At 38.7% G+C, this 68,957-nt stretch overlaps 1 protein-coding gene and 1 long non-coding RNA gene across 3 annotated transcripts; both read right to left on the bottom strand.

Annotated features, from left to right (window-relative positions):
* Positions 1-21,079: 21,079 nt before the first annotated feature.
* Positions 21,080-46,115, bottom strand: LOC110192446 (carbohydrate sulfotransferase 4-like). Of its 2 annotated transcripts, XM_078149363.1 has the most exons (3): positions 45,786-46,115; positions 28,531-30,129; positions 21,080-24,994 (listed from the first exon to the last, which is right to left on the bottom strand). In XM_078149363.1, exon 3 carries the CDS (start codon positions 24,969-24,971, stop codon positions 23,826-23,828), a length of 1,146 nt encoding a protein of 381 aa, XP_078005489.1. In that variant the 5' UTR covers positions 24,972-24,994; positions 28,531-30,129; positions 45,786-46,115; the 3' UTR covers positions 21,080-23,825. The 2 variants fall into 2 exon arrangements, with proteins under 2 accessions (XP_078005489.1, XP_020819261.1); XM_020963602.2 differs by lacking the exon at positions 28,531-30,129.
* Positions 46,116-63,141: 17,026 nt separating this feature from the next.
* Positions 63,142-63,971, bottom strand: LOC110192448 (uncharacterized). Its single transcript, XR_013484507.1, has 2 exons — positions 63,597-63,971; positions 63,142-63,331 (listed from the first exon to the last, which is right to left on the bottom strand). It is a non-coding gene; the product is annotated as an uncharacterized LOC110192448 (long non-coding RNA).
* Between the last annotated feature and the right edge of the window lie 4,986 nt (positions 63,972-68,957).

Here is a 68,957-nt window from a genome sequence, read left to right as displayed (position 1 = left end):
TACATGAATGTAATAGAATATTATTGTGCTGTGAAAGAAATTATTAATGTGATGAATACAGAGATGTATGGAAAGAGCTATATGAACTGATGTAGAGTGAAGTAAGCAGAGCCAAAGAAACAATATATGAAATGACTACAAACAATTTAACTGGAAAAAACAACCAGCACACACATATCAGAAGTGAATATTGCTAAAGTTACTGTTTTGGGGAAAAAAACCAAACAAACAAGCATCATTTTGAAAAAAATACAAATGTGAGAAGATGCTCCCAGCCGACTCCTTTATGGAGGTGAGAGGGCCACAGGTGCTGCATATTGCACTTGTGGGACTTTTTCAATGAATAGCTCAGTTGTGCTGATTTTTCCTCTTTTTCTTTGTTTTGTCTCTTTAAAAATACTATTATGTAATGGCTGTCTGGGAGAAGGCTGCAGTAGGATACTAGGGAAAATTATGTTGGTGTGAAAAACAAAAGACAGCAATGAAAACTTATTTAAGAAAAAATAACATTAGCATTTAAATCAGATCAAAAATTGGAATCCTCCAAAGCAGAATTTTTTTTTAAAGGCAATTGGGGTTAAATGACTTGCCCAGGGTCACACAGCTAGTGTCAAGTATTTGGTCTGAGGCTGGATTTGAACTCAGGTCCTCCTGACTTCAGGGCTGGTGCTCTATCCACTGCACCACCTAGCTGCCCCCAAAGCAGAATTTTAAAATACAATCAGCAGGATATTGAATTTAAATGGCATTGTGGATAATTTTACTAAAGAAATAGAGGAGGTGAGAAGGAGAATAACATGTTTGGAATACAAAAATAGTGAAGTAGAAGAAAATTTGAGTGAAAAGAAAACTTCAAAAGGACATATAAATTCTTTCATTCTTTTTTTAAGGCAATTGGGGTTAAGTGACTTGCCCAGGGTCACAGCTAGTTAGTATCAAGTGTCTGGTCTGAGGCTGGATTTGAACTCAGGTACTCCTGACTTCAGGGCTGGTACTCTATCCACTGCGCCACCTAGCTGCCCAGAACATGTAAATTCTAAATGTAGGCAACCTCTCTGGAACCACTCCCCCAATCTAATCATACACTTACAGTTTGGAATCCCACCAGAATGGCTGACTCTTCCTGTGTATTGATTTTAGAGTAAGCCTGAGGGATTGTGGTTTTTAATGCTTTAGTTCCTGAGCCCCCACTGTTGTAATTCCTGTTATCAATCAGAATAATTTGAATCTCACTAGTTTTTAGGAAACAGATTTACTGAGAGATTAGTAAAACTGAAAGAAAACCATTGAACTAATAAATGAAACTAGGAGCTGGTTTTCTGGGGGGAAAAAACCAACAATAAAGCCACTGGTTAATTTGATTAAAACAAAAGAAGAAACCAAATTATTAGTATCAAAAATGAAAAGGGTGAATTCACCACCAAATGAAGAGGAAATTAAAGCAATTATTAGGAACTATTTTGCACAATCATATGCCAATAAATCTGACGGTCTAAGTAGGATGGATGAATATTTACAAAAATATAAATTGTCCAGATTAACAGAAGTGGACGTAGTATACTTAACCCTATTTTAGAAAAAGAAATTGAACAGGCCATCAATGAGCTCCCTAAGAAAAAAATTCCCAGGACCAGATAGATTCTGAAGTGGATTCTCAAACAACTTTCAGATACCACTTCTCACCTATCAGATTGGCTAACGTGATAAAAAAAAAAAAAGGAAAATGACAAATGCTGGAGGGAATGTGGGAAAATTGGGACACTAATGCATTATTGGTGGAATTGTGGACTCATCCAACCATTCTGGAGAGAAATTTGGAATTGCCTCAGCAAATACTATTATAGTATTTGCTACTAGGTCTGTATCTGAAAGGATAAGAAAAAAAAGAGGAAAAGGATCTATATGTACAAAAATATTTATAGCAGCTCTTTTTGTGGTAGCAAAGAATAGGAAATTGAAGGGATGAAAATCGAATGGGGAATGCCTGAACAAGTTGCAGTATAGAAATGTAATGGAATACTATAGTGCTATAAGAAATGATGAGCTGGATGCTTTTAGAAAAACCTGGAAAGATTTATATGAACTGATGCAAAGTGAAGTGAGCAGAACCAAGACAACATTATGCACAGTAACAGCAACATTGTACAATGATCAACTGTGAATGTCTTAGCTGTTCTCAGCAATACAAAGGTCTAAGACAGTTCTGAAGGACTTATGATGAAAATTAGGTAGGTGGTCAGTGCATAGATTTCTGGGTTTGGAATCAGGAAGGCCTGTGTTCATGAGTTCAAATCAGCCTCAGATACTAGCCATGTGACCCTGGGCAAGTCACTTAATCCTGTTTGCCTCCATTCCTTTGCCAGATGGAGTCGCAAAGAGTCAGATACACTGAACAATATGAGTAGAGATATGGGGGCGGTTAGATGGTGCAGTGAATAGAGCTCTTGGTATTCAAATCTGGCCTCAGACACTAGCTGTGTGGGCAAGTCATTTTACTCTATTTGCCTCAGTTTCCTCATCTGTAAAATGAGCTGGAGAAGGAATGGCAAACCACTGAAGTTATCTTTGCCAAGAAAACTCCAATTGGGGTCACGAGGAGTTGAAGGTGACTGAAATGGCACAACAACAAAATGATGAAAAATGCTGTCTACCTCCAGAGAAGGAACGATAAGAGTTTGAATGCAGGTCAGAGAATGCTGGTGGTGGTTTTTTACTGTATTTTTTTTTGTCTGTGTTTTCTTTCACAGCATTACTGATGTGGAAATATGTTTTGAATGACTTCACATGTGTAACTTTTATCAACTTGTTTGCCTTTTCAACGAGGGGGACAGAAGAGAGGTTAAGAGAGAATGTGGAACTCAAAATTGAAGGAAAAAAAGGGTGAAATTATGTTTTTGTTTTGTTTTGTTTTTAGACAATTGGGGTTAAGTGACTTGCCCAGAGTCACACAGCTAGTGAGTGTCAAGTGTTTGGTCTGAGGCCAAATTTGAACTCAGATCTTCTTGACTCCATGGCTGGTGCTCCATCCACTGTGCCACCTACCTGCCCTGGTAAAATCGATTTTACATGTCATTGGGAAAAAATAAATTATTAAAAATTTTTAAATAAGAGATTTACGAAGAGAGTAGGGCCGTAGTTCTTACCAAGCAACAGTTGGTACAAAGTTGTTTTCTTTTTCCCTGATTGAGCAGTACTCTTTCCTCCTTGCGGTCCCTGGGTACGATGGACTCAGTAGAAGTGAGGTACGTGTCTAGACCAGAACATTTACGGTAAAATGATACCTCATGACTCCTGTCCTGGAAGTCTTTTTATCCCTTCCTGGAGTCTTCTTGAAGTTCCCCTTAGCTATAACTTGCTGCTGGGCAGGTCATTCGCTCCTGGGTAAGGCCAAGCATGTTGCTTGACTGCCTAGCTGGCTCCTCAGCCACTGTTGGGCTGGACCAAGCCTCTTGCTTAATCACTGGACACAGCTTTTCACCAATCTCAGCTTCTGCTGCTCCTGCAAATTCGTCAGATTCAGAAATGTCCACAGGGTCACTGCCTGGGCATATCTATCTCAAAGTTGGTGCTTGCTCATATCCGAACTCCTGTAGCTACTGTCCTGTCCCTGCTGAACTCTGCTACGTACTTGGATGGAACCTGAGGATGTCCTGAACTCACAAGGTTACCAGCTGGGCAATTCCCTCTCAGGATATATAGTCACCTAAAGTGAGGGAATGGCAAACACAAAAAAGAGATATTCCACCCTTTGCTGCTAGCTCTATGCCATATAAAGCGACCTCCAAATTCCCCACATCTTTCCCTGAGCATTCCACCACCGTGTGTTATAACTGAAACACTTGGACGGGGCTTGGCTGTACTCTGGAGACTGGAACTATAAACTCTCTGGTGCCTGGGTTGCCCTCCTTCTTGGCTAGCTCACCACTGACCAAGCTCTCTTCTGCATGATACCTGCCCCCTCTAGGCTGGGTCCATCGCAGGCATTAGAATTCCTAGTTAAGGCTCTGAAGGGACAATAGATGTGGGCAGTGATTATCTAACCTAGTACAGAGGGATGAACCAAAGAGACAAATCAAAAATATTCGGTTGTAGAAGGCGATAACATCGACACAAAACATGAACTTAGCGATCATGACTTTAAATGTGAATAGATTAAGCAATAGAGTTAAATGCAAGAGAATAGCAAAATGGCCAAGAAAACAAAACCCAGCAATTTGTTGTGTATTAAAAGCCCATCTAAAAATGACACATACTGAATGAAAATGATAGGCTAAAACAAAACTAAAACCGCAGAAAAATATGTATCTACAAAGTATTCACTATGACCAAGTAGAATTTTACCAGCAATTCAAGAAAGGTTCCACCTTAGAAAAGCAATTAACATAATTTTAAAAACAAAACTCCAAATCACAATTATATAAATGCGTGTAGAAAAAAACTTTGACAAAGCACAACACTCATTTATGCTAAAAACTAGAACGAGAACAAGTAACTTTCACAATTATGTCTGGGGAAAGAATTATTTACAAAATAAGGATTAGAGGAGGTCACAAAAAAAACTGATTACATGAAATTGAAGAACTTTTGCATAAACAAAATCAATGCAACTAGAGAGGAATATTGTCAAATAAGATTAAGGGAAAAAATATTGATAGGGAAAATTTTTTTGTATCAGATAGCTACAATAAGGGTCTAATAGCCAAGATGTATAGGGATGATAAGTAATAGAATACTAAGAGCCATTCCCCATCAATACTGATCAAAGAATATGAATAAATTATTCTCAGGATAATTACAGATTGTTAACAATCATATGAAAAGCTGCTCCAAATCAGTAATAGTAAGCAAAATACAAATCAAAATAGCTTTGAGCTTTTACTTCACAGCAAGCATATTGACAAAGATAACTGTACCATCACCGCCAAAATGGAAATATTGTTCAGCTACAATAGACAGCAAGAAAAAGGGATATTCTAATATCTTAATAGTTGGAGGGCCTACAAATTTGTCCAAACATTTTGGAAACCAATTTCAAGTTCTGCTATTTTTTAAAAGTAACCAAAATGCCCATACCTTTTGACCTAGAGATCCCACTGCTATACATATACCACGGAGAAATCTAAAACAAAAAGGTTGTGTATGAAATAGTCATAGCAGCATTCTTTTGTGGTAGCAGATACTGAAAACAAAAGTGCCTATTCATTGGTTAATCAAATTGTGGTGTGTGAGGTGTAAGGAAATATTACTTCACCTAAGATACTACAAATACAGAGAAGTCAGAAAATCATGAGAACACTTATGTGAGCTGATACACAATGGAGTAAGCAGAACCAGAAAAACAATATATACAATTACTATTAACTTGTAAATAGAACAATAAAACAAAACTGAATTGTATTATTATGACTGGGGTTGGCCCTGAAAGGGACTGGAGGAAATGTATGTCCTTCCCTTTGATAGAGAATTGGGGAGGAGGGTGGAGCGAGTTTCTGTAGAAGTTCGGTATTGCACATACTGTCAGACATGGTCAGTAGTCTTGGTCGGTTTTCAGAGATGGGGAACCCGCAGCCTTGAGGCACGTGTGGTCTTTTGACCGAGTCCAAGTTTTACAGAACAAATCCTTTTATTAAGGGGATTTGTTCTGTGAAGTTTAGATTCAGTCAAAGAGCCCCACTTGAGGACCTAGAGGGGCACGTGTGGCCTCAAGGCTGCAGGTTCCCCACTCTTGATTTTGGTGAGCTTTTTTTTCTCCTTTTAAAATCTTTGTTATGAGATACAGTTTGCTGAGGCTGGGGAGGGAGGGTGGCTGACAGAACTAAATATTTAATTTAAAATTTCAATTTCTTATATTTACTTATCATTTACTATACCTAAAGCACTGAAAGATTCACAGGAACTATTTTTAATTCATAAAAACATGCCAAAACATTAAATAAAAGTGGTAAATATGCAGGTGTTTAGAGTGTGGTGTAGTAGGTCAAAAGCCAGTCTTGGAGTCAGAAAGACTGTGTTCAAGTCCTGCTCCTAATTGATACTGTTCCTGTGACCCCATGCAACTTAACTTCTTGGGGCCTCAGATGAATTTATTTTCTTTCCTTCTTTCTTTCCTTCTTTCTTTATTTCTTTCTTTTGAGGCAATAGGGGTTAAGTGACTTGCCCAGAATCACACAGCTAGTATCTGAAGGCAGAGCAGGTTCTCCAGTGCTCTGTGTGCTATGGTGCCACCTTCAGGCAAATTTCTTAAGATTCACACTCTGGAACATTAAAAGTCCTGAATTGGTAAAGGTAGTTTCTTCACTGGAGGTTCCCTATAACAAAGAAATCACAGATCTAGAGCCCTACCCCACCCTCACCACCCCCCATCAAAAGCCACAAATTCTATTATGATTGAAGAAGCATGACATGATAGAGAGGTGGTTTCAGAATTAGGAAGTCTTGGATTCAAATCTCACCTCCAGTACATACTGGCTGTATGACCCTGGGCTAGTCAACCTCTCATTGCCCTCTGAGGATTTTCTAAAGCTATTGAAGTTGGAGAGGGATTGCATATCTGCTTTGGCAGAAGGAATTTCCTTGCTATGACTTCTTTATAAAATTACCAATCCAATTTTTTTAAAGTGTTAATATTCACACACACACTACAAATCCAAATAGCCAAGATATTTTTTTACTAATATCTTTGGTTTATTTATGTCCCTGCACTAGATTAGATAACCATCACAGCCATAATTATGAATTCTCATGCCAGTGGCAAATTGGGGTGGGGAGGGAAGGTTGGAGCATAGTATTATGAAGAAGACAGATTGGTCAGTTGTGGCTGAGCTGGGAAAAGGGGTAGCCCAGGCACCAAAGAGTCTAGTTCCAATCTCCATTTTACAGCGAACCTCTGACCCCTCCCCAAAATACAGAGGGTTCGGGATATAGCAGTGGGCTCAGGGAGAGATGCAAGAATGCCTTTTTTTTTTTTTGCATGAAGCTAACAGGAAAGCACGGAGCAAGATGTCAGTACAGGGGATAAAGTCCCAGCTCTGCTGCTGATAGGTTCATACCTCTCACCTCTGGGTGAAAGTTGTATCTTGTTTTAGTTCCCCTGACCACCCCTACCCCTTCTGCTCAGTATAGTAAGTTTGCAAGTAGCCAGTATAAAGGGGCAATGGCAGGAGGTAAGATGGCAAAGGGAACCTAGAAGCTACATATAAACCATCTCAAAGAGCAGAGGAGAATAATTTACAAATTGTATCACATATTAACCAAAATTCACATCCTGGTAATATATGCTGAATCAGGGGAAGCCATCTTGATGCTGGTGTGAGGATTCTTGGACTTATCATTTGTAATTCCAGACCTCCAGAGTAAAGATCAGAAGATCACCAAATGGTGTTGATCGTTTTTAGATGATGTGGCTGTGTTAACTTTCAAGTTTTACTGACAATTCTGAAATGATTTGGTTATGTTAATGAACCAACCCCAAGATGGCAGAGGTAAGATTGGATCTGTTCTCCCAAGAGCCCTATGAAAATGAGATTTCAGACAACTGTCTCCTGCCCTATTATGCGATGACTAACTTTGATAGACTTAGCTCTTCTCAGCAATGCAAGGATCTAAGACATCTCCAAAAGTCTCATGATGGAAAATGCTATCCACATACAGAAAAAGAACTATGGAGTCTGAATGCAGATCAAAGCCTACTATTTGCTCTTTTTTTCCCCTCTTGTTTTCTTTTGTTTCTTTCTTGTGATTCCTCCTATTGGTTCTAATTCTTCTGTACAACATGAGTAATGTGAAAATATGTTTAATAGGAATGTATATGTAGAACCTATATCAGATTGTATACCATCTTGGAGAGGGAGATGAAGATGGAGGGGGAGAAAATATAAAACTCAGAAGCTTATGGAAGTGACTGTAGAAAACTAAAAATTAATTAATTTTTTAAAAAAGTTTCATTGAGCAATTCAGAACTATCCCCAACAGGCTATAAAACTGTGCATACCCTTTGACCCAGCAATACCACTGCTAGCTTTATATCCCAAAGACACCCAAAAAGCAAGGGGAGAAAGACCGATTTGCACAAAAATATTTATAGCAGCTCTTTTTGTGGTGGCTGAGAATTGGAAATCAAAGGGATGCCCCTCAGTTGCGGAATGGCTGAACAATCTGTGGCATATAATTATAGTGGAATATTATTGTGCCGTAAGAAAGAACAAGCAGGATAATTTCAGAAAAACCTTGAAAGACTTAGATGAATTGATGCATAGTGAAGGGAACAGAGACAGGAGAATGTTGTACACAGTAACAACAATATTATTTGATGAAGAACTGTGAACAACTTAACTATTTTCAGCAATACCATGATCTAAGACACTCCCAAAGGACTCATGATGAAGTATACTATCCACCTCCAGAGAAAGAATTGATATTGATTAAATACAGACTGAAGCATGCTATTTTTCATTTTCTTTCATTTTTTTTCTTTTAAGTAAATACTTAGGTTTATTTGGTTTTGCTTATGTTCAAAGTAAAGTTGCCTTACCACAAGGGAGAAAACTATTCCCTGGAGCTCCACACCTGTTCATCAGCTTCCTCATGCAAACCACGATTCCCAAAGGGGTCCCAGCCCTGCTCACTTCATTCATTGACTCTGCTCATTATCTAGTCTTCTTTTTTGCCTCTTCAATAGCTGTCCTGCCCCAGCCTCTCTTCATGCTTCCTAGCTGCCTTTAATGAATCATTTTCCTCATTTAGTAAGGTACCTGTGGGTAGACACTATTTTGTTTGCTTGTATTTGTAACCTTAGCACTTAGCACAGTGCCTGGCACATGGTGATAAGCACTTAGTAAGAGTTCTATCTCTATATCCATCCATCTGTTAATTACCATCACCTCCTGAATACTCTCTCCTCTCTAGGTCTTAGGGACATTGTTTGTTTTTTCCCCCAGGTAACAGTCAATAAGTATTTATTAAACATTATGTGTCACTCTGGTTAGTAAGGGTACAAAGAAAGACAAAAAGGTGGCTTAAAATTATTTGGAATCGGCTATGTGATTTTTTTTCCTCCTTAATAATATTTTTTCCCAATTACATGTAAAGATAGATTTCAGCATTCATTTTTGTAAAATATTTGAGTTGCAAATGTTCCTCCTTTCTCTCCCCACTGCCCAAGATAGCAAGCAGTCTGATATAGCTTATACATGTACAATCGTTTCCACATTAGTCATGTTGTGGAAGAGGAATCAGAACAAAAGGGCAAACCAGGAGAAAGAAAAAATAAAAAACAAAAAAGTGAAAATAGTATGCTTCAATCTGCATTCAGACTCCGTAGCTCTTTCTCTGAATATGGACAGTATATTCCATCTTGAGTCTTTTGGAATTCTTTGATCATTGTATTGCTGACAAGGGCTAAGTCTATCATAGTTAATCATCACACAACGTTGCTGTTGTGTATAATGTTCCCCTGGTTCTGCTCACTTTAGTCAGCATCAGTTCAGCTAAGTCTTCTCAGGTTTTTTCTAAAATCCACCTGCTCATCATTTCTTATAACACAATAGTATTCCACTAAATTCATATAGCACAACTTATTCAACTGTTCCCCAATTGATGGGCATCCCCTCAATTTTGAATTCTTGGCCACCACAAAAAGAGCTACTATAAATATTTTTGTACCTGTGGGTCCTTTTCCCATATTTATGATCTTTGGGATACAGACCTAGTAGTGGTATTGCTGAATCAAAAGGTATGCATACACAGTTTGGTTGCCTTTTGGACAGAGTTCCAAATTGCTCTCCAAAATGGTTGGATCTGTTCACAACTCCACCAATGATGCATTAATGTTCCAATTTTCCCACATCTTCTCCAACATTTATCATTGTCCTTTTTTGTCACGTTAGCCAATTGGATAGGTATGAGATAGTACCTCAGCGTTGTTTTAATTTGCATTTCTCTAATCAATAGCGATTTAGAGCATTTTTTCCTATGACTATAGATGGCTTTAATGTCTTCATCTGAAAACTGCCTGTTCATATTCTTTGACCATTTATCAATTGGGGAATGACTTGTATTCTTATAGGTTTGACTCAGTTCTCTATGTATTTTAAAAATGAGGCCTTTATCAGAGACACTGGCTGTGAAAATTGTTTCCCAGCTTTCTGATTTCCTTCTCATCTTGGTTGCTTTGGCTTTGTTTGTGCAAAATCTTTTTAAGGTAATAAAAATTACCCACTTTGCATTTTGTAATGTTCTCTGTCTCTTGTTTGGTAATAAATACTCCTATTCTCTATAAATCTAGCAGGTAAATTATTCCTTGCTTTCTCCTGATTTGCTTATGGTGTTACCCTTATATCTAAATCATGTACCCACCTTGTCTTGGTACACAGTGTAAGATGTTGGTCTATGCCCAGTTTCTGCCATACATTTTTCCAGTTTTCCCAGCAGTTTTTGTCAGATGGTGAGTTCTTATCCCAGAAGCTAGAGTCTTTGGATTTATCAAACAGTAGATTACTATAGTCATTGACCACTATATCTTGTGTACCTAAGCTATTCCACTGACCCACCACTCTATTTCTTAGTCAGTACAAAGTAGTTTTGATGACTGCTGCTTTATAATACAGTTTTAGATCTGGTATGGCTAAACCACCTTCCCTTGCATTTCTCTTCAGTAATTCCCTTGATGTGCTTGACCTTTTGTTCTTCTAGGTGAATTTTGTTATTTTTTCTAGCTCTATAAAATAATTTTTTGGTAGTGTGATTGGTATGACACTAAATAAGTAAATTAATTTTGGTAGAATTGTCATTTTTATTATATTAGCTTGGCCTACCCATGAGCAACTAATGTTTTTCCAGTTATTTAAATCTGACTTTATTTGTGTGAAAAGTGTTTTGTAATTGTGTTCATAGTTCCTGGGTTTGCTTCACTAAGTGGACTCCTAAATATTTTATAGTATCTATAGTAACTTTAAATGGAATTTCACTTTCTGTCTCTTACTGCTCAACTTTGTTGGTAATATATAGAAATGCTGATGACTTATATGGGTTTATTTTATATCCTACAACTTTGCTAAAGTTATTAATCATTTAAAGTAATTTTTTAGTTGATTCTTTAGGAGTGTCTAAGTATACTATCATATCATCAACTAAGATTGACAGTTTTGTTTCCTCATTGCCTATTATAATTCTTTCCATTTATTTTTCTTCTCTTATTACTAACGCTAATATTTCTAGTATAATATTGAATAATAGTGATAATGGGCATCCTTGTTTCATCCCTGGTCTTATTCGGAATGCTTCTAGGTTATCTCCATTACATATAATGCTTGCTGATGGTTTTAGATAGATACTGCTTATCATTTTAAGGAAAACTCCATTTATTCCTACACTCTCTAGTGTTTTTAATAGGAATGAATGCTGTATTTTGTCAAAAGCTTTTTCTGCATCTATTGAGATAATCATATGAGTTGTTAGTTTTGTTATTGATATGGTCAGTTATGCTGATAGTTTTCCTATTATTGAACCAGTCCTACATTACTGGTATAAATCCCACCTGGTCATAGTATACAATCTTTGTGATATACTGCTGTAATCTCCTTGCTAGTATTTTATTTAAAATTTTTATATCAATATTCATTAGGGAAATTGGTCTATAATTTTCTTTCTGTTTTACCTCTTCCTAGTTTAGGTTATCAGCACCATATTTGTGTCATAAAAGGAATTTGGTAGGATTCCCTCTTCGCCTGTTTTCCCAAATAGTTTATAAACTATTGGAATTAATTATTCTTTAAATGTTTGGTAGAATTCATTTATAAAACCACCTGGCCCTGGAGATTTTTTTTCTTAGGGAGTTCATTGATAGCTTGTTCAATTTCTTTTTCTAAAATGGGGTTATTTAAGTATTTTATTTTCTCTTCTGTTAATCTGGGCAATTTATATTTTTGTAAATATTCATCCATTTCACTTAAATTGTCAGATTTATTGGCATATAGTTGGGCAAAATACCTCCTAATTATTGCTTTAATTTCCTCTTCATTTGTGGTGAATTCACCCTTTTCATTTTTGATACTGGTAATTTGGTTTTCGTCTTTTTTAAAGTCAAATCATCCAAAGATTTATCTATTTTATTGTGTTTTTTTTTTCATAAAACTCACTCTTAGTTTTACTTATTAGTTCACTTTTTTTGCTTTCACTTCAGTTTTATTAATCATTGATTTTCAGAATTTCTAATTTGGTATTTAACTGGGAATTTTTAATTTGTTCTTTTTCTAGCTTTTTTAGCTGCATACCCAATTCATTCATCTCCTATTTCTCTATTATATTCATGTAAATATTTATAAATGTAAAATTTCCCCTAAGAACTGCTTTGGCTGCATCCCATAAGTTTTGGTATGCTGTCTCATTGTTGTCATTCTCTTTGAGTAAATTATTGTTTGTATAATTTGTTGTTTGACCTACTTATTCTTTAGGATTAGATTACTTAGGGGGCAGAGCCAAGATGGCAGAGTGAAAGCAGTGACTTGCTTGAGCTCTCCCCAAAACCCCTCCAAATACTCATAAAAAATGGCTCTAAACAAATTCTGAAGCAGCAGAACCCACAAAAAGACAGAGTGAAACAAATTTCCAGCCCAAGACAACCTGGATGATTGATCACAAAGGTGTATTGCGCTGGGCTGGGCAACGCAGCATGGGTGCACAGGCCACAGTAAACCTGTAGCACGCCTCAGAGGACTGAATCGCAGGCAGCTGTGGAGGTTTCCAGATTCCTCAATCCACCAATGCCAAAGACAACTTAGAAGGTCAGTGGGAAAAGTCTGTTTCTGTCGGTGCTGAGAAAGGAAAGCGGGGTCTCAGCTCCATTCCCAAAGAGCCTGGCCCTGGGGGAGGCAGCTGCTTCCTGAGCTTCCGGCCCACAGACTGAGGGGGAACCAGTGGCTGATCAGAGAGGAACTGCAGGGATCTCTTTGCCAGTGCTGAGGCAGGAATCTCTTGCTTTGCCCATGTGTGGATCTGGGTAACAGTTCTGGGCGGCAGTGCTGGGGTGAGGAGGAGCGCTGGCATGGTGGAGCTTGTAGTGGCTGTGGAGAGGAACCCCTCCTCACAGTTACAGGACAGAAACGAATACTTGTGTTCACAGTCCAGGAAAGGAGTAAACACCTCACACCTTGGAAGAACTGAAAATTTACAGGTCCCTACAAGTATCTCTGAAAACAGCTACACAAACCCCTGAAGCTTGGGACAGTACACTCTCCACATTGGAAGCAGACTCTTACCTTAACAAAGAGTTTAAAACTCAAGTAATTGGCTGGGATCATGAGCAAGCAGTGCAAAAAGAGTCAGACTATATTATCTTACTTTGGTAAAAAGAAGATCAAAATATACAACCAGAAGAAGACAACAAAATCAAAGCTCCTACATCCAAAGCCTCCAAGAAAAATATGAATTAGTCCCAGGCCTTGGAAGAGCTCAAAGGGGATTTTGAGAAGCAAGTAAGGGAAGTAGAGGAAAAACTGGGAAGAGAAATGAGAGTGATGCAAGAAAATCATGAAAAACAAGTCAACAGCTTGCTAAAGGAGACCCAAAAAAATACTGAAGAAAATAACACCTTAAAAAACAGCCTAACCCAAATGGCAAAAGAGGTCCAAAAAGCCAATGAGGAGAAAATGCCCTAAAAAGAAAAATTGGCCAAATGGAAAAGGAAGTCCAAAAGATTACTGAAGAAAATACTTCCTTAAAAATTAGAATAGAGCAATTGGAAGACAGTGACTTTATGAGAAATCAAGACACTGTAAAACAAATCCAAAAGAATGAAAAATTAGAAAACAATGTGAAATATCTCATTGGAAAAACAACTGACCTGGAAAATAGATCCAGGAGAGAGAATTTAAAAATTATTGGACTATCTGAAAGCCATGATCAAAAAAAGAGCCTAGACATCATCTTTCAAGAAATTATCAAGGAAAACTGCCCTGATATTTTAGAACCAGAGGGCAAAATAGAAATTGAAAGAATCCACAGATCTCCTCCTGAAAGAGATCCCCAAAGGAAAACTCCTAGGAATATTGTAGCCAAATTCCAGAGTTCCCAGGTCAAGGAGAAAATATTACAAGCTGCCAGAAGGAAACAATTCAAGTACTGTGGAAACACAATCAGGATAACACAAGATTTAGCAGCTTCTACATTAAAGGACTGCAGGGCATGGAATATAATATTCCAGAGGGCAAAGGAGATAGGATTACAACCAAGAATCACCTACCCAGCAAAACTGAGTATAATCCTTCAGGGGAAAAAATGGTCATTCAGTGAAATAGAGGACTTTCAAGCATTCCTGATGAAAAGACCAGAGCTAAACAGAAAATTTGACTTTCAAATACAGGACTCCAATGGAACATGAAGAGGTAAACAGGAAAGAGAAATCATAAGAGACTTATTAAGATTGAACTGTTTACATTCCTGCATGGAAAGATGATATTTGTAACTCATGAGAACTTTGTCAGTGTTAGGGTAGTTGAAGGAAAATAATTGTATGTATGTATATATAGATAGATAGAGGGCACAGGGTGAGTTGAAGATTAAGGGGTCATATCTGGAGAATAAAATTAAGGGATGAGAGAGGATGATACTCGGAGAAGAAAGGGAGAGGTAGAATGGGGTAAATTATCTCACAAAAAAAAAACCAGAAAAGAAAAGTCTCTCACAGTGGAGGGGAAACAGGGGAAGGTGAGAGGGAATGAGGGAATCTTATTCTCATAGGATTTGGCTTAAGGAGAGAATAACATACACATTCAATTGCGTATGGAAATCTGTCTTACCCTAAAGCAAAATGGATAATTTTGATTATATTAAATTGAAAAGATTTTGCACAAGCAAAGCCAATGCAACTAAGATTAGAAGGAAGATAGAAAATTGGGAAAGAATTTTTACAACCAGTCTCTCTGATAAAGGCCTCATCTCTGAAATATGTAGAGAATTAAGACAAATTCATAAGAATACAAGCCATTCCCCAATTGATAAATGGTCAAAGGATATGAACAGACAGTTCTCAGATGAAGAAATTAAAGCCATCTACAATCATATGAAAAAATGCTTTAAATTGTTATTGATTAGAGAAATGCAAATCAAAACAACTCTGAGGTACCACATCACACCTATCAGCTTGGCCAACATGACAAAACAGGAAAATGATAAATGTTGGAGAAGATGTTGGAAAATTGGAACACTAATGCATTGTTGGTGGAGTTGTGCAATGATCCAACCATTTTGGAGAACAATTTGGAACTATGTCCAAAGGGCTATAAAAATGTGCATACCCTTTGACCCAGCAATAGCACTTCTAGGGATATATCTCAAAGAGATTATACAAATGGGAAAAGGACCCACATGTACAAAAATATTCATAGCAATTCTTTTTCTGGTGGCAAAGAATTGGAAATGGAGAGGATGCCCATCAATTGGGGAATGGCTGAGCAAGTTGTGGTACATGAATGTAATGGAATACTATTGTGCTATAAGAAATGATGAACAGGCTGACTTCAGAAAAACCTGGAAAGACTTATATGGTCTGATGCTGAGTGACGTGAGCAGAACCAAGAGGACTTTGTACACAATAACAGCCACATTATGCGATGAATAACATTGTTAAACTTAACCTTTCTCAGCATTACAAGGATCTAAGACATCTCCAGAGGCCTCGTGATAGAAAATGCCATCCACATCCAAAGAAAGAACTATGGAAGTTGAATCGCTATCATTTTTTTCCCCTTCTGTTGAGTTTTGTTTCCTCTTTCTGATGGTTCCTCCTACTGGTTTTAATTTTTACTTGCAACTTCACTAATGTGAAAATATGTTTAATAGGAATGTAAATGTATAGCCTATATCAGATTGTGCACTGTCTTGGGGAGGGTAGAGGGGAGGAAGGGGGAGAAAAATTTTAAATCAAAAATATATGGAAGTGATTGTTGATAAATCAAAATAAATTAATAAAATAATTTTTAAAAATGAAAGAAAGAAAAAGATTAGTTAGTTTCCAATTAGTTTTTAGCCTGTCTTTCCATGGCCTTTTTATTACACATAATTTTGATTGCATCTTGATCTGGAAAAGATGCATTTAATATTTCTGCCTTTCTGCATTTGATTATGAGGTTTTGATTCCCTAACACATGGTCAATTTTTGTGTAGATGTCATGTACCGCTGAGAAAAAAGTATATTCCTTTCTATCCCCATTCAGTTTTCTCCAGAGGGGTTTCATATATAACTTTTCTAAAATTCTGTTCACTTCCTTGACTTCTTTCTTGTTTATATTGTGGTTAGAGTTATCTAGTTCCAAGAAGGAAAGGCTGAAGTCCCCCTCTAGTACAAGTTTTCTATTTCTTCCTGTAACTCACTTAACTTCTCCTCTAAGAATCTGGATGCTATACCACTTGGTACATATGTTTAGTATTGATATTACTTCATTGTCTATGGTACCTTTTAGTGAGATATAGTTTCCTCCCTGATCTCTTTTAATTAGACGTGTTTTTGTTTTTGCTTTGTCTGAAATCAAGATTGCTACCCCTGCTTTTCTTACTTCAGCTGAAGCATAAAATATTCTGCTCCAGCCTTTTGCCTTTTTTTCTGTGTATATATCTCTCTGCTTGTAAACAACATATTGTAGGATTCTGGTTTTTAATCCACTTTGCTATCCATTTCCATTTTATGGGAGAGTTCATCCCATTCACATTCACAGTTATGATTACTAACTGTGTATTTCCCTCCATCCTATTTCCTCCTCTGTTTTTACTTTTCTCTCTCTCTTCTCTCACCCTGTACCTCCTCACCAGTGTTTTTCTTCTGACTATGGCCTCCCTCATTCTGTCTGCCACCCCCCCCTTTTCTTTCCCCTTTCCCCTCTTACTTCCCTATAGGGTGATATAACTTTCTATACTCAACAGAGTGTGTATGCTATTCCCACGTTGAGCCAAATCCAATGAGAGTAAGGGTCAAACAGTGCTCACCAGCACCCTTCTTTTCCTCTACTGTAATAGGTTTTTTGCACCTCTTCATGTGATGTAATTTATTGTATTCTGCCTCTCCCTTTCCTCTTCTCCCAGTATAATTCTTTTTCCACCCCTTAATATTTTTTATGTCATTACATCAAAGTCAACTTATATCAACACATCTGTCTATGTATTCTAAGTGCCTAATAGAGATACAATTCTCAAGAGTTACAAGTATCATCTTCCAGTGTAGGGAACACAGTTTCAATGTTATTAAATAACAGGTTGTCTTTTTTTTTCTTTCCCACTTAGCTTTTTATACTTCTCTTGAGTCTTGTATTTGAAGACAGAATTCTCTGTTTTACTCTGGTCTTTTCATCAGGAAAGTTTGAAAGTCCACTATTTCATTCAATGTCTATCTTTTCCCCTGAAAGATTATGCCCAGTTTTGCTGGATTCTTGCTTATAATCCAACCTCTTTTGCCTCTCAGAATATCATATTCCAATACGCCCAGTCCTTTAAGAGGAATGCTGCTAAGTCCTGTATAATTCTGACTGTGGCTCCTTGATGTGTGAATTGTTTCTATTTGGCTGCTTGCAGTGTTTTTTCCTTGACCTGATAATTCTGGAATTTAGCTACCTTACTCCTTGCAGTTTTCATTTTGGCATCTCAAGAGGTAATTGGTGGATTCTTTCAGTGGTGATTTTACCCTCTGGTGCTAAGATATAAGGGCAGTTTTCTTTCATAATTTCTTGAAAGATGCTGCCCTGGCTCTTTTTTTTTATCATGGCCTTCAGGTGGTCCAATAATTCTTAAATTATCTCTCCTGGATCTATTTTCCAGGTCAGTTATTTTTTCCAATGAGATATTTCATATTTTCTCCTATTTTTTTTTTCATTTTTCTGATTTTGTTTGACTGATTCTTGATGTCTCATAGAGTCATTAGCTTCCACTTGCCCAATTCTAATTTTTAGGAAATATTGTCTTCAGTTAGCTTTTGTACCTCCTTTTCCATCTGGCCAATTCTACTTTTAAAGAAGTTGCTTTCTTCAGTGGATTTTTTCATTCCATTTGTCCACTTCTGTTTTTCAAGGAGTTTTTTTCTTCAGTCAAATTTTGTTCTTCCTTTTCCAAGCTATGGACTCTTTTTTTTCATAATTCTCCTTCATTTCTTTTCCCAATTTTTCTTTTTACCTGTCTTTCTTGATTTTTTAAAAAATTTCACATTAGTCATGTTGTGAAGAAGAATTAGAACCAACAGGAGGAACCACATGAAAGAAGAAACAAAATAAGGGCAGCTAGGTGGCACAGTCGATAGTGCTCTGGCCTTGGAGTCAAGAGGACCTGAGTTCAAATCCAGTCCCAGACACATGACACTAGCTGTGTGGCCCTGGGCAAGTCACTTAACCCCAATTGCCCCATCAAAAAGAAAAAAAAGAAGAAACAAAATAGAAGGGGAAAAAAGAGCAAATAGTATGCTTTGATCTCTATTCGTTTTTGTTTTGTTTTGTTTGTTTTTGGCTAGGCAGTGGGGTTAAGTGACTTGTCCAGGGTCACACAGCTAGTAAGTGTTATGTGTCTGAGGCCAGATTTGAACTCAGGTCCTTCTGAATCCAGGGCCGGTGCTCTATCCACTGGGCCACCTAGCTGCCCCATCTTTGATCTCTATTCGAACTCCATAGTTTTTTCTCTGGATGTGGGTAGAATTTTCCATCATGAGACTTTTGGAGATGTATTAGATCCTTGCATTGCGGAGAAGGGCTAAGTCTATCAACATTAATCATTGTACAACATGGTTGTTACTGTGTACAATGTTCTCCTGGTTCTGCTCACTTCACTCAGTGTCAGTCTATACAAGACTTTCCAGGTTTTCTGACTTCTTCCTTGATTTTTAAGATCCATTTTGAGCTCTTCTAAGAGGACTTTTTGGACTTGAGACCAATTTGTATTCCCCTTTGGGGCTTCACATGTAGACATTTTGATGTTGTCCTCCTCTGAGTTTCTGTTTTGATCTTCTGTTCCCATAGTATTTTATGGTCAGGGCCCTCTTCTGTTTCTTACTCATTTTTCTATTTATTTATTTAGGCAGTTGGGGTTAAGTGACTTGGCCAGAGTCACACAGCTGGTCTGAGACCAGATTTGAACTCAGGTCCTCCTGACTCCAGGGCCGGTGCTCTATCCGCTGTGCACCTAGCTGCCCCAGCCAGTTTCAGTTCTCTTCCTAGGGCACAGGGGGCACTATCTTAAGCTTATGCTGAGGGATCAGGGGCCTGGTCAGCGGCTTTCCACACCAGGGCCTCAGGTGCTCGCAGCTGAGCCTAGTTGCATCTGTTGTTGTGGGGTTGCAGGGCTCACAATTTGCCTTCTGCAGTGAGCCAGGACTGAGGGCTCTTGCTCGCTGATCTGTGCTGTGGCTAAGAGCCTCCCACTGGCTTTCCCAGGCACCATCTGTGCTGGGCTGTTCTCCCCTTTTACCCAAGTGAGACAGATCTTTCCTGAAGTCCTCCTAAGTTATCTTAACCTGGAAAATTGTTTCACTCTGCCTTTTTTGGGGGGAAGGGGTCTGTCACTGTAGAATCCATTTATAGGCTTCATTTAACATTTTTCCAAGGGAAACTGGGGAGAGCTCAAGCAACGTCCTGGCTTCCCTCCACCATCTTTGCTCCTAGGGACATTCTGCTCTCATGTTTCTATCCCTACTTGTCTGCATTCTTTTCCAGGCAGGACTTCTGACTCATCTTCCTTCACAGGACTTTGTTTACCATGGTCCCATTCCAGGTAATCTCTAACCCCTTTTCAACTCCTATTTATGAGTTATCTTCAATGATTAGAATATAAACTCCTGGAGAGTGAGGACTGTCTGTATTTTTGCTTATATTTGTATACAGTGATTAGCAGTGTCTGGCTCATAGTAACTGCTAAATAAATGCTTATTGGCTGACTGACCTGGCTGACCTCTCCTCAGTCTCCTTTGCAGCATCATCCTAAAAATCACAACCACTTACCTTTGATGTTTCTGTCTCCTCAGCTCTGCCCTGAGCCCTTCTATATTATCTCACTGAGTGATCTCATCAGTTTCCTTGTGTTCCATGATTATCTCCATCATATTTGGTGACTGCTAGATCTATATATCTGTCCCCAGGCTCTCTTATAAGCTCCAGTCCCATGGCACCAGGTTCCATTTGGACATCTTGAACTGGATGTCCTGTAGGCATTTTTAACTCAATATGTTTAAAACAAACCTTTCCCCTTATCTGAATGTCCTTTTTATTTTACATCACTATCCTTCCAGTCAGCCAGGCTGGAAACTTCATCCTCAACTTTCCCTGGTTTTCTACTGGACTCCACTCAAATCCCACCTTCCGTAGAAGGCCTTCAGTCTCCCTCCACTCCCAACTTTCCCTCTACTGTCTCCCCTCAGAGATTACCTTCTATCTCTATCTATACCTTATGGGCACATCTTTGTTTATATTTTAACTCCCACATTAGAATGTGAATGCCTTGAGGGAAAGGAGCAGTTATTCCCTTTTTATCCCCTTACCATGATACCTTCAGTACAGTAAGCACTTAATATATTGAAGCATCAAAGTGACACAGTAGATAGAGCACTAGGCCTGGAGTCAGGAAGACTCATCTTCCGGAGTTCAAATCTGGCCTCAGACACTAACTGGGTGAGTCTGGTCAAGTGACTTTAATCTGTCTGCCTCGGTTTCCTACACTGTAAATTGGGGTAATAATAACACCCACCTCTCAAAGTTGTTATGAGGGTTAAATGAGTTAAGATTTATAAAGTGCTTAGCACACTGCCTGGCACTTAATAAGCTCTTGATAAATGCTTATTTCCTTCCTAATAATAAATGCTTCTTAACTGAATTATCTCTGAAAGTAGTTTGATACACTAATGATTTTATAATTCAGTATGGTTTTTTTTTAATTAAAACTACATGGTAGATTAATACAGTACACAATGTATTTCATCAGCCCAACATTCTGAACACTTAGTATGTTTAGTTTTACTGAGAGATATATTATAAATATATAAGGACAGGTTTTTGTACCAAAATAATTTAGAATCAAAAGTCAAGCCATTGTAATTATACCTGTCATGGATGATTTTCACAAATGAAAGAACAATACTTTTATTTTAAAAATTTCCTTAAAAAACAAGCCCAGAAATTTTCATCATGGAACTGAATAGCAGCCATAACTTTGTATGACAACTATATACACTGGGCAACACTTACACTGTAGATAAAGATGCCTCTTTACAAAAAAATAGATCCACTTTCCCAGAAAAAAAAAGTTACATGATAAAATGCAGAGTCCTGAGCAGATATCCAGTTTGTCCAGATCTGAATCATCTTCTGCCCACATTTAAACCTCTCCTTAGGTCCTATTCAGAAGAATATGGCAAGTAGAGAATTATTTCTATAACTTTCCATCCAGAGTTGAGGTTAGAAGAGGTATATCAGTCAGTCCAGTTATGGAAGCATGAATGGCACACTAATCTTTGCTTCATTTATAAATTCCAAATTCCATAATCTCATCTGAGATATCTATTAAGCCGAGCTTACCTGAGCTTATGAATAGCCCTTACTACTACATTCTGAGCACCACAGTTCCAGTAATGGGATGCCAAGTCCAATGCTGAGCAAGAAACAGAAGAAAATTTAAGATGGGGACTCTTTACAAGCTTATTATATAAAATGTTTTTACATCACATATGTAAGGGTGGGTCTGAAATTTTCAGCTCTGAAATCTTTTGATGGAATCAGATAACACAACTTGAATGTGAACAGCTCACATGCACTTCCTTGAATCAATCAAAGCTATCCTGTGGGAGACAGCATCAAAGCCCAAAGCAATTTATTTAAATTGTAGGGGCAGCTGGGTGGCCCAGAAGATAAAGTGCTGGATCTTGAATCAGAAATACCTGAGTTCAAATGTGGCTTCAGACACTCACTAGCTGTGTTTGCCTCAGTTTCCTCATCTGGAAAATGGAGATAATAATAGCACCTAACTCCCAGAGTTGTTGTGAGTAGCAAATTAGATTGCAATTGCAAAGCACTTAGCACAGTGCCTGGTACATAGCAAATACTGTATAAATATTAGCTATTAATATTATAAAAGAAAGAAGCTGTCTCAGAACTGAGAGAGTTTCTGACAGCCTAGATTTGGGAGGTTGGAGCAAGCATGGCATTTCTGTACACCTTTGAGGAACCAAAGAAGGACTGAGCTGTGCCAGAGATGGGAGATATTGAAGAGGCTTTGGTTTTCACAGGCATCTCAGAGTGGAGGACGCAGGATGAAGAAAAACCCAAGAAAAAGTCAGCTCTTTCCTCCAGCTTCCACTCCCAATGCCTGTCTATCCATAGACACTATAATACAATCTGATATTTTGTTACCAGATGTTCCTAGAAAATGAAAATTTCCCTGAGACGCAAAGAAGCCAGAGAAGAAATGAAAATAGATATTGATGTCAGGTTAGGCAGAGAGCCCAACCTCTGTTTACGTGTCCAATCAATCAGTTTCAGTCATAGGTTTTAGGAGTGACCTTGCATAGGAGTCCCATTCAGACGGGCTGAGCAAAGTTGACCATGCCCCAGTGGTTCTCTGTAAATCATCATGCCAACTGAGAACCAGAGTGATTGGAGAAATGGTAGCAAGCCTGGCATGGCAGTAAAGTGTCTGAGGAAGAAGCGAGGTGGGGGAGGGGAGAGGAAACAAGAGGCTCAGGCTTCAGCCTTGGCCTAGTTCTCCTCCACACCCCAATCCTTTGGCTGCAGGAGGGCCTCTGTAAGCAACTAGAAGGACCAGGAGCATGTTGGCCATCCACTGGGGCCCAGCCTGATCCCTGGATCAGCCAAGGACAGAAAGGACAGAGATTTATGGCTCCACCAGGAGCCTATCAAAGGAACTACACCGTGCCCAAGGGGAACTTCTTGAACCCCCCACAGATGTGGGGAAAGGACTCCCAGCAATCAGGAGCCTTGCCACCCCCTGGCCACATATGCTTTCTAAGCTTGGGCCCACTTTCCCCTGCCCTCTAAATGTACTGGGGGCACAGTGAGTCACAGACCTGGCCAACTGTTGCTATTGTTCCACCTTTGTAAGTATCTCCCCCACCCCAAAATCAGCTAGGGTACTAGAGGGCACCATGGTGCATAGAGCACCCCAAGCCTGGAGTCAGGAAGACTCATCTTCCTAGTTCAAATGCAGCCTCAGACACCTCCTAGCTGTGTGACCCTGTTGGCCTCAGTTTCCTCATGTGTAAAAGGAGTGGGAGAAGGAAATGGCAAGCTACTTCAGGATCTTTGCCAACAAAACCCTAAATGGGGTCATATAGAGTTGGACAAGACTGAAACAACTTAACAACAATAACTACAACAAAAAGCTGCTTAAAGCTGGCTGACTAAAAGGATTTTCATCTCATAATCTTGAGGCACAGTGGGTGGAAAAAACATACTACTAGGGCCTTCAGTTTGTGTGTGTGTGTGTGTGTGTGTGTGTGTGTGTGTGTGTGTGTGTGTATACCTGCAAAGTAGATACAAGGCACCCTTGGAGGGGAAGGTACTAACTACTTGAGGGATCTGGAAGGATCTCCTTCAGAAAGTGAGGCTTGAGCTATTTTTAGGAAGCCCAGGGATGCTCAGAGGCAGATGTAAAGAGGGACACATTCCATGCAAGGAGGAAGCCAGTGCCAAGGCATAGAGTCAGGAAGCAGAGTGTCCTTTGGTCACATGCAGTCACATACAACAGCATGTTCACATGTATACCCATAGAGAAACATAGTTAGACCCAACAGCATTCAGCTGACCATAGCCATTGCACAAAACCAGACCCTCATTCAACTCATTGGTTGCTCAGCTTTAGGGGATCTCAGGAGGAGATAGAAGATTCGTTGATAAATTTCTCTGGTCTTTCTCAGACAACACAGGAAGGTAACCCATCAGATTCATGATATCTTTACAAATTTTCTGTAACTGGACTACCTTGTTATGTGGTAAGGCCCAACGCCAGGCCTGGGAGACACTTTGGGCATTCCTGGAGTTTGTGTCAAAGGCATTCCCTCCCATGCCCTTGCCCTGTGTGATGTTTTGCACCCAGACTTGGAGATGAGGCAGGAAGGGTAACCCTGCAAATTCATATAGTTTGGAAGTTTGGGTCAGTGGGTCCCGCACCACATCCTCATAGCGTATTAGCAGGTAGCGTTCTCGTAGGGAGTCTGGTAACAACTGTGCCGCCTTATAGATCTCCTGTTGGCTTTGGCAGATGGCTTGCATCAAGTGATAGGGCCGGTCCTCACTCTTCATTTTATTCCACTGCTTCCCCATGACAACATGGCTGTCGTGCATCAGCTCCAGTTCTGTGTTTTGCCGAGAGCGGAACATAGCCCTGGGGTCTCGCACAAGGTGAATGATGTGCAGGTTGAGGGAGGGGTCGGTCAGCAGTGGCTGGAGGGTCATCAGGTTGAAGAAGCGCACCTCCTTGAGCACCACATGACTGTAGGACTTACAGGCTTCTTCTACCATGTTGAAGGGCTGCTTGCCACACAGGATCCTACAGTCAGCTGAGGGGATGATGGCCTCTCTATTAAAGAGATGGCATGCAGGTGGGGAACACAGAGCCCTACTAGTTTCCCACATGAAGAAGCTGGACTGTTTCCTTGGACCCTGGGCCATGTAAGCATCAAAGACAGTCATGTCACAGAGAAAGACTGAACGAATCAAGTCTCTCACGGCCATCTGCAACTGCCCAGCACTGCCAAGGGAGAGGGTCATCCACACATGCCAGGCTGGCTCCATCAGGTAAAAGACATCTGGGTGCTGGCTGAAGAGCTGGCCCACAAAGGAGGAGCCAGAGCGCCACGAGGACAAGATCAACACATGTGTAGGGCTTGACTTCTCTGCTACGTCAGGACAGTGACTGGGGCTGGACAACTGCTGGAAGAAGAGGAAAGCTAGAGATGGGAGCACCAGGAAGACTAACAGCCTTGCTCTGCTTACCCAGAACATTGTGCAGGAAGCAAGTAGGCAGCCTGTTGGGGACAGGAAAAATGGACTGTATGAGACTGCTGGGTATCCAAGTGCTGGCACATCTGCCTTCTAGCCAACCAACCCCAACCTACCTGTTACCAACTCCTACTCTGCCATGGCTCAGCCCAACAATGCCTGAACACAATTCCACCTCACCACCTCCCCCCTTCCCCAGTCGCCTCCTATCTCCTACAAGATGTGAAGGAGTCCTGGGACTTAGTTCCTTGGACCTCATCACTTAAACTCATGCAGAGAAGTGAACCCTGACCCCATTTTCCATTCAAATTCTTGATCACTGCTGTAACAGTCAGTCAGTCAACTAGCATTTTTTAAGTAGCTGCTATGTGCCAAGCACTATGTGAAGTGCTAGAGATACAAAGAAAGGCAAAAAAGAAAAAAATCCCTGCTCAAGGAGCCCAGAGTCTCATAGGGAAGATAACATGCTCATAAATATGTACAAACAAGATAGTACAGGATAAATTGGGGATAGGGAGAGGATTCTGGGAAGATGGTGGAATAGGGCAGAAAAGTTCCAGGCTCACCAAATTTCCTCCACAAACAAGACAGAGCATCACCTCAAAGTGAACATAGAGGGGCAAAAATAAATAAAAGTCAAGGTAAGGAAGGTGTCCTCCTATGACGGCTTGAGAGGACCTCGGTAAAGACTAGACCTCCAAGGGTGGAGGTTTGGCTAGACAGAAGTCCAAACAACTCCACTGAAGCTCAGCATCAGGAAATTTCACCTCACAGTGTGGAGGATGGACAGCTGAGTAGAGGAAGGATCCTCCGCTATCTCAGGATGCCAGGCACGGTTGTGCTGACCAGATACAGTCCCAGGACTGGCTGTGAGCAAAAGGAGCTAGCACACTCCCAATGAGTGCAGTGCTAGCAGGGTTAGGGGGGTTTCCAACTGGCTGTGGGAACTTCCAGGAAAATGGAGTCCCTGGTTTCCATTCCAGGGAAGAGAGGAGAGCTGGAGTTTGCAGCTTTGGGAAGGGCCACAGAGAACAAGAGTATTTGTGGGACAGCATGGCTGGGGGCCCTAGCCATGGCTCAGAGGTGGAGAGAACTGCCTGAGGTTGGGTCCCCAGACAGAGTTCAGAAAATAACAGCAAGAAGGACCTGAAGCCTGCGGCACCATTACCCACACCTCAGAACTAGAACCTGATTACAATAATAAGATGCTAAAATAAAATAAAACAAAATAAAAATGAGCAAGCAAAGGAGAAATAACCCAACCATAGACCACTACTATGGGGACAGAAAAGATCTGAGTTCATATTCAGAGGAAAATAATGAAGTAAAAAGAAAAAAAGCCACTCCTACCCCAAAGAGAAACATCAAATGGTCACAAGCCCAAAAAGAGTTCTTGGAAGAACTTAAAAAGGACTTCAAAAATCAAATAAGAGAGATTGAAGAGGGGAGCTAGGTGGCACAATGGATAGAGCACTAGCCCTGAAGTCAGGAGGACCTGAGTTCAAATCGGGCCTCAGACACTTGACACTTACTAGCTGTGTCACCCTGGGCAAGTCACTTAACCCCAATTGCCTTAAAAGAGAGAGAGGAGAGAGAGAGAGAGAGAGAGAGAGAGAGAGAGAGAGAGAGAGAGAGAGATTGAGGGAAAGTTAGGGGGGGATAAGAGCAATCCAAGAAAATCAAGAAAATTATGAAAAGAGAGTGAACCGATTGGAAAAAGAGATCCAAGAACTTAAGGAAGAGAATAATGTATAAGACACCAAGAAATAATAAAACAAAATCAAAAGAATGAAAAAATAGAAAAGAATGTGACATCTCATTAGAAAAACAATTGATTTGGAGACTAGATCAAGGAGAGACAATATAAAAATTATTGAACTACCTGAAAGTTATAATAAAAAAAAAGAATCTTGATATTATATTATAAGGAATTATTAAGGAAAATTACCCTGAAGTTCTAGAACAAGAGGGTAAAGTAGAAGTAGAAAAACTCCACCAATCATGACCTGAAAGAGATCCCAGGCTAAAAACTTACAGAAATACCATAGCCAAGTTTAAAAGCTTCCAGGTTAAGGAGAAAATACTGCAACAAGGGGAAAAAATTTTAAATACTGTGAAACTACAATCAGGATTATAGAAGACATAGCAGCCTCTACACTAAAAGACCATAGGTCTTGAAACATTGTATTTTGAAGAGCAGGATAACTGGGGTTGCAAAATAACTTATCCAGCAAAGTTTAGTATAATTCTGAATAGAAAAAAATGGACATTTAGCAGACTGAAAGACTTTCAAGCATTTGTGACACAAAGGGCAGAACTCAATGGAAAAATTGACATATAAAATCGAATAGAAATATAAGGTAAACATTAAAGACCAATTATAAGGGCCTCAATAAGGTCAAACTGTTTACCTCTGATATATAAAAATGTTATCAGTATTCTTAAGACTATCATTATTACTTGGGTAGTTTGAAAGAAAGGTTGGGGCCCACCTGAGTATGAGGAGATTCTAAAAAACAAAAGTGGGTAGGAAAAGGTGAAAAGGAGTAATTATCTCATTCAAATGAGGCATGAAAGGAATAACTGATACAAAGGAAACAGGTGGAGGGCTGGCACCTTACTCTCATCATATCTGGGTTAAAGAGGAAACAACAGAGGGAAGGGAGGCACAGAAAATTTGAAACTCCAAAACTTATGAAAGTGAATGTTGAAAACTAAAAATAAATATTTTTTTAAAAAAAGAAAAAAGAACCATTGAATTAATAAAACTAAAAGTTTATTTTTAAAAAACTGATAAACCATTGGTTAATATGACAGAAAAAGAGAGAGAGGAGAATCCAAGTCCCTAGTATTAAAAATGAAAAGGTGTATACCCATCAATTGAACAAGTTGAGATATATGAATGTAATGGAATACTACTGTGCTATAAGAAATGATGAGCAGGCTGACTTCAGGAAAACCTGGAAAGACTTGTATGGTCTGATGCTGAGTGAAGTGAGCAGAACCAGGAGAACGTTGTACACAGTAACAGCCACATTGTACAATGACTAATATTGATAGACTTAACCCTTCTCAACAATACAAGGATCTAAGATATCCCCAAAGGCCTCATGATGGAAAATGCTATCCACATCCAAAGAAAGAACTATGGAGTTCGAATGCAGATCGAAGCATACTATTTGCTATTTTTTTTTCTTCTGTTATGATTTGTTTCCTCTTTCTGGTGATTCCTCCAATTGGTTCTAATTCTTCCTTACAACATGACTAAGGTGAAAATATGTTTAATAGGAATGTATATGTATAGCCTATATCAGATTGCATGCCTTCTTGGGGAGGGAGGTGGGGAAAGAGGGGGAGAAAAATTTAAAACTCAAAAGCTAATGGAAGTGATTGTTGATAAAGCAAAATAAATTAATTTAAAAAAATAAATGATGAGCAAGCAGACTTCAGAAAAACCTGGAAAGATTTGTATGGACTGATGCTGAGTGAAGTGAGCAGAACCAGGAGAATGTTGTACACAGTAACAGCCACGTTGTGAGATGACTAACTTTGATAGACTTACCCCTTTGAAGCCCTTAGCCCTTCTCAGCAATGCAAGGATCTAAGACATCTCCAAAGGTCTCATGATGGAAAATGCTATCCACATCCAGAGAAAGAACTGTGGAGTATAAATGCAGATCAAAGCACACTATTTACTCTCTCTCTCTTTTTTTTGTTTCTTCTTTCTCATGGTTTCTCCTATTGGTTCTAATTCTTCTTTACGACATGACTAATGTGAAAATATGTTTAATATGAATGTATATGTGGAGCCTATATCAGGTTGCACACTGTCTTGGGTAAGAGGTAGGGGAAGGAGGTGGAGAAAATTTAAAACTCAAAATCTTATGGAAGTGAACGTTGAAAACTGAAACTAAATTAATTTTTTTTAAAAAAGAAAAGAGTAAACATACCACCAATGAAGATGAAATCAAAACCGCTATTAGGAGTTATTTTGCCCAGTTGTATGCCAATAAATTTAACAATTTTAGTAGAATGGAAGAATATTTACAAAAATATAAACTGCCTAGATTAGCGGAAGAGGAAATAGAATATCAGAACAGACCTATTTTTAGAAAAGAAATTAAACAGGCCATAAATGAGCTTCTTAAGAAAAAAAGCACCAAGGGGCAGCCTGGTGGCGCAGTGGATAGAGCACCACCTCTGGAGTCCAGAGGACCCGAGTTCAAACAGGGCCCCAGACACTTAACACTTACTAGCTGTGTGACCTTGGGCAAGTCACTTAACCCCATTGCCTAGACAAAAAAAGAGAGAAAACTAAATTAAATAAATAAATAAAGAGAAAAATGCACCAGAACCAGATAGATTTACAAGTGACTTCTATCAAACATTTAAAGACCAACTAATTCCAATATTAAATAAATTCTTTGAAATGATAGGCAAAGAAGGGATCCTACCAGGCTCCTTTTATGAAATAAATATGCGCTGATACCTACACCAGGACGAGTAAAAAAATGAAAAAGAAAATTATAGATCAATTTCATTAATGTATATGGATGCAAAAATCCTAAATAAAATTGTAGCTAGGAGATTATACATTATACATTATACACGGCAGCCAAGTGAGATTTATACCAGGAATGCAGGGATAGTTTAACATAAGGAAAACTATTAATACAATTGATTATATAAATAACAAAAGTAACAAAATTATGTGATTATGTTAATAGATGCAGAAAAAACTTTTGCAATAGTGCAACACTCATTTCTATTAAAAACACTTGAAAGTGTATGTATAAATAGATTTTTCCTTAAATTGTTAAAAAGTGTCGAAAACCATCAGCAAGCAGTATTTGTGATGGGATTAAGGTAGAAGTAAGAACAGGTGTGAAACAAGGATGCCCACTGTCACCAATATTATTCAATAGTATATTGGAAGTCCTAGCAATAGCAATGAGATGGAAAAGAAAAGGAATAGAGGGAATCAGGATAGACAATGAGTTAATGAAACTGTGCTCTTTTTGCAAACGTTATAATGATATTCTTGGAAAATTCCAAAGACTCCACTAAAAAACTTAGGTGAAACAATAACTTTAGCAAAGTAGCAGGATATAAAGTAAACTCACATAAGTCATCAGGATTCCTTTGTATCACCAACAAAACCCTGCAAGAAGAGATGGTAATAGATACCGCATTTAAAACAGCTTTAGACAATATAACATACCTAGGAGTACACCTGCCAAAACAAACCCAGGAACTATATGAGCAAAATTGACACTTTTTATACAAATAAAATCAATTTAAATAGTTGAAAAAATATTAATTGTTCATGAGTAGGGAGGGCCAATATAATAAAGTGACAGTTTTACCTAAATTAATCCATATATTCAATACTATCCCAACTAAATTACCAAAAAGTTATTTTACTGAGTTAAAAAAAAATTCATTTGGAAGAACAAAAGGTCAAAAATATCAAAGGAACCAATGAAAAAATGTAATGGAAGGATGTTTAACAGAACCAGAACTTTATTGTATTTATTTATTTATTTATATGTTAAGGCAGTAATTATCAAAACTGTCCGGTACCAGCTAAGAAATAGACAGCTATATTGCTGGAAGAGAGTAAACATACGATTTATAACAGCACATAACTATAGTAACCTTGTGTTTGACAAGTATAAGGATTAGGTTTTTGTGATAAGAATTCATTATTTTATTAAAATTGTTTGGAAAGCTAGAAAGCAATCTGGCAGAAATTGAGCATAGACCAATATCTTAACCATTTACCAAGATAAAGTCAAAATGCAATCATGACTTAGATATAAAGGGAGATATTACAAGAAAATCTGAAGAACATGGAACATATTTATTTATCAGACTTATGGATTAGTGAAGAATTTATGAATAAACAAGAGATAGCATTGTGAGGTATAAAATGGATAATTTTGATTACATTAAATTTAAAAGTTTCTTTACAAATAAAACCAATAAAACCAAGATCAGAAGGAAAGCAAAAATTGGGGGGAGGGGGGATTTATAGATAGTTCTCAGATAAAGGTCTCATTTCTAAACTATATAAAAAACTTTCTCAAATCTGTAAGAATATGAGTCATTCCCCAATTGATTAATGGTCAAAGGATATGAACAGGCAGTTTTCCAATGAAGAAATCCAAACAATTTATAGTCATATGAAAAAATGCTCTGTCATTATTGATTAGAGAAATGGAAATTAGAGTAATCTTGAGATACCAGTTACACCTATTGGATTGGCTTAAATGATAAAAGGGGAAAGTGACAAATGTTGGAGGGGATCTGGAAAAGTTGGAATTATGCCCAAAGAGTTATTAAACTATGTATATGCTTTGACCCAGCAACACCACTGTAAGGTCTGTCTCCCAAGATGATTAGGGGAAAAGGAAAAGAGCCTATGTGTTCTAAAATATTTATAGTAGCTCTTTGTGGTGGCAGTGAACTGGAAATTGAGGGGAAGCCCATCAATGGGGAATGGCTAACCAAGTATATGGTTGTGATGGAATACTACTGGGCTATAAGAAATGATGAGCTTGATAATTTTAGAAAAATATGGCAAGATTTGCATGGAATAATGAAGAGTGAAATAAGCAGAACCAAAACATTGTATACAGTAATATCAATATTGTTTTAAGAACAACTTTGAGTGACTAAGTTATTTTGACTATTATAAATACCCAAATTAACTGCAAAAGACTTAGGAAGGAAGATGCTATCTACAGCCAGAGAAAGAACTGATAAATAGAAGTATGTATAGTATGATTTTACATACATATACATATTTGTGTCTAATGGTAGCCATCTATGGGGGGAGGAAAAAAAAGACATTTACATGATAACTTTATTATGTATTTAAAAGAAAAGGCAAGCTGTACATAATAAATTTGCATTTTCATGTGTAACCCTCTTTTTTTCTATTCTACTTTGTTATGGAAATGCTTGCTTTATTTCTTAAGTTCAGAATTAAAAAAATAATAAATTGAGAATAATCTCAGAGGAAAGACCCTATGATTAAGGAGAATTACTTTAGATAATAGCTTCAGAGAGCTTTAGATATTACCTCTCTACTAGCTCTTTCCTATGAAGTAAAGAAACAAATAGTAGCAAGGTCCCTTCTCTCACAGCATTAAGAATTCAGTCAATAAATATTTATTAAGTACCTACTATGTGGCAAGCACTGTACTAATTTCTAGGGCCCAGGAGAAAATCATGTAAAGTTTAGCTTTGTCTCAAGTCTATAGTTTCCCTAAGGAGACTAGTAAAAAGACATTCAGACTGCCACATATAGGACAGCTATTTTTTCTCCATGGGGGAAAAATGCTTCAAATGTGAAAGGTAAGTGAGCATTGGCAAAGATTTAAACATAAGGCCTGACACATAACCACTGTCATACTCTCCCAGAAATTTGATCCCTATAACATCAAGACATGAAAACACTCACGCAGCCAGATGTACTATGTAAGATGTACCTCCTATGTGTAGCAGGCACTGATTAAGGGAACCCAGGAGCTCTGGAGGGAGCAATTTCCTAAAAGTCTATTTCAGGATTTCCATTCAGGCATCTAGCTAGGCTCAGGAGAAGAAACACAAAGCAGAAGAGGTGACTGCAGGTATAAGGACCCAACTGAAACTCCCCTAGATGAAACCTGCTTTTCCTTCACAGAAAGTCCCATAGAGAAATTCTGCTTTGAGCAATTAATATTTCTCCAATTATTTAAATCTGATTTTATTTTTATAACGAGTGTTTTATAATTGTGTTCATGTAGTTTCTCTGTTTGTCTTGGCAAACTTGACATACTGCCAGGTATTTTATACAATCTATAGTTCTTTAAAGTGGGGTATCTCTTACTATCTCTTCTTGCAGGGTTTTGTTGGTGATATATAGGGATACTGATGATTTATTTGGGTTTAATTTATATTGTGCTACTTGGCTAAATGACTTGCCCAGGGTAAATATCATGTGTCTGAGGCCACATTTGAACTCAGGTCCTCCTGACTCCAGGGCCGCTGCTCTATCCACTGCACCATCTAGCTGCCCCTTCAAGCATTTTTAATAGAAATGAATGTTGTACTTTTTGAAAAGCTTTTGCTACATCTATTGACATAATCATATGATTTGGATGGTTTTTTTTGTTATTTATATAATCAATTATGTTAATAGTTTTTTGCATGTTAAACCATCCCTGCATTCCTGGTATAAACCACACTCAGTCACCATGTATTTAATCTTTGTAATATATTGTTGTAGTCTCCTGGCTAATTTTTTCTTTCTTTCTTTCTTTCTTTCTTTCTTTCTTTCTTTCTTTCTTTCTTTCTTTCTTTCTTTCTTTCTTTTTTCCTTTTTTATTTTTAGAATTTTTGCATTCATATTCTTTAATAAAATTGGTCTATAATTTTTTTTCTCTATTTTTACTCTTCCTGATTTAGGTATTTGCCCATATTTGTTTCACAACAGGAACTTGATAGGGTTCCTTCTTTGCCTATTATTTTAAATAATTTATTTAATATTGGAATTAGTTGATTTTTAAATGGTTGGTAGAATTAAGTCATAAATACATCTGGTCCTGATGCTTTTTTTTTCTCATGCAGCTCATTTATGGCCTGTTCAATTTCTTTTTCTAAAATGCGTTTATTTATGTATTTATTTCCTCTTCTGTTAACTTAGGCAGTTTATATTCCATTCCACTAAAACTGTTAAATTTATTGGCATATAATTGGGTAAAAATAATTCCTTACAACTGCTTTGATTTCATCTTCATTAGTGATATGTTTACTCTCTTCACTTTTAATACTTGTCATTTGGTTTGATCATATTAACCAATGGTTTATCAGGTTTTTTTAAAAAATAAAACCAACTTCTAGTTTTATTGATTCAATGATTTTCTTACACTCACTTTTATTAATCTCATTTTAATTTTTAGGATTTCCCATTTGGTATTTAATTGGGGATTTTTAATGTGTCCTTTTTCTCATTTTTTCATTGTATACCCAGTTCACCGGTCTACTCTTTCTCTATTTTATTGACATGAGCATATAGAGATATAAGTTTTCCTCTAATTACTTGTTTTGCTGCATCCCATAAGTTTTGATATGTTGTTTCATTATTATCATTCTTTAATGAAATTATTAACTGTTCCTATGATTTGTTCTTTAACACGCTCATTCTTTGAGATTAGGTTATTGTAGTCTCCAAATAATTTTTAATCTGTTTTCATGATCCCTTATTAAATGTAATTTTATTGCATTGTGATCTGAATAAGATGCATTTAATATTTCTGCTTTTCTGCATTTAAGTTTTTATGCCCTAATATATGGTCAATTTTTGTAAAGGTACCATGATAAAAAGGTGCATTTCTTTCTATTCCCATTCAGTTCTCCCCAGATATCTATCATATATAGCTTATCTAAAATTCTATTCATCTTCTGGTTTTCATTCTTATTTTTTGTTAGGTTTACCTAGTTCTGAGAGGGAAAGATTAAAGTCCCTCATGATTATAGTTTTGCTATCTACTTCCACCTTATAATTCATTTAGTTTTTCCTTTAAAAATTTGGGTGTCATAGCTTTTGGTGGATATAGGTTTAATATTTATATTACTTCATCATCTATGGTACTTTTTATCATACTATAGTTTCCCTGTTTATTTCTTTTGTTGCATTAGCTGAAGCATAATAAATCCTACTCCAGCCCTTCATTTTTACTCTTGCTTTATCTCTCATTTTTAAATGTGTTTCTTGTAAACAACATATTGTTAGATTCTGATTTTTAATCCATTCTGCTACCTCTTTTCATTTTTTGGGTGAGCTCATCCCATTTACATTCAAAGTTAAAATTACTAACTGTGCATTTCCCTCCATCCTATTTTTCATCACTGTTTAACCTTCTCTCCCTCTCTTTTTACCCTATCCCTCCTTGAATATCTAATTAACTTCTAACCACTGCCTCCCTAATCCACATTCCTTCTGAGAATCCCTCCTTTATCCTTTCCCCTTACCTTCCTACCTCTTGATCCAAACACCCTTCTAAGAGTCTCTTCCTTATCCTATTCCCTTGCCCTTCTATTTCTCTGTAAGTTAAGAAGTTTTTATACCCTTCTAGATGTATGTTATTCCTTCTATAACCCAGTTCTGATGAGAATAAGGATCTAGCACTATCAGCCTTCCAACCCCTCCTGCCTCTACTGAGTTCTTCCATTCATGCCTCATTTGCATGGGATAATTATTCCATTTAATCTCTCCCTACTCAATTTTATTTTTTAGGATCATCCCATCATACTCAAGCCTTCTATCTCTGTATGCTCTTTCAAACTACCCAAGTAATGATAATATTCTCAAGGGTAACAGATAAAATTTTCCCATATAAGAAGTAAAGATTGTGACCTGGCTAAGTCTTGGTCATTAATGTTTACTTTGTTTTGTTTCTTATGAGTCTAGGGGTCAAATTTTCCATTTAATTCTGTTCTTTTCTTCATAAATACCTGAAAGTCCTTTAGTTCATTAAATATCCATTTTCCCCCCATTCAGGATAACGTACAGCTTTGCTGGGGAAGTTATTCTTGGTTGCAAGGCCAGCTCCTTTACTCTTTGAAATATATTGTCCCATGACCTTTGGTCTTTTAATGTAGAAGCTGCGAATCTTGTGTTATTCTAACTGTAGCTCCATAGTATTTAAATTCTTTTTTTTCTAGTTGCTTGTAGTATTTTCTCCTTGATTTGGGAGCTTTGAAACTTAACTTTTATGTTTCTAGGAGTTTTCATACTGGAATCTCTTTCAGGTGGTGATCCTGTGGATTTTTTCTATTTCTATTTTATCCTCTCATTCTAAAACTTCAAGGTAATTTTCCTTAATAATCTCTCTCTTTTTTTTTAGGCAGTTGGGGTTAAGTGACTTGCCCAGGGTCACACAGCTAGTAAGTGTCAAGTGTTTGGTCTGAGGCCGGATTTGAACTCAGGTACTCCTGACTTCAGGGCCGGTGGTCTATCCACTGCACCACCTAGCTGCCCCCCTTAATAATCTCTTGAGAAATAGTGTCTAGACTTTTTTTTCAATCGTAATTTTCAGGCAGTCCAATCATAAAGAACGAGTGGGTCAAAAAACAAATCACAGAAACAATAATTTCATTAGAGATAATGACAACAGGACAATGTACCAAAATTTGTGAGATGGAGCCAAAACAGTCCTTGGGGCACATGTGTATCTCTAAATGCATATATCAATAAAAGAGAGAAAGAGCAGATCAGTGAATTGGACATGTAATTAAAAAAGCTAGGAAAGAATAAATTATAAATCCCCAATTAAGCACTTAAGCACCAAAATAGAAATCCTGAAAATCAAGGGAGTGTTTAATAAAATTGAAAGACTAAAACAAAAATCCTGAACTATTAAATAAAACAAGGATCTAGTTTTATTTTAAAAAATGCAATAAAAAATAGATAAACCATTGGTTAATTTGATTTTTAAAAAAAGAAAAAACAAATTACCAATATCAAAAATGAAAAGGGTGAATGCACCACCAAGGAAGATAAAATTAATCATTAGGAGTTATTTTGCCCAATTATATGCCAATAAAACTGAGAATCTAAGTGAAATGGATGAATATTAATAAAAATATATATTACCCAGATTAAAAGAGAAAATAAAATACTTTAACCCTATCTTAGAAAAAGAAATTGAACAAGCCCTAAGAGAAAAAATCACCAGGACCAGATAGATTTATAAGTGAATTGTACCAAACATTTGAAAATACAAAAATTAATATTACCCCTAGTTTCTTCTGTATTAATTCCTACAATAAGATTGATTTCATGCTGTATTGATTTTTATAACTGAGTCTGTATCATGTCCGTGAGTTGAGTTAGGAACTCAGCTTTCCCCCTGAGTTAGTTCAAAGTTATAATTAATGGGAAAAACTGTCATCTACTGTACCTGGGAAAATACCAAGACATCTGGTGTTATCTTTAAATCTGGAAGCTAGCTCTAAGAGATACATTGCCCCTGAACTGTTCTTGCACCATTAAAGAAAACTTTATCTCCCTAACAATCCTTTTTAGGGGCCAGGGAGTCTGCTAAATCAGGTGCACTAACAAGGTCAGCAATATGCAGATGGATCCCACAAATCAATCAAGCATTTCTCTATGACAGGGAGGAGTGATTACTAGCCCCATGTGGGTGCTAGCCAAATCTTCTCAATGTAACCAGTCATGTTGTCCTCACCCATGATGCTGGCTAGCCCTGTAACCAATTGCGTTATTTTCCCCACCTATCCAACTCTGTTCTTGGCTCTCCTGTACTTTCCAAAACTATATGAAGGCTAGGAAAACTTACCTCATGATCATTGGCCATTAAGATAGGCCATTGTCCCAATTTATTGTTTATGGCTAGCCTAACTAATAAATTGGCAATGCTCAGACCATTGTCTCTCAGTTTGTCTTAAATTTCAAACATAACACGTTTAAGGAACAATTAATCCAATACTATATGAACTATTTTAAAAAATAGATAAAGAAAGAGTTCTACCAAATTCCTTTTATAACACAAATATGGTTTTGATACCTAAACCAAGAAGAAAAAAAACAGAGAAAGAATATAATAGGCCAACTTTGGTAATGAATATCAATGCAAAAATTTTAAATAAAATACTAGCAAGGAGATTACAGCAGTCTGTCCCAAAGATCATACACTACACTATGACCAAGTGGAATTTATACCAGGAATGCAAAGCTGGTTCAATATTAGGAAAACTATCAACATAACCGACACCATCACCAACAAAAACAACAAATCATATGATTATAGCAATAGATGCAGAAAAGGCTTTTGATAAAATTCTATTAAAAACACTAAAAAGCATAGGAATAAATGGAGCCTTTCTTAAAATTATAAGTACTATCTACCTAAAAACAAGAACAACTATTATTTGCAATAGGAATAAACTAGAAGCTTCACAATATAATCATGGTTGAAACAAAGATGTCCATTGTCCCCAGTATTATTCAAAATTGTACTTAAAATGTATAGCAATAAGACAAGAAAAAAAAATGAAGGAATAAAAATAGGCAGTGAGAAAACAAAACTGTCACTTTTTGCTGATGAAATGATGGAATACTTAGAGAACCCTAGATAATCAACTAAAACACTAGTTGAGAGTATAAAATTCATGCACTGGCAAGACGTGTGGTAAGACCTGGTGATCCTTCATCTCATCAGAAGGAATAGAGTTTCTGGCTTCCATTTCATTTAAACTCATTCATACCTCATGAGTAGCCAAGCAGTCCAGGCAAAAAGGGGAAGGGGAAAAGGGGCCCAGTAGTGGAGTTCTTAATGTCTACCTGTTGTAAATGGGTTCTGAGATGGCCGGGACAGGGAAAGAAGGCAAGGGGGGAATGAAAGGGAATATATTTAAAAGTAAAAGCACAGTGTATGTCATGGAGATCTGCAGCTTTATATGTAATCTACTTTTTCTCTCCTATTTTGTATATAGAAATGATCATTTTATCTGGTATTTGTTAAGTTATTTTCAAAAGGACTCTCACTTCTACACCTACCAAAGTAGGATTTATCCACCAATAACTAAATAAATCTTGAAGTAATATAGTACAGTATAGACAATACTATGAGAGTACAAGGGTCAAATCCTTAATGAGCTGGAGTAAATATTCTTTTATAGTTCAAACAGCAGCCTAAGGTGATTAAAGGAACCTAATATCTAGTACCAGGATTGCCACCAATTATTTTAAAAAGAAAAAACAAAAGTTTTATGGTTGCATTTGTTCTTACATTACAATCATTTCCCCATATACTCCTTCTGACCTCTTGCAAGTTTCCAAACCAATTAGCCTTCCTCTGTAAAAAAGAAAAATTCATTGTATGTTCTCAAAGAAATCTCCCCTCCATTAAATATTGTCATTTTATCCCTCCTTCAGATGGAAAGTGACAAAGACATGAAGATTATTGAAATAATGCACTTTTTAGAATTTAAAGGTAGGCCTTGCTACCAGAATTCAACAGTGAGACAATACAGTTCAGGGGAAAGCAAGCTGTATTTGGAATCTGAGGACGTGAATTCACATCCTAGCTCTGCTGTTTACTACTACTTGTGTAACCTCAGACTTAACCTTCCCAGGCCTCAGTTTCCTCATCTGTAATCTAAAGGGAATAAGCATTGATTTATCTCCTACTATATGCCAGGCACTATACTAAGTGCTTTTTGAAAATTACCTCATTTGAACAAACCTAGGAGGTAGGTGCTATTATCCCCATTTTATAGTTTAGGAAACTAGGGCATACAGGAATTAAGTGACTTTCTCAGGGTCACTCACACAGCTAGTAAATGTCTGAGGCCAGATTTGAACTCAGCTCTTCCTGACTCCAGGCCCAGTCCTCTATCCTCCACACTGCCTCAAAATATACTGATTGGGACTCAATTATCTCTAAGATCCCTTCTCAATCTACAATCCTATGAAATGATCTGTTTGACTGGATTTGAAAGCTACAGACTACATGAGGCAGAGGTCCTGTAAGAACATGCAGAAGGAAACCAGAGCCACTGGGAAAACCAAAGCTTATCCTCTTCTAAAATCTCCCCCATGGAGGTTTGCTCAGTAGCCATATAAGTGAATAAGCTTTATGTCAACAGAAACCCTGCTGTCAGACTATATGCTTAATTCCAACTAGCCTGGATGGACAAATATGTGCCCTTGGTCACAGAGAGGTCAGGCAAGAGTTAATGACCCACCACCCCTCCTAGGAAAACAATCAACGGAGGCCCAGCCCATTATTAAGCTCACTGTACAACACTTGGATTTTGGATGAAACAACCTATGTAATTCCCATGAAGGATGAGAAGAAAAACAATCCTGGGTGACCAGTAACCTGCTCACTCCTGAGCCCCATCTTTACCACCCCCAAGCTTCTCTAGTGACATCTACAGTAAAAAGCAACAGCTTCCTCCTCTAAGCTCTCCTAAGACTCAGAACTAGCTTTGTTCTGCAACCCACTTTACATCATTATCTCATAATTGCCTCACAACAACCCTGTGAAGTAAATGCTGTACATACTGTTATCTCCATTTTGCAAATGAGGAAAGTGAGGCTAACAATAATAGTAGCTAGTGCCTTAAAGTGTGCAAAGGTCAGGAGATGGAGCCAAGATGATGGAGTAAAGGCAGGGACTCACCTGAACTCTCCCCCAAACCTCTCCAAATATCCTTAAAAATTACTCTAAACAAATTCTAGAGCAGCAGAATCCATGAAAAGATGGAGTGAAACAATTTTCCAGCCCAAGACAACTTAGAAGGTTGGTAGGAAAGGTCTGTTGCACCAGGGTGAGAGAGGAGCATAGTCCAGTGCAGGCCATGCCAGCACAGCCCCAGCCCCAGCAAACTAGGAGCAGACCTTGGCAGTGATTGAATCAGCAGTGGCAGCAACAGGAGCTGCTTCTGGAGCTCTCAGCCCACAGATGGCAAGGGAGTCAAACAACTCATCAGAAGGAGATTCCAGGGGTCTCTTTGCTGGTACTGCAGACCGGACTCTGTTGCTTTGCCCATGCTCAGATCTGGTACACAGTCCTGAGTGGCAGTCCCAGGATGAGGAGGAGCACTCACACCAGAGCTTATGGCAGCCACGGAGGGACGACCCTGTGGTCACCCACAGACCAGAGCACAGGCCAGGAGAGTAGTAAACACCTCTCCTTAGATCATACCACCTTGGAAGAACTGAAAACTTACAGGCCACCAGAAGTATCACTGAAAACAGCTGTACAAAACCCCTGAAACTTGGGACAGTGTACCTTCCCCCCTGGAAGCAGAGCCCTGCTCTAACAAAGAGTTAAAAGTCAACTAATAAGCTGGGGAAATGAGCAAACAACAGAAAAAAAAAAACCTCTGACTATAGAAAATTACTATGGTGACAAGGAAGATCAAAATACATACTCAGAAGAAGACAACAAAGTCAAAGCTCCTACATTCAAAGACTCCAAGAAAAATATGAATTGGTCTCAGGCTGTGTAAGAGCTCAAAAAAGATGAAAAAGCTAATGAGGAGAAGAATTGGCAAAATGGAAAAAGGAGGTACAAAAGCTCACTGAAGAAAATAATTCCTTAAAAATTAGAATGGAGCAAATGGAAGCTAATGACTTTATGAGAAATCAAGAAACAATAAAATAAAATCCAAAAAGTGAAAAAATAGAAGATAATGTGAAATATCCCATTGGAAAATAACTAACCTAGAAAATAGATCCAAGAGAGATAATTTTTAAATTATTGGACTTCCTGAAAGCCATGATCAAAAAAAGAGCCTAGACATCATCCTTCAAGAAATTATCAAGGAAAACTGCCGATATTCTAGAACCAGAGGGTAAAATAGAAATTGAAAGACTCTAACAATCAGCTCCTGAAAGAGATCCCAAAATGAAAACTGCCAGGAATATTCTAGTCAAATTCCAGAGTTCCCAAGTCAAGGAGAAACTATTGCAAGCAACCAGAAAGAAATAATTCAAGTATGATGGAACCACAGTCAGGATAACACAGTCAGGATAGCAGCTTCTACATTAAAGGACTGGAGGGCTTGGAATATGATGTTCCAGAAGACAAAGGAACTAGGATTACAACCAAGAATCCCCTATCCAGCAAAACTGAATATAATCCTTCAGGGGGGAAAAAATAGACATTCAATGAGATAGAACTTTCAAGCATTCTTGATTAAAAAAAAACAGAGCTGAATGGAAAATTTGAGTTTTGCCTCCTTTCCAAAGTATATAGAGAACTGAGTCAAATTTATAAGAATACAAGCCATTCCCCAATTGATAAATGGTTAAAGGATATGAACAGGCAGTTTTCAGATGAGAAATTAAAGCTATCTATAGTCATAGGAAAAAATTCTGTAAATCACTATTGATTAAAGAAATGCAAATCAAAACAGCCCTGAAGTACAGCATCACACCTATCGGACTGGCTAACATGACAAAACAGGAAGATGATAAATATTGGAGAAGATGTGGGAAAATTGGAACACTAATGCATTGTTGGTGGAGTTGTTAATTGATCCAACTGTTCTGGAGAGCAATTTGTAACTATGCCCAAAGGGCTATAAAACTGTTCATATTCTTTGATCCAGCAATAGCACTACCAGGTCTGTATCCCAAAGAGATCATAAAAATGTACAAAAATATTTATAGCAGCTCTTTTTGTGGTGGCCAAGAATTGGAAATTGAGGGGATGCCCATCAATTGGCGAATGTCTGAACAAGTCGTGCTATATGAATGTAATGGAATACTAATGTTCCATAAGAAGTCATAAGCAGGCAGACTTCAGAAAAACCCAGAAAGACTTGCATGAACTGATGCTGAGCGAAGTGTATGTACCAGGAAAACATTACACAGTAACAGCAACATTTTATGACAACCAACTTCAATAGACTTAGCTCTTCTCAGTAACACAATGATCTAAAACAATTCCAAAAGACTCGTGATGGAAAATACTATTCATCCAGAGAAAGAACTATGGAGTCTGAACACAGATTGAAGAGTACTATTTTTCCTTTTTTTTCCTTTTTCATGGTTTTTCCCTTTGATTCTAATTCTTCTTTACAACATGACTAACATGGAAATATGTTTAATATGATTATACATGTATGGCCTATATCAGATTGCACACCATCTTGGGGAGGGGAAAGGGAAGGAGGGGAGAAAATTTAAAACTCAAAATCTTATATAAAAGTGAATGTTGAAAACTAAAAATAAATGAATGTTTTAAAAATAAAAAAATTTTTGATTTTCAAATACAAGACTCTAGAGAAGCATAAATAGGTAAAGAGAAAAGAGAAATCATAAGGGATTTAATAATTTTAAACTGTTTACTTTCCTACATAGGAAGATGATATTTGTAACTCTTAAGAGTTTTCTCATTATTAGGGTAGTTAGAAGGAGCATATATAGACAGAGGGCACAGGTGTGAGTTGAATATAAAGGGATGATATCTAAAAATTAAAATTAGGGAATGAGAGAGGAAGGTACTGGGAGAAAGGGAAAGGTAGAATGGGGTAAATTAAGGCAACAAAAACTTTTACAGTGGAGGGGAAGGGAGGGAGCTGAGGGGGAGTGAGTGAACCTTACTCTTATCAGAATTGACTCAAAGAGGGAATAACATACACAATCAATTGGGTATAGAAATCTATCTTACTCTGCAGGAAAGTAGAAGGGGAAGCGGGTAAGAGAAGGGGCAAGGGAGTAATAGAAGGGAGGACATATTGGAGGGGGTAGCCAGAAGCAAAACACTTTTGAGGAGGGACAGAGTAAAAGGAGAGAGAAAATAGAATAAATAGAAATAGGATGGAGAGAAATACAATTAGCAATAGTAACTGTGAAAAAAAATTTTGAAGCAAGTTTCTCTGATAAAGTCATCATTTCTCAAACATAGAGAACTGAGTCAAATTTATGAAAAGAACCATTCCCCAATTGATAAATGATCAAAAGATATGATCAGTTTTTAGATAAAGTAATCAAAGCTATCTATAGCCATATGAAAAAATACTCTAACTCACTATTGATTGGAGAAATGCAAATTAAAACAATTCTGAGGTACTACCTCATACCTATTCGATTGGCTAATAGGACAGAAAAGATAAATGACAAATGTTGGAGAGGATGTGGGAAAAATGAGACTTTAATGCATTGCTGGTGGAGTTGTGAACTGATTCAAGCTTTCTGTAGAGCAATTTAGAACCATGTGCAAAGGATTGTAAAACCATGCATACCCTTTGACCTAGCAATACCACCACTAAGTCTGCATCCCAAAAGAGATAAAAAACAAAAAGGAAAAGGACCTATATGTACAAAAGAACTTATAGCAAGCAGCTCTTTTCTGGAGGTAAAGAATTAGAAGTTGAGGGCAAGTCCATCAATTGGGGAATGGCTGTACAATTTGTGATATGTGATTATGAGGGAACACTGTTGTATTATAGAAAATGATGAGCAGGAAACTCGCAGCAAAATCTGGAAAGACTTGCATGGGCTGATGCAAAGTGAAATGTACTATGTACAAAGTAACAGCAATATTGTAAGATGATCAGCTGTGAACGGCTTAGCTATTCTCAGCAATACAATGATCCAAGACAACTGTGAAGGATTTAAGATGAAAAATGCTATCCATCCCCAGAGAAAGAACTGATGGTGTCTGAACACAGATAGAAGCATACTTTTTTTAAACTTTCTTTATTTTTCTTAAAGGTTTTTTTTGGTGTATGTTTTCTTTCACAACATGACTATTATGGATATGTTATGCATGACTACACATGTATGAACTGTATCAAATTACTTGCCTTCTCAATGGGGGTGGGAGAGGAAGGGAGAGAATTTGGAACTCAAAGTTTTAAAAATGTTAAAAATTGTTCTTACATGGAACTGGGGGAAAATAAAACTAAAATTTTTTGAAAAAAATAAAGTGTGCAAAGCTCTCAACAAGTTATCATCTCATTTGATCCTAACAACAATACGGTGAGGTTGGTGCTATTATTATTATCCCCATTTTACAGATGAGAAAACTGAGGCTAAGGAGGTGAAGTAACTGGTTGAAGGTCACACAGCTAGTAAGTGTCTAAGGTAGGATTGGAACTCAGGTCTTTTGTGACTCAAATGCTGTACTACTTGGGTGCCTTGGTGAAAGAGGTCAAGTGACTTGACCAGTATCACTCAGTTTGTAAGTGTCTGAGATGGGATTTGAGTCCAGGTCTGACTACCCACAAACTCTTTCCACATCTCTGGCACTTGGCTTATAGCCCGTTTTATTATTATTTGTACTTTTTAAAATTCTAATTTGAATAGCTCTTTGTATAGTAGAGCTTGAAACCAAGTGCTGTAAGAGAAATCGCTGCCATAATTCATAATCAGCTTAAGAATGCTAGCTCTTGGACCCACGGTACAACTTTGGGCAGTTATTGGCAGAACTCCCAGACTCTCCCTTCGGATTACCACCCAAACCAGAAATTCCATGAGAAGTGTCTTTCACTAGAAATAAGGGCAAAGGATGGTAACACTAACAGAATGACTGCTGCAAGGAGGCAGAGATGTTTACCACCATGGATGGGACAGAATCACTGTGACAAGCATCTCAGCAAGGGAAGCCCAGACAGCAGGCCCTGATATTGGCATGGCATTGTTCACACATGTTATCTGATTCTTACAATGACCTTCTGAGACAGATAAGGCAGAAATTATTCTGTTGGGAGGATGGCACATGTAACTTTATTGGACTAGGAAACTCTTGTCCAGAGAGCCCCATCTATCAACACAATTTAGCACCTTCTCTACCCCATATAGTCAGAGGTATCTGAGCACACTTCCCCACTCCAAGGCCAGTTCTCTTTCCACTTCTCCACTCTGACTCTGTTTTATAATTCAAAAATTATCTTCAATTTGCAATCGATACAAAAGGAAATGAAAACACTGAGAACTTGGAATCACAGGACATTGGGAGCTAAAAAGGATCTTAGAGTTCACATTTTACAGAAAAGGAAACTGAGGCCCAGAGTGGCTCCAGAGTAGACCCTGACAATTTCTCCCACAGTGACTTTGGACAAGCCTCTTCCTTTCTCTTGGTCTCACTTTCCTCATCTCAAGCATCCCTGCCAGCTCTGAAATGCTATTATTCTGTGATCTTGCTGAATTTAGAAATAGCTTCCTAAACTCAATCAGCCCTTCCTCACACCCTGCACTCTGCCCCTAGGCACAAGGGAAGCTCTAACTGCCCAAAGGGACTGGCTGCACTGCAGGGGATGCACACAGAAGAGCTGTGTTCTTACCCTCTTCCCCTCTCTGGCTTCTTCCCCCTCTGGGCAGGCCTGGCAGCTTTCTTCTGTGGACTCAGGATCTCCTCCGGCTTCCAGCCTCCCGCTACATTTGGCATAACTGTTCTGAGCGAGCCTCTTATCTGGGAACAGTTTTATTACCTTCTTGCAGCCAGGAAATGACCCCACCTTCCAAGCCTGGTGTGGGACAGATGGCAGAACCCATCAGGGAGCGGTGCTAGGGACAGCTCAGAGAGCCACATACCAAGTGCTGTGAGAAGAGAGATCACAAGAGCTAGAGAGAGCCCCGGGGATGTTTCCAGCATGGAAGCTTCACTCCTACTGGGCAGGGAGGAGCAGAGGAGGAGGAAGCAGGCTGACTCAGGAATGTGGACTCCTCCTGAGTCAGGAGCTTGCTGACTGCCTCAGGAATGGGTGAAACAGAAGGAATATGGGCAGAAAAGCCACAGATCCACCAAGGACCATTAGGATGCCCCACCCTCCACCCTGTGCTGGTAATAGAAAGCCTGGATCTCCCTGAGATCTTCCCAGAAGAGCAGAAAAGGTGAAAGCTGGGCTCCCACTCTTTGGACTCTACAATCACTGCTGTCCAAGGAGCAGGGAAAAGATTGGTTAAAAATCTCCCATCCTTTGCACAGTGGAGAGCAGCGCTTCTGTGCTCCTACTAGAGAGAAGGATACTAAGCTCCTGGGGGAGGAGACATAATGGGGTGTGTTTGGGGAAGACTGTGGAAGAAACCACTTATCTTTTCTAACTTTTCTGCAGTTGTTGGCTGATGTCATCAGGCCTACTGAATTCAATCAGTCAATAAACATTAAGTACCTACTATGTGCCAGGCACTGTGCAGAAGGCTGGAGATACCAAAAGAGGCAAAAGACAGTCCCTGCCCTCAAGGAGCTTACAACCCATATTTAATATCTCCTTCCTTTACCCAGCTCCTAGGAGATTTCCTGAGTTTGGGGGAAGCTAAACTGAGAAGAAAAGTGAGCTAAGTCTGGGGCACTCCTTTTGCTAGTTTCTGTCCATGAAGAGTTCACCCAATCAAACAACATGGTCACCTAACTATAAACAACAGAGTGGTCCCAGCAGCCAGGCATTTATCTCACTTGCCTTATCTGTTGCTCCCTCCCTAATTTCCCAATCCCCTAATTGTCTCCAGGACTCTTCCCTCCTTCAAATTTCACATACATTTAACTCAACAAACATTTTATTAAGGTGCTCTGTTTGAGCAGACTATCCCCTACACCTTAGTTTACCCTGTGTTGTTCCTTCCTCTCCCCGGTGGGATTTTGAGGGAGGTGGGTAGGTAGGTCTTCTCGCCTGATTTTCTTTGGGGGATTCCTGTGCCCCATTTCAGAGTCTCTTATTAAGTGCTTACTAAGTGGAAAGCCTGGTGCTCTAATCTGCCCTAGGGAAATATAAGACAGAATCAGAAGCTTACTAGCCAAGAGGCAGCCAGGAGTGGTGGGTAGAATGGGGTACCTGGACTCAAAAAGACCCAAATTCAAATGCAGCCTGAGATATTTCCTAGTTGTGTGACCCTGGGCAAGTCACTTGATCTCTGCCTGACTCGGTCTCAACTGAAAAATGGGGGTAATAACAGCACCTATTTCTCAGGGCTGTTATGAGGGTAAAGGGAGATATTTGTAAAGGATTTGGCACATGGTAGATGCTTAATAAATGTTTGTTCCCATCCCACCTCCAACAACAGGAGAGACAAGTACATAAAAAAAGACTATAATGTAAATGAGAACACAAAAGACTGCAAAACAGATACAAATCCATTTCTGATTGATTCTTTTCCAAATAACTTACTTCAAAACTACAAAATGGGGGCAGCTAGGTGGCACAATGGATAGAGCACTGGCCCTGGAGTCAGGATGGACCTGAGTTCAAATCCAACCTCAGACACTTGACACTCACTAGCTGTGTGACCCTGGTCAGGTCACTTAACCCCACTGCCTAGCTAAAAAAGGGGAAAAATGCAAAATGGATTATAATAATAATTTAAAAATGAACCTTGATGCTCTGGGACACCAAAGGCCTATCAGCTTCCCCCTGCTTCTCATTCAGAAGTCAGATCAGGATGAGAATAGTCAAGCCTGAGCCTGCTTATGACAATCAGGCAACCAAATGTACTGAGGACCCACTCACTGTATTTATGAATCACTCGGTTCCTCCTAGATCAGTGGAAGTGAAGATGATGATAATTTCACTTCAATTCAATTAACATTTATTGAGCATCTACTATGTGCCAGGCACAGGAGACACAAAAAAGAGGCAAAAGACAGTCCCAGCCCTCAAAAAGTTTATAATCTAGTGATGATGAGGATAGCTAGCATTTATATAGCTTTTTAAAGTTTACAAAATGACCCCAGGCTAAGAGGTTGAGCATCTGGCCCAGGGTCACATGCAGAGGGGTGTGCTGGTAAATGAGTAACATAGTGGGGAGGTATATACAACACATTTGTAAGTTTAATCTTCATTATTAACATTTTCTCCATCACTTTCTTAACATGCCAAAATCTTAAATAAAACTGTAAATATGTAAGTATTTAGAGTGTGGTATAGTGGGTAGAAAGCCAGCCTTGGAGTCAGAAAGACTGCATTCAATTCCTGCTCCTAATAGATACAGTTCCTATGACCCTAGGCAACTGAACCTTTCCTAGCCTTGGGCAAATTTTTCTTCCTTCTTTTCTCTCTCTCTTTCTCTCTTTCTTCAACTGGGGTTAAGTGACTTTCTTTGAACTCAAGATTTGAACTCAAGTTCTCTTGACTCCAGGGCCAGTGCTCCATGCACTATCATACCACCTTCAAGCAAATTTCTTAAGACTAACTCTGTAACGTTATAAGTCCTGAATTTGTGAGTGTAGTTTTCCTGAAGTTTAGGGGTGCCAGGACCCTGAAATAGCGAGGCAGGTCCTGCCTCGAATGAATTCCACCCAAGCCTTCTTTCAGCCAAAGACAGGATTTATTAGAACACTGTTCAAGGTGGACATGATTCTAAAAAGACACCATATTGACCAGACTCTTAAGGAAGATAAGCAATTTAATGGAGGGCTAGATGGACCTTATGCACAGAAAGACTGCAGAAAGGAGGGGAGGGGAGGGAGTGACCAGAGGCTGGGGTGACTGGGAGGTAGCCGGGAGCTCCAGGAACCTGTCCTAAGTGGCCCAGGGAGAAAGAGGTCTAGATAGAATTAAGGCTGGGAAGTGGCCAAGGGCAATGGGGAGATAACAGAAAAGGAAGGTTGGGCTGGGTTAGAGGTAACTGAGAATAGGGAGATTGGGCATAAACCACAAAGACAGGGCAATTGAGAGGATTACTGGAATAGGCTGAGGCGGGAGACTTGACCTCCAGAGAAAATTCAAGGAGAGCTCAGGGTGGGGTGGGGGGGTTTCCCAGAGCCAGTACCCAGTTAGTTTCTTCACCAGAAATTTCCTGTAACAATGAAATCACAGACATAGGCCTCTATCCCCCTCCCCCCTCTGCAAAAGCCACAAATATTAACATTCTAATTATTAGGTGAAAGAAGCATGGCATGATAGAGAGCTGGTTTCAGAATCAGGAAGTCTTGGATTCAGATCCCACCTCCGATACATACTGGCTCTATGACCCTTGGTTAGTCAACCTCTCATTGCCCTCTGAGGATTTTTTACAGCTTTAAAAGTTGGAGAGGCATTGCATATTTGCTTTGGTAGAAGGAATTTCCTTGATGTGACTGCTTTATAAAACCACCAAGTCCAGTTTTCTTTTAAGTATTAATATTCACACACAAAAAATTACAAATCCAAATACCAGAGCTTTTTTTTTACTACCTAGTATCTTTGGTTTATTTATGTGTTGATGCCCCTGCACTAGATTAGACAACGATCAGGTCCATAATTATGAACTCTAATTCCTGTGACAAATTGGGACGGGGGAGACTTGGGGCACAGTTGTTTGCCCTTCATTCTCTCTCTCTCTTTTTATTTTTAGGCAATTAAGGTTAAGTGACTTGCCCAGGGTCACACAGCTAGTAAGTGTCAAGTGTTTGGTCTGAGGCCAGATTTGAACTCAGGTCCTCCTGACTTCAGGGCCGGTGCTCTATCCACTGCGCCACCTAGCTGCCCCTTTTGCCCTTCATTCTCAAAGAGGACCAAGATGTGGTGCCACGACTTGCAAAGGAACTAGATTTAAATAAGGGAGCACAGTGCAAAGGTCAACAGACTCATTTTCTCCTCCTGGGGGGATAGTATTAAGAAGACTGAGTGGGGGCAGTTCAGGCACCAAAGAATCTAGTTCCAGTCTCCATTATACAGCCAATCTGATGTGGGGGGCAAAGAGTGCCCTAGGATTAAAAATAACCTTAAGGGTTGTGTGTGGGATGCACTGAAATTAAAAATAAGACAAAACACAGAGGTGTCCAAGGAGAAATGGAAAGTTAATTTATTATAGTTATAATAATAATAATAATTATTATTATTTCAAATCTCGAGATTTGGGTGTCCCCACATCAGTGGCTCTGATGAGAGGAGACGACGCGCAGAAGCAGAAGTCAGTTTAAATAACCCTGATGGTTGAATCCCCCTCCTTCCCCCAACTGTCCGTTAATTTGGCTCACAATCTCCCACTCAGGACTCTAACATAAGACAAAGGACATAGCATACATCCCTAGATTTCTTAGTTTGTTGAGATAATGTCAAAGAAGCAATGAGAAATGTGCAGTTAGGCTAGACTTTGTACTGTGGAGCCAGTTTACCATAAAAGATAATTTACAATTGTTTTGGAAGGTCTTAGAGATTGAACAGACAATGAAGAGAACTGGAAGACATCTGAGTAAGATCCAGTCAAAGGGAGATAAGGGGAGTAGATAAGGAACCTTTTAAGGGTTTTCTGGAGCCAGATTCTTTTTAGGGGCAAAGACACATTTGAATAAGATTAAAAAGTAGGTTAAGGCTTAACCACTAGACAAATTTTAACTACTGATATATGGCACTAAAAAAAAACTTACAGAAATCTATTCTTAACCCTATCCTACCTTCTGAACTCATTACCTTAATTACACTGAGAAGTCTTCACTGGGACATCCCATTCAGTTGCTTCCCCAGGCTCCTGAGGGGATTAGAAGATAAGTTTTCCATTTACAACCTGCACCAAAAAGAATTGCCTTTGTTTCCCTTATCTTGAGATGCCATAAAACTTCCCCCTGTCCTGGACCATAAAAAGATCCTTGTCTCCCTCATCCTGAGTCATGAAATTTCCCAAAATCCTTATCCTGGGTCCCCTATCCTGTCATCCATCTTCCTCATCCTATGTCATGAAAACCCCTCCCCTTATCTTGTAAGATAAAACAGATCCCTATCCCTTTGTAAGCTGCTAGTCCTCTTTCCAGAGCTAGCTCGCTGCTTTCGTGTCAATAAAGCTCCCAGTGGTTACAGAGAAGGTCTAAGTGAATTCTTTCACACCCAAACCAGCTCTCCCAACTCTAAACCTCAACATAAAATGGTGCCGAAACCCGGGAGTCCAAATATTAACTGGACTCCACTGATCTTCTCCTGGCTACTGGGATAACAGGTAAGCACCTTTTCTTTGTTCTCTTCCCCAGACCCTTTCTGCTCCTACTGTCTCCCTGACTGAGAGACCCCTGGATTGCCCAGACACTGCCAGCGGCGTCTGAAGCTCCGCTGACCTCTGGGTGGTCAGTTGGACTGTTGACCCTCACATAAGGGGACGCCCTTGAACTGGGTCGGTCACATGTTTTTCCTCTCAAGTGTCTTGGGACGCTAAGACAAGCGAGAGGCTGTTAGGAGACTGTAGGATGGGAAATTCAGGGAAGGAGATCTTAAAGAAAAGCACCTAGTGTTCCACTGTAACACAGCCTGACCTCAATGTAATCTAGAAAAATAATTTGCAAAGGGGATTTCTAACAAGACAAGCATAGTAAGAAATTTGGTCTCCAAAACTTAAAGAAAAGGCACCTTGCTCTATTTGAGCAGACTATCCCCTACACCTTAGTTTACCCTGTGTTGTTCCTTCCCCTCCCCTGTGAGACGTTGAGGGAGGTGGGTAGGTAGGTCTTCTCGCCTGATTTTCTTTGTGGGGGGGGTCCCTGTGCCCCATTTCAGAGTCTCTATGCCCTGTGGGCCTTCGTGCCTGGTTTTCTTTGGGGGTTCCTGTAACCCGTTTTAGGGTGTCCATGCCCTGTGGGCCTTTGCACCTGCTTTTCTTTGGGGGTCCCTGCACCCCAGTTTCAAGGTCTCATTTTCTAGTATATGCAGCTTGAAATTCCCAAGAGGATGGAAATGGAAAGTGGGAATGCTTAAGGATTATCTGATAAGTCTCAAAGGTAAAAGAGAAAAGGAACTACAGCTCTTCTCCAACTGAGACTGGAAGGTATTGTCGACCTGAATGTTCGGTTAAAGAAGGCAAACAAGTTAGGTGATACATGATTATATAGTTTATTCCCTTTTAGCTAGCGAATCATGTCGACATGGAAGCCAGAACGTGATTCTGACTCCAAAATTAAGCAAAATGAGAGAGGTTTTATACAGTTTAGAGTGATCAGACTCAGGATGTCTGTGTTACAAAAAGTACAGCCTCCATATGTTTGTTTAACATATAGCATGGGAAAGGAATTCTCTTAATTGAATAGGTTGTAAATACAATAAAACAGGAGAATGTCAAACTGTAGATAGAAACTCAAGATAAGGAAAGTCCCATTATTCAAGAGAGTATCTGGTCCCAGACATCCTGGGCTTAGTGATAACAAACAGGAAGAATGTTGATCAGTTCTATCTGGTCCTGGAATTTCCTGACACAGGAAGGGGTGTTTTAGTTCACTCAGAGAGAAAAAGATTAATTTAGGTTTTTGGCCTTTGTTGGGGCTCAATTGATCTTAAATGATTATCATTTCCTCTTTTGGTCAAAGGTAAGCCGAAGACTTCACCTGTAGACCAAGAAAAGTGTGGGAAAAACCCTCCTCTTCCTCAGGCGATGGAAAGAGATGTCCACTTGGAGCTGGCATCTTCAGATGATCCCAGAGTCCACATCCAGAAGTTGGCAGCTATGGGAGTAGTCACATAGACCTGATAGAGGCTCATAGAAGATGTATGAGTTGATAATTGAGAGAAAATAGAGTAACATAAGTCTTTAGTTAAAGGCACATAGAGATGGTTCAGTTTCCCAGTCACACAGGACTAGGTTCAAACAATACAACAGTTTTCTCATAATTCACAAAATTGCATAATTACATTAAGTCAGGTACAGATTAAACTAGTCAGAGAGCTCACAATAGACTAGTTTTGAGAAGAGAGATTTATATGTAACCAAGATAACAAAGAAAACCTTAGACATGAACCATACAAATCAATACAATCATTACTACCAATGTTAACTAACATCAAGTTCCTTGCTCATGTACAATAAGTTAATTCATAGGCAGTTCCAAAAGGGAGCTCTACTTCTCTGGCTTAGGTCTAGAAGTCCCCATATAATTCTGTTTTAGTATAAATTAGTACGATCACTAAAATTTGGTTCTCCATTTTTTGATATCATCTGCTGCTTCTGTTCTTACCTACATCCTGTACCTGGTATAAGAATTGTTTAAAATGTGAAGATCCAGCCATAAAATGAGCTCTCCTGCCTTTTAAAATTACCAGATACGTTAATAAAGAAGAAATAATTTCACTTACTTTTACCACTATCGAATACAATTTTTGGTGTAAAAAATCTAAATTTGAGATCTTCTTACCTAAACATGCTTAAAGGTTGGATTTCCATGATAGATACATTTTGGAAGCCAATCATATACATTTGTATATAATTCTTAGAGGAATCAACCTAATCCTGTTGCTTTTCTCAAAATTTGCTATCCTATTTAATTAGACATCTATCACATTACATCTTTGTCTTATTATTTTCTCTAAACATTTCCTCCTTAGGAGGATGGTATTCCTATATTATTATTTTATTTGGCCATGAATGTAAGTTTAAATTGTAAGTTATTCATACTTGCATCCTATTATGGTAGAGGTGTTCCAGAGGGACAAGGTCATGTATCATATCAGAAGGAAACAACTTCCTTAGCTCTATTTGATTCCAGGCATGAGTCATATCTGACAGCCAATCGTGTAGTCACTGGATGTGAAAGGCAGGCTTAGGATTAATTAGGTGGGGAATTTTCCTTTTCAGAAAGGAAATAGTACAATTGGGAAATAGAGTCAACATGATCCTACCTAGGCTGTGTCCAAGGTCGTCCTCAAAACTCTTGCCAGGCACAGACATCCACCTTTATCAGTTCTCAGCCTGCAGCACATGCCATTCTACTATTGGCTTCATGACAACTCAGACAATTATTCTGGTAATCAAAGCTCAAAACGATAGTAAATTTCTGTCCCATAAAGTCACATATCCTAGATAATAAACTCTTGCTTAGGCCATGAAATGATTACAGATTTAGATCAAAACAGCAAGATCTCTTCTGCTTTACAGCTTATTACAATAATTTAGCAATAAGTTATCTTGCAAATGAAAATTTAGTAGGCCTCAAAAAAATTAAACAAGACATTTCTTCTAAAAGTATTTTCCTTCTTTAAAAACAATTTAAAATTTATCCTGATGTTAAGAAAAATAATCACTAAACTTTTATGAAGAACATTTGTTGAAAATTTTTAAGGTGATAGATATCTTTCTTTTCCACCTTAAAGTAAAAATAAACCTTTAAAACTGGAATTCATTAAAACTAAGTTGATGTAAAATGTCCTCAGGTAACATAAATAACTTCCCAAAGTACTATAACAAACTAAATTTCTAATTATTACAGAATTCCTAGATATCACAAAGTTCCTTAGTGAAAAAGGTGTTTGTAATGGAGAAAAAAATCCAGTTTTTATAATGCATGAAGAACACACCCATTTAAATTAGCCTTATCACAATAACAAATATTAGCAAGCCTTTAAAAATTTACTCAGTATTTTTTTCTTTCTTTTGTCTTTAAATATATCACTAGAAATTAGGAAAAACTATTACATTCTGGAATCTCACATAGATAGTGAATGTGGTAGTCCATAAATCTCCAAATTAACATATCTCAAGGATTCTCATTTACTCAGGAATTTCACAACACAGGAAACTTTTACACAGATTTGATAAGAATTTTAGGTGAAACTTCCTCTTAAAAGCAAATAAAACTTGGACGTTTATTCTAACCCATTCATTCTCCCCTATTATTATTATTTTGGGAGGGGTGACAATTCTTGATCTAACATCTCTGGATTATAAGAGAAATTGCTTTTTTTTCCCCAACAGTATAGCTGATACAATTTGTTTACCAGATTACACCATATAATAAAATCTCAGAAATATAACTATACCATAAACAATTATCAGGTATTTAAAACTTGAAACAGAACCAATTAATTATCTGCTTACAACCAAATATACCTCATTAAATGTTAACAGTTTTCAAATTATCCAATTTTATCACAGCCTTTAAAAAGACCAAACCATATGTACCATTTCTACCTCACAATGATCTCTCAAATTTTACAATCTAAGAAAGTTTTAGAAATACAATACAATTTAGAAACATGCTAACAACCCAAACAATAAACTTCAGATGACATCAGCTGCATTTCCAGATTATCACATACAGAAATTATTGATCTTATTACTCATGGTATTTAAAAACCACTTCAAAGTTATCAGGTATGGAACAATTACATTAAATTAGAGAGATGATAATAATAATGTTGTCTAACATATGCCAGTCATTGTTTTAAGCACTTTAAAGTCATTATATCATTTTGATCCAATAGCAACAGTCATTATTACTTTTCCTTTTACAAATCTGGAAACAGGGTATACAGAGATAAAATAACTTTCCATGTTGCCCGCAACCAGATTGTACACCGAATGGAGAGGCATGAAATAACTTATGACATGGGCCAGGCGGAGTAGAATTACTGACTCAGTTTATTCATCTGAAGGCACAGAATATATAGGGAAAAATCTAGCCTAACTTCAAAGAGTCCTCCCCATGAGATATTCCCCAGAACATCTGCTGAGGATGTAACAATCATGAATTTCCTCCTTATCAGGGTTCCTAGATTGCACTGTAGATTCCAGGGTTTTCCCAGGCGCCTAGGTGCCACCTGCATAGAGGAGTAAATACATAAATCTAAGGTTCAAAGAGAGAGAAGGGATATCTCAGAGACCTCTTTATCAGGAAGGAATTTGGGGAGCCGTACCACTTAATCCCTGAGCCCTTTGGGGTGAAAGCCTGAGCAGAGGTCAAACTCTGCCTTGGATCTTAAACCCTTATCAGACTCTTAAGATCAGCCCTCAACAACTTCCTCCCTTCTCGAATTAGCAAGGAGCTTGAGGTGATGAACATCCGTTCCCAACACTGTGATCCTTGATTTAATTAAGGTAACAATGCAGGGGACAATAAAACATAATATGATGAATAATAGTGCCCAAGACAATGCATGAAGTAACAAGGCAGGTAAATTGTTAAATATATTGGTCTCACTTAATTTTTTCAGGATCTCTACAGCCAGATTTTTTGGGTTAATCCCCGGGGAGTGACTATCTACAATCACCTGGGTGATATTAGCAAGAAAAGACAAATCAGCAGAAAGGTTACTATTATGCCAAACACCTTCTAAATGATTCTTAACCATGTTCCAATTTACAATGCTAGAATTATATGGAAAAGGAGTAACACATACCATAGTAAAGCGATAATCACATTTTAAAGTAGCTCTAAATTCTATTTCTGCAACTTCATCCCCAATAAATTCCACAGCATCTTTTAATGCATCCAATTTTCTCTCAAAATCTAAATCAATTTCCTTTTGTGTGTGAAGTGCCAATGACACATTCCTAGCCAATGCTTCAGTGTATTGTGCATCATGCACTTGCTGTGTAAATGTATGAAATGTTACTGCAGATGCAACAAGGGATGAGATAAGTGATACCAGGGACACAACTCCCCAAACGACACATTGGACACATCTCTTTTTTCTAACAGAAATCTCTCGATTAAGATAGTACAATGTTTGATCAGCAGGAGCTAAAAACCATCCCTCCTGTACTTGAGTAGGAAATATAGAATATTTAGGTCTTTCTAATATCATAGCTACAAATTCCCAAGTTCCATGTGCATAATATAAGCATCTATTTACTACACAATTTTTGCATACAATTTTATAATACCCATCAGGTGTCAGTGTGATGTTGGGTCTTCCCAAAAGAAATGCTTGATGCCTGGGTAAACAGGCAACTAGCTTTGTTCTATTATAAAAAAGAGCAATATCAGGTTTAAAGGGAGTGGCAGCATGTAAGTATATAGGATCAAATGCTGCCATTGCTAACCAAAGTTTTTCCTGATGTACACCATTCTTATTGATAATTCCTGGCATAATCCACCCCTGTCTTGCACCCTCAATATCATGATCTAATTTATTCCATATTTCAAATTTTTCCCACTTGTAATTAGCTACACCCCTATACTGAGTATGACATTTTACCCAAGGTGGAATTTTATGCCATGCTGATGATACAGAGATATTAGAACAATCTGGCCAGGGAGAAAGATGAGCTGGCCCTTTCACAGATCTAGTAGTTTCCATACCAAACATAGATATATTCCAAACTATTCCCCTAGGAACAAATTGAGCAGAGTGAGTAATATTTTCTAACTTAACACAATAATCTATAAAGTCTACATTAATTCCAAAACATATTGGGGGTGTGCCAGTTTTGCCTTTAAAATTGTATCCTAAAACATCCTTCATTTCTAAGTCTTTAATTCTCCAATCCCTTTGTCCAAAAATTTCTGCCTTGTCCTGCGGGTATAATGTCAATAACTGGATCATCCCAGTGAGTAGTCTCGGCCACGGGGAGTTGTTAATGTATGACCAAAGCTGTAAAGTCTTTGCTTCAATAGTCATTGTTTGTAACAGCATCATCAGTTGCAGCAGCCATCCTGCCGAGCTTGCTCCTCGCTATCGCCTCCGGCGCTGCTTCTGTTTTCTTATGTCCTTTTTCCTCTTTGGTATTTGAAGTTTCTGAAACCTCCGGGTCATCTCTGAGACAGATTCTGATGTTACGTTCAGGGATCCATATTGGTCCTTCTGCACCATCTGGAAAGACAGAAGCATACCCTCGTCCCCAGGTCAATAATCTATCTGGTCCAAACCAATGATTGGTTTTTGGGTCCTTCCACATGACTCTTTTTTGAGTCTTTTGTTCCTCATAATTACTCCCCTTATGTAATCTAAAGTGTTTTTCAGCTGGGGTACAGCCTTCTCTATCAGGAGTAAGAAAATTTAAAGCATATACTGCTTGAGCCAATTGTCTTCGTGGCCTACCCCTGGCTTCTCCCCCCTTTTGCTTTTGAAGAAATGTTTTAAGAGATCTATTTTTCCTTTCCACAATTGCTTGACCGGTAGGATTATAAGGAATCCGGTAATGTGGTGAATATGAAACGTAAGACAGAACGTACGAAATGCATGAGAAACATAAGCAGGGCCATTATCAGTTTTTAAAACTGAGGGCACACCAGAAATAGAAAAGCAATGAAGCATATGATCTATGACATTTTGTACTGCTTCCCCTGCTTGTGCAGTAGCCATAGTGAAGGAAGAATAAGTATCAACTGTTACATGAATAAATTGTAACTTTGCAAAACTGCTGTAATGAGTAACATCCATTTGCCAAATTTCTCCTGAATATAATCCGCGTGGATTAACAGCCATTTTATATGGTGTGGGTATATAAGGAAGACATTTACAGCAGGATTTTACTATCTGTCGAGCCTGTTCTCTAGTAATCCCAAATTGTTTCCTTAACATAGAGGCAGACTGATGAAATTTGTCATGTGATTCCTTAGCTTCCTCAACAGACAACATTAACAGGGTTGGTCTAGTGAGGTCATCAGCTATCTGATTCCCATGTGTAATAGGTCCTGGAAGCTCCGTATGTGAAGGAACATGTGTACAATATACTGGGGAAGTTCGTTCCCGAATAGTTTTTTGTAACATCATAAAAAGTTGCAATATATTATAATTAGATGACACTTTAATTTGAGCAGTTTCTATGTTATTAACCATTCCTACTGCATATTTACTGTCTGAAAATATATTAAGAGGACCAGAATATCTTTGTAGTACTAATATTATAGCATAAATTTCATTTTGTTGTGTAGAATCAAATGGTGTATGTGCTGCATATCTCTCATCAGGGGGAATAAAATATGTTGAAATGTGATGAGAGGAAGCGTCAGTAAAGGCACAGAGTGCTCCCACTATGGGATCCTTTTGCACTATCGTGTTAATAATCCACTGATGTTTCCTGGCAAATTGTAAAATTGGGTATTGGTATGTATTATCTATTTCCCCTTGAAAAATAGTAAGAAGCACCTGCCAAGAATGGTCTTGACTGAGCAATTCCTCTATTTGTTTTTTATCATAAGGTTGATGTATAATACTAGGGGCATTTCCAACTAATTGTAATATTCTTTTGCAGGCTTTCTTAGCCAAGTCTGCTACCATAGAAGGATATGTTTGAAGGGTATATTTCGGCTGTGAAGGCCGAAAAACCCACTCCAGTAACTTGTCTTTCTGATGTATACATCCAAAAGGTATATCTGGGGTATCTAATATTGTAACTTCTAAAGGCACACCAGATTCTATGCGATGAGCCATTGCAGTTTCAATTGATTCTTGTATTTTTTCTAATTGCTGTTTTGCTTTTGTAGTAAGTGTTCTAGGAGATGTAGGATCAGGGTCGCCTCTAAGAATATCATATAGATCCTTTAATTCATGAGTCCCTATTTTTAAATAAGATCTGATCCAATTAATGTCTCCTAGGAGTTTCTGAAAATCATTTAATGTTTTTAGTTTATCTTGTCTAATACATATCTTTTGAGGCTGAATTTCTTTCATCCCTACTAATTGTCCTAAGTACGAGTAAGGAGGTGCCTTTTGAATCTTTTCAGGTGCAATCTCTAACCCATGATCTCTAAGAGCGGTAAACATGTCCCCCATAATACTAGCTAATTGCTCTTTTTGTGGATGAGCACAAAGGATGTCATCCATATAATGAATTATGTATGCTTGGGGGTATTTTTTCCTGATGGGATCTATAGCATCTGCTACATATTGCTGACACATGGTGGGGCTATTCTTCATCCCTTGAGGAAGCACCTTCCACTGATATCTTTGGTAAGGTTGTTTCAAATTTTCTGATGGTAATGAGAATGCAAAGTATTTACAATCTTCTGCTCTAAGAGGTATAGTATAAAAACAATCTTTTAAATCAATTACCCACAAAGGCCAGTCTGCCGGATTGCAATCGGAGAAGGCAGCCCTGGCTGTAAGGTTCCCATAGTTATCATACGAGCATTAACTTGTCTGAGATCTGTTAACATTCTCCATTTGCCTGATTTTTTCTTAATAGCAAATATAGGAGAATTCCATGGACTAGTGGAAAATTCTATATGACCTGCTGCCAATTGTCTGGTTATAATATCTCGAAGAGCCTTAATTTTTTCTAGACTAAGAGGCCACTGGTCCACCCATATGGGGGGCCCTTCTTTCCATGTTATCTTAGGAACCTGTACTGTTCTTTTCTTTTCGACCGTGACCCCTACTAAAAATTTTTTGCTACTTACAGTAACATTCATATGTTTCAATAAATCTCTTCCCCAGAGGCAGTATGGAAGGTGTGGCAATACATATGGTCTAAATCTCCCTTGCTGCCCCTCCACTCTCCAAGTAAGCCATGCCGCGCTTTGTGCAGGAGCGGCTATTTCTCCTATTCCCTGTAACATCACATTTTCTTGATCTAGTGGCCAGTCTCTAGGCCAAGCCCGTAAGGTGACAACTGATTTATCAGCTCCAGTGTCTATTAACCCTTCAAATTCTTTTCCTTGTATCTCTATTTTTAGAGTTGGTCTGGCATCTGTGATAGTTCTATGCCAAAATAGTCCTGTGCTACCAAATCCTTCTGTCCCCCTTACCTTTTTTGTCATATTCCCCAGTTTTTTATAATCCATTACAATCATTTGTGCTATTCTTTCCCCTTTTTGAATGACAAAACGACAACGAGGAAAAGCATAAACCATAACCTCAATTTCTCCAGTGTAATCAGAGTCCACCACTCCAGGAATAACCATGAGTCCCCTAAGTGTCTGGGAACTACGGCCTAAGATTAAACCCACCATCCCTGGGGGTAATGGACCATGTACTCCAATGTTTTTATCAAGAGTGGAACTTAAATCTAATCCGGCACTACCTGGAGTGGCATGAATAAGGTCTAATATTGTGAGTCTTGTGGGCACGGAGCAGGGACTGGTTGAATCAATGACAGCGCTGCTCCTATTGTTTGGCGGGCGGAGCGGGCCCCCTCCAGGGGGTTTAAAGGCTGTCCATTAACATCTGAAGTAGATCTACATAATGAAGCCCAATGATTTCCTCTTTGACACCTAGGACAAGGAGTAGTAGGGGGCTGAGACCCTGTCTTCCTAAGATCCCTATAATCCTTTTTTATATGGCCAGGCCTTCCACAATTAAAACATTTTAACCTTCTCAGGTCCCTCTGATTGTTAGGAAAGGCAGATGCTAGCATTTCTGCTTGGGCTGCTGCCATAGCCTGTACCTGAAATTGCGTGGTCCCTACATTCTCACACCGCTCAATCATTTCTGTAATATCCATATTGGACTTGCTGCCTTGTAAGGCTTTTTTACAATCAGCATTAGCATTTTCACTGGCCAATTTTTGAAGGAGTATTTCAGCTGCTTTTGAATCAGAAATGCTCCTTTGTATGGCTTGCGTAAGTCGGGCTACAAAATCTGGGAAAGTTTCTTGGGGGCCTTGCTTTATCTGAGTATACGAGGCTCCCCTATCTTGTTTCCCAGGAACCTTTAACCATGCCGCCCGTGCAGCCTTTGTAATTTGTTCATATGCTACAAGTGGATAATCTAGCTGTTGCTGAAGTGCAGTAAACATTCCTGTCCCTGTGAGCTGCTCCAAAGAAACAGGAATCAATGTTCTTGTATTGTATCCTGCCTGCTCTTGGCATTGCTCAATAAATTCTGATTTCCATATTAGATAATCTCCTGGCTCCAAACATGTTTTTGCTAATGAATACCAATCATATGGGGCCATGGCTGTATTAGCTATTGAATCTAATAAAGTTTGTACATAGGGACTGTTTGGCCCATATTGTACTGAGGCTTGTTTTAATTCTCTTAAAACTTTGAATTCAAAATTCCTATGTTCCCTAATCATCTGTCCAGGATTATCTGGATTCTCTTCTTCATATAGTGGAAACATCATGCTTTTTGGGATAGCTAATTTTAAGTCCATAGGCACTTCTTCCCCTCTGCTTTCTGCCCTTTGTATTGTCTCTTCTAACAAGCCCTTACATATTAACTTTCTCCCAGGCTGTTGTTTAACTGAAGGTAAATACACATCTTTCTGTTGCTTAGGGGAATGCACATTTCTCTGTTGTATAACAGAATACACATCTTCCCTCTCCTCTTCAACTATGCTCAATTGTTCCTCAAAGGCTTTATGCATTTCTTCTTCCTCTCTGTTCCTACCCCCTTATCTGCCCGTATCACTTTCTCAGCCACTAGTACTTTATCCGGGGCGTAAGACATACTTTTAGCACATTCCACATTAAAAAGGTAGCAATCGAGAATGCACCAGGGCCCTCTTCTCTGTAATATTCTCTTAGTTGCTTGCCTACAATCTCCCATTTCTCTAAATCAATTGTCCCTTCTGGTGGAAACCATGGGCAGCATTTTTCTATAACTTCTAAAATTTCCTGTAACTGACTGTTTGGAATAACTAAACCTTTTTCTTTCACTATTTTCTTTAGTAGTCTTAGGTAATACTCTCTATCTCTTTTTCCACTTTGTACTTGACCCATACTTTTGATCTTAAGGGCGCCTCTTAAGATCGAAAGTATATATGTGGGACTTTCCAAAGCGACACTATATCTTATGCTCTAAATATTCGAGCCTGTTTCTAAACTTCTTTCTAATCAATTTTTTTTTAATTTTATAATCTCCCACATAAGCCTGGTGATTTTCCCCCTCATAATCCTATTATTTCTATGGGGAAACCTGTAATGACCCTAGTTCCTTTTTACCTTAGTACCGCGGCATTGAGCCACTTCAGGACGCCTTGTTTCCTGGCGTAGTGACCAGCAAGGATTTCTTCCTCTGGAGCGTTCAAGGAACCGACCTCCCTCTGACTTTTAGTCACTGTTCGGCGCGCCAAAATGTTGCCCGCAACCAGATTGTACACCGAATGGAGAGGCGTGAAATAACTTATGGCATGAGCCAGGCGGAGTAGAATTACTGACTCAGTTTATTCATCTGAAGGCACAGAATATATAGGGAAAATCTAGCCTAACTTCAAAGAGTCCTCCTCATGACCGCAGAACATCTGCTGAGGATGTAACAATCATGAATTTCCTCCTTATCAGGGTTCCTAGATTGCGCTGTAGATTCCAGGGTTTTCCCAGGCGCCTAGGCGCCACCTGCATAGAGGAGTAAATACGTAAATCTAAGGTTCAAAGAGAGAGAAGGGATATCTCAGAGACCTCTTTATCAGGAAGGAATTTGGGGAGCCGTACCACTTAATCCCTGAGCCCTTTGGGGTGAAAGCCTGAGCAGAGGTCAAGCTCTGCCTTGGATCTTAAACCCTTATCAGACTCTGAAGATTGGCCCTCAACACTTTCCATAAATTCCAAAACTGGAACAGAGAAGTGTGGAGCTTACCAAGAGTACAAGTTAGCTTCTCACCTCATAATGCTATTGCCAGGCCTTCCAGGGGTTTGGGTGACTGATGCCAGGGCCTTCCCAGTGGTGATAATTCTTGGTGGCAGGGCATATGGAATCTCATCATAGTTCTGACCTGTCCACTTCTGTCCTCCCCACAGCTGCAGAATTTACTGAGGCTGGTGCCGTTTGCAGCTGCTGAGGCAGGGTGGGCAGAATGTACTGAACCTGGATGTTAGTCCCAGGTCTTGCCGAGAAGGGTGGGCTGCAAGATGCCCAGGGGCATAGGGCTGATTGCAGACCATCACTGCTAGTCTGTATCAGCTGCACCTCTCCTCCTTTTGCCAGATAGGGAAGGCTGATTTAAGTTTTCCCTACAATTCTCCAGCATTCTCTTCTCTTTTTCAGTCCCCATATTGAAATGCTTATCTCTGAGGAGGGGAGTGGGGAATGCTGAGGAATCAGGATTGGAAGGAGGTGTTTTAGCAGAGGGTGAGCTCCTGGAATTACCCCCAGTCTCAGAAGTTTTCTCCAACAGTCCCAAAATGAACAACTTCCCACTTTCTTAATGATTAATCTCAAAACCTTTAGAATCTGCTAAGAAGTCTTTAGCTGTATCTAACTTTTCACTAGGCTGGCCAGGCCTGGACCCACAAGAAAGGAGCTTTACACTTTGTCGTTTCCCTACTTGCAGCCCTTAGAAGCCTCTGGCTGCATTTAAAATCTTACAAGGTTATATACATAACCTTAAATACATACAGAGACACACATCCACACACAAAGTGACAGGACAAATACAATACATAGTGACATAGTGACATACTGCGCACTTAATGACACAGAGAGAGGGAATTAGAGGCTTATTAGGAAACCCCCCCAACACGAATTGGCTATTATTAGTATCATTATTATTCTGAGGAAAGGGGGTTGGGGAATTTGCGAGGATCTAAGACCTGATAGCATAACTGGATCCTGTGAGCCTTCCTCAGAGTGCCCCTGAGATTGCAGATTTAAAGGGGCAAGTCCTAATAAAGTTAAGTTTGGGGATCTGAGTCCCCGGAAGGACTATAGCCTTTAAGGGAAAAGGGGAGGGGGAAGGGGATTATTCAGAGCCTGGGAAAGAGTGCTGAAATGGCTTTGTGAGCCTTAAGGGAAGAGGCTTCTGCCTTTCCTTCTCCCTTAGCAATCTCATCAATCCAATGATGAAAATATTCCCACTCCTGGCTAGATGTTTTGTTGGCCTTTAAACTTAGTTTGGTTTTTAGATAAAGTAACTTTGACTGGTCAAAAGAACCCCATATTGTGACCAACATGATTCTGGGTTATCTTTAGTTAATTGATATCAGTGCTAGCAGTACTTGTGATCACTAAATTGGCAATGGCTTGACATATAAGAGGCGGCAGTCTTGTTAGCCAGATTTTTAGTTTTAGTTTCTGACTGACCCATAGCCAATTTGCCTAGATTGATCCTTACCAGAGGGGATCTGATACAGTAGCTGGAGTTTCTGATCTTCGACTGGATCCCCAACCCCAGACCTAACTTAAAGGGAATTTTCTTTCGGACTTCAACCAAACTAGTGGGAGGTCCATGGAAGCTGGGAATAGGAGAAACTTACCCAACCCCATCAAGGTTAGGACTCCAGGAAAAAACGGATCCTGAGGTGCCTGAGCCACTAAAGCATTGCCGGGGTGGGCTGCAGTTTTCTCCCATTGCTTCGGTTCCAATCCGAGTCACGGCACCATTCCTGTCAACCTGAAAGTTTGGTTAAAGAAGGCAAACAAGTTAGGTGATACATGATTATATAGTTTATTCTCTTTTAGCTAGCGAATCATGTTAACATGGGAGCCAGAATGTGATTCTGACTCAGAGATTAAGCAAAATGAGAGAGGTTTTATACAGTTTAGAGTGATCAGACTCAGGATATCTGTGTTACAAAAAAAAATACAGTCTCTATATGTTTGTTTAACATATAGCATGGGAAAGGAATTTTCTTAATTGAATAGGTTGTAAATACAATAAAACAGGAGAATGTCAAACTGTAGATAGAAACTCAAGATAAGAAAAGTCCCATTATTCAAGAGAGTATCTGGTCCCAGACATCCTGGGCTTAGTGATAACAAACAGGAAGAATGTTGATCAGTTCTATCTGGTCCTGGAATTTGCTGACACAGGAAGGGGTGTTTTTAGTTCACTCAAAGAGAAAAAGATTAATTCAGGTTTTTGGCCCTTATTGGGGCTCAGTTGATCTTAAATGATTATCAGTATGTAAGCCTCCTTTCTCTCCTTATTCCTTTCCTCACCCGGTAGTTGGGGTGGATCTCCAACCACCTAGGAAGGCCTGACCTCTCAGGTCTGACCAAATGGGTGAGACAGCTATAAGGCTGTCTCACACTCAGCCTGACCTCTCAGGCTCTGGGTCCAGCGGTTCCAGGCCATGGACCTGGGCACACCTTCTGCCACATAGAGGACAGACTCTCTATCTGGAAGCTTATGTCCAATTCTGTCAATTCTTTCAAATCTCTGGCTTTAGGGAATTGGGAAAATTGCAATTACTCCCTTCTCTCTGCACCCTGAGACTGCTGGGAACTCCAGCTCAAGGAACTAAAAAGTTTTTGGGGGCTGGAAATTGTCACCATGTGTCTTTTTTTAAAAAAAAAAGTCCATTTATGGCTAATAATCTTTTCTTTTAGACTGCTTAGAGTATTGGGCCTTAGAAATTAAAATGTTACCATTAGTGATTATGAATCTAGATATTGCTAATTAACTGTTTCTGTGTCAAGCTTTAAATACATGATAATTGTTTGTGGTATGGTTATATTTCTAAATTTTCTTGTACTGTGTAATTTGGTTAACAATTGTATCACCTGTGTTGTTAGAAAAGCAATTTCTCTTATAATCTAGATGTTGTTAGATCAAGAATTGTACTGTCAGATTGCAAGGTTGTTAACTAAGACAAGGGTTTTTGGAACTATCTAGTCATAATTTCTTATCAACTCTGTGTAAGTCTTCTATAGTGGAATTACTACTGAGTAAATTTTCAAATGCCTGGTAAACTTTGTTGTTGTGATAGGGCTAACTTAATTGGGTGTGCTCTTGCCTTAGGAAAAAACTGAAATTTCCCAAGGTAAACACTTTTTGGCACTTAGGAATTTATGATTATTGAGAATTTGGTTTTATGGCACTTTGGGAATTTGTGATACTTAAAAGACATTTTCCATCAACTTGGTTTTGATAAATTCCAAAATTTAAGGCTTCCAACTAATTTACTTCATGAAAGTTTAGTGATTATTCCTTCTAACATCAGGATAAACTGTAAGCTTTTTTTTTTAAGAAAGGGCAATACTTTTTACAAAGTAATGTTTTGCAAAATCTTTTTGTATGATTTTTAGAAGGCCTACTAAATTTCCACTTGCAAGCTAATTTGTTGCAATAATTTGATACTGATAATGATTATATCCAAATCTATTGTGAATTTCCTAAGTTTCATTCCTAGGTTTGTTGTGTTCTTGAATTGGTCTTAAATGGGTGCTTTCAGAGAAACAGAGTCAATGGTTCCTGCTTCAGGTAGCATAAGAAAGGGCACTGGTCTCAAGAATGTAGGTCTGAAAGTTCAATGCCCCACTCTAAGTTTTTAAGGGGTGGATGTAGAAGTGAAAAAGATAGGACAGCTAAAACGTCTTAGCAGATTCTGGAAGTTTTTGAGATTGATCATTAAGGAGTTTTTAAACACCTCCTTACAATCTTGTCACTCTCTTCCCTCATTCCCTCCCCCTGAGTCTAGAGAGTTTCACCCTTACACCCCCTGCCTGCACACTCACCTTCCCCCACCTGGCTATAGGAAGGAGGGGGGAGAGGCAGCAGCTACAGCCTGGAAGTATCTTCCAGCACACAGCTATGGGGAGACAGTGAAGGGGAATGAGTTATGGTAAAGAAGTCTGTCTGTGTCTGTACTTGGTAAGCCAGCCTATCCTTCTATCAGTAATGTTTATATGATCTGGAAATGCAATTGTTGTCATCTGAAGTTTATTGTTTTGTGTTACAGCTTTGTTATCGTTTATGGTCATCACTTTGGTTATCACTTATGAGAATTGTATTGTCTTAATGCTAAAACTTAAAACTGGTAATTGATTACCCTGTGTGTGTGTGTGTGTTGGAAAAGAACAGTCCTCAGGGTTAGTAAAGGAAAAAAAGCACAGCCCATAGAAATTCTAAAGGTAGTTGGGGTGGATAAGACAGCCCCTTCTCTGGGATCCCTGTTGATCCTCCTTAGTTTTGTAAACTTGCCAAAGAGCTTGCTTGGGTTATGGAGTTCCTAAACAAGAAACTTGGCCTGTTGAGAATTTGCAAGTATATAGAAATGATCTTTAGTGATTGGCTTTTGTACAAGGACAAGTTTAAACTTGAGATGTGAGTCCTGGTAAATTTTTGATTATGGAAACTTGCCATCTGAGGTAAAAGCTCATGGGACCATAATGAATTGTGTTTTGAATTCTCTGATGGATCATAAAAATCCATCCATAACCAATAGTCAGTAATCCACCATCTGAGAGAAATGTCACAAGCTACTCAGAGAGAATGTGACTATTACAGGTGGAGGTTTGCATCTAGAAAAGCTGAGAGGACAGTCTTAGCCTCAGCCCAAGATGGGATCCTCCTGGCTCAGTTTCCCCAATGTGTTCCTTTGAAAAGGAATGTTTCCCACCTGACTATTCCTGAGTCTGGCTATGAGGTAGAATTGATACTACATGGTTGGAAAACTGTGATGTCCTTGCTTTTCCTTTTTATGGCAAATTTTTGTAATCAAAGCAAATAGACAGTAAAAGATAGGAGCACAATGCAAGCATGTGAAATCTTGCGATTTTCAATCTGAATATGTAAGTCATCCCGTATCTTAAACAGTTAGGTAAATTAGTATTCCTGCATAGGCACATGAAAGATTAAATCCCTGGAATAGAACATTCTTTCTGAATGATATGGGAATAATTAGACAAAGGGAAAAAAGTTTGTGAAACAAAGGTACAAACACAATGTTGAATCATTATCCCACAGACTAAGGCTGGGATACATCTGAGCTGCTATATTACAGTGTGTTTAAGATCTAAGCTATTCAGCCTAAGATTATATTCCTTTCCATTTCTTAAGCAACTTAGGAAATGAGTATTTGGCCTAGACATCTGCCTATTGCTAGATATGTTTGTACGGAATAAGGTCCTTAAATGTTTCAAAGTGATATAAGAATAACTGGGTATTGGTACAACTGATTGAGGGACCTAGCTATTATTCTATTAGTTACTGAAACTAAATCAGAAATATCTTCAGTTTGGGGAAAAGAACTTCAGCGCAATTTTCTTAGAGGGAGGTAATTTAAGAAATATTTCTGTGTT

Source organism: Phascolarctos cinereus, unplaced genomic scaffold (genome assembly GCF_003287225.1).
Source record: "Phascolarctos cinereus isolate Bilbo 61053 unplaced genomic scaffold, phaCin_HiC Scaffold_2;HRSCAF=192, whole genome shotgun sequence".
In the NCBI taxonomy this organism is placed as follows: Eukaryota; Metazoa; Chordata; class Mammalia; order Diprotodontia; family Phascolarctidae; genus Phascolarctos; species Phascolarctos cinereus.
Note: the sequence above shows the minus strand (reverse complement) of the source record. Positions and strands in the feature narration are given on the sequence as shown.

Excerpts from the sequence above, each read along its gene's own strand:
- LOC110192446 (XM_078149363.1), bottom strand. The coding sequence starts at position 24,971 with ATGTTCTGGGTAAGCAGAGCAAGGCTGTTAGTCTTCCTGGTGCTCCCA.